The sequence below is a fragment of the Nilaparvata lugens genome, chromosome 10 (assembly GCF_014356525.2).
Source record: "Nilaparvata lugens isolate BPH chromosome 10, ASM1435652v1, whole genome shotgun sequence".
NCBI classification, from domain to species: Eukaryota; Metazoa; Arthropoda; class Insecta; order Hemiptera; family Delphacidae; genus Nilaparvata; species Nilaparvata lugens.
The window spans coordinates 41,078,300-41,150,388 of record NC_052513.1 but is presented as its reverse complement, the minus strand read 5'-3'; the positions used below and the strand labels follow the sequence as shown (position 1 = coordinate 41,150,388).

At 34.8% G+C, this 72,089-nt stretch overlaps 2 protein-coding genes across 3 annotated transcripts; one reads left to right on the top strand and one right to left on the bottom strand.

The window, feature by feature from the left end:
* Positions 1-26,341: 26,341 nt before the first annotated feature.
* LOC120353377 (phosphatidylinositol-glycan biosynthesis class X protein-like) lies at positions 26,342-35,768 on the bottom strand. Of its 2 annotated transcripts, XM_039436874.1 has the most exons (5): positions 35,360-35,768; positions 33,842-33,983; positions 29,341-29,480; positions 27,788-27,959; positions 26,342-27,139 (listed from the first exon to the last, which is right to left on the bottom strand). In XM_039436874.1, exons 1-5 carry the CDS (start codon positions 35,485-35,487, stop codon positions 26,999-27,001), a joined length of 723 nt encoding a protein of 240 aa, XP_039292808.1. In that variant the 5' UTR covers positions 35,488-35,768; the 3' UTR covers positions 26,342-26,998. The 2 variants fall into 2 exon arrangements, 1 of the variants encoding a protein (XP_039292808.1); XR_005572325.1 differs by lacking the exons at positions 33,842-33,983; positions 35,360-35,768 and adding an exon at positions 30,658-30,798.
* A 2,612-nt stretch (positions 35,769-38,380) lies between these two features.
* LOC111050572 (target of rapamycin complex subunit lst8) lies at positions 38,381-58,636 on the top strand. Its single transcript, XM_039436871.1, has 6 exons — positions 38,381-38,582; positions 40,415-40,592; positions 45,156-45,343; positions 47,503-47,652; positions 55,159-55,354; positions 57,939-58,636. Exons 1-6 carry the CDS (start codon positions 38,454-38,456, stop codon positions 58,073-58,075), a joined length of 978 nt encoding a protein of 325 aa, XP_039292805.1. The 5' UTR covers positions 38,381-38,453; the 3' UTR covers positions 58,076-58,636.
* The last annotated feature ends 13,453 nt before the right edge of the window (positions 58,637-72,089 follow it).

Here is a 72,089-nt window from a genome sequence, read left to right as displayed (position 1 = left end):
CAGGGATAAGGAGGATTTAGGAGGCAGAAGAAGAAGAAGAAGACAAGAGAAAAGAAGAGAATATAGGAAGACAGGACAAGATGGAGAGAAAACAGAAGAAGAAGATGAAGAAGAAGAAGGTGCAAAAGAAGAAAGAGAAGTATAAGCAGAAGAAGAAGAAAAAGAAGAAGGAGAAGAAGACGACGATGACAGGAGAATAAGAAGAAGTCATGAGAAGAGGAAGAAAGGAGAAGGAGAAGATGAAGAAGAAGAAGGTGCACAAGAAGAAAGAGAAGGAGAAGAAGAAGAATGTGAAAAATGTTTGAAGCATTGTGGAGCAATATCCATAGAAGACTAGAGCGTCGCCCAATCAGAATCGAGAATGGGCGTGTAGGCCTACTGCATGCAACGTTCTCGCTTGTGATTGGTGGAAGCTGTTTGACACAGTAGTCGGTAGGTGGCAGCACTTACAATGTGACTATTGACACAAAAAGAGAGAAACTTTGGGAACTATAGGAATAATAATAATAGTAATAATAATAATAATAAAAATAATGAAGAAGAAGAAGAAGAAGAAGAAGAAGAAAAATAATGAGAAGAAGCCGACGATGATAGGAGGATAAGAAGAAGAAGAAGAAGAAGAAGAAGAAGAAGAAGAAAAAAAGAAGGAGAAAAGACGACGATGACAGGAGAATAAGAAGAAGTAGAAAGAAGAGGAAGACAGGACAAGATGAAGAAGAAGAAGAAGAAAAAGAAGAAGAAGAAGAAGAAGAAGAAGAAGAACCTTTCCAAGAATGTTCACTTGCGCTCTCCCACACATCGTCATGAAAATTTCAAATGGCAAGAAGCGAAACTGTAGTGAAATTTTGCAACCGGCCAAAGAGAAGTAAAATCATGCGGAACTGGTTTGAAGTTGAGTGAGGATTTAATATGTGCACGTATGTGGGCCAGTAGGCTAGTATATTGGTAAGTATGCTAAGTACGGACCCTCAAGTGATTTCAAGTACTCATTACTCTCTGTACATAGCCAGCAAATGCTCATTACTCTACACGCCTGCTTCCCATTATCTAGCACAGGGCTCTCCAACCTAAGGCCCGCGGATGGATTTTGTCCGGGCCGCCGAGAGTTATTGCAACAGATTCTAAAATAGTTATTTGTGCAACTAGTGCGCAAAGTGACAGTTTGCTGCACCGAAAGAAACGTTTACGCCCGAGCCGTAGGCGAGGGCGGAATGGTTTCTTGAGTGCAGCAGAGGAACTTTGCGCACGTATTTCACATTAAGTTTTTCCTACAGTTACCATTGAATATGAAAAGTGGGTAATATGGGTAAAATTGCCTGAAATCCATCAAATGTTTTTCTGGTAATTTTATTATTGATAAAAACCTTATCCTAAAATCCTAAAGTCCTCGTTGTCCTTGGTTTATAATATATAATGATAATAATTAGCGCGTTGTGCTTCGTTGCACCTCTGCTCACTATAGCAGCCACAGCAGTCACTTTACCAACTTCATTTTGATTTTGCTGCACTGTTGCTCCATATAACCTACTAGTATTTTGCGTTGCCATGTTGCAAATCTGGAGTGCAGAAAAATTTTTCCCGCACTAGAGCGAAAAGTGATTCTTTGCGTCTGTAATCCAGTGCAGCAATGGCCACTTTTCAACGTAACTGTAGGAAAATATATAATACCCAGTTTTGACAACAACTGTGAGTTCAGTACTCTCTCTTACTAGCCACTCCATTTCTTAATAAGTGTAAGATTAGCTGTAAGCAAGCAGCGATCAACCATTGTGAGATATTAGCAATGGTCTGCACGGACTGTACATGTCCCTGTTTGAACGCTACAAGAAGGTAACTTACTTCCATTTTACAGTCTCTCCCAGAAAAAGACTTTAAAATATAAAAAATCATGCTCAAGCTATGTTTCTCTTTTGGATCTACCTACAAGTGTGAGCAGACATTTTCAAAAATGAGTTTGTTAAAATCCAATACTTTCTTGTCAGATGAACATTTGAAATCAATTTTAATGATCGGAGCCACAAAGTTTTATGGTTGAATTTGTGACAGACTGTTTGATCCTAAATGGGCGGACAATTCAAGTGGAAAACAAATTCTCACTAAAAATGAGTATTCTCTTTTAGCATGGTAGCTTTTTATAAATTACTTGCCTTTTCGTTTCCCATTTATGTTATGTGATACTTCAGCCGGAATTGACAGTTTAACGTGCCCATCCGATAACACGGGAGGTACCGTACCTGGTCAAAAATGTTTGGTGATGAGCGGTTTTGAACCCCGTATCTCTAGGCTGGTACGATAGGCTCTATCCACGGATCACTCCAGCAGGTATAGTTTATTGTAAAATGTAGACTATTTTTGGCAATGGAGTATTATTTCAATTTAATCCCAAATCAATGTTCTGATCGAGCAGCCGATGCGAACGGACGGTATCTTATCGCGCTTCCTAAACAGCAAGTGCCGCCGGCCAGCGTGCTATTTTTCACCAATAAAGTCATAATAGTTAAAATCTTCAATCGGATTATTTTATTTTATTTTAAGTGAAATTGGCCTACATAGTTTGTGTGATGGAGTGTGTACGGTGTGAAGGGGAAATTAACAAGGATATTGTGAAGTGTCTAGATTGCCAAACCGCTTTCACCTGAACTGTGTCGGACTAACCACTAAAATAAAAAGGGAGTGTGATGAATGTGCCACATTAGCTACGGGAACTAGGAGCAATAAAACGGAGCGGGTGAAATATCTAATGAGACATTTTAAATGCAATCACCGATTTTAGGAGAGAGACTAATATCAAGTGGAAGGAGAATAATTCAAATTGGGAGGAAATGAGAAACAGTTTAAAGGTTAGAGGATAAGTGTAATAAACATGTGAAACCGTAGTAAATTGAGAAAAAGTGCGCGCGTCTGAAATGAACTTGATACGCGAAACGAAATAAAGGCCTACAACAGCAAACGCGGAAAAATAATATTATAATATCAGGTGTACCCGTACTTTCAGGGAAAATGTATTGGAAATACTAGGGGACATTGCCCGCGTGCTACAATAAACTATTACCCCCAAGCTGATATATCAGCTGCGCATAGGTTGGGGGGTAAGAGATCAAGACAGTAAGTCTCCATCCATAGTCGTAAACTTCACTTCTCGTGCACAAAAGAAATGTGGCTGGCTGCGAGAAGAATGAAAGGAACGTCTCTGCTAAGGAACTGAGACCCATATTCCCCGACAGCCCAATTTTTATGAATGAACACCTAACGCTTCAAACCAGAGAGATTTTCAACGCTGCAAGAGAGCTGATGACTGACAAGAAACTGTCGCATGTATGGACCTCGGACTGCAAAATCATGGCGAGGGTATCAGCGGATCAGCGACCATTTCGCGTGAGAGACCTGGCCATGTGGAGAAATTGAGGCCAGACTACGCCTAAGCCGCGCCGCCCCGCCTACAACCAGCAGCCAGGGCAGTGCAGCACCCCCCAACCCCACGCCAGTCAAGTCAAGTAACTGTTCAACCCGGTGGTATTTCTTCTTTTAGTTGCTCTGAGTACAGGACAGTTTGGAATAAAAGTCTTTTATATTTCCAGCTAATTATTAAGGAATTTATTATTTTTCATTTTTTAGTTGATAATTGAAAGGATTAAATACTTTTATTTGAACTTTATTTCTCTTATTAACTTGGAGCGGAGTGCTTTGAGGGTAAAAGAACCTAGAGACTTATAAGATATACGAAACTGTTTTGTGCTGTCTATTAATTTGAACCGCAATTATAGAATAACCTGATATGATCTACACAAAAACTACAACTATGATCTTAAAAAATAACGTGATATTAACTATACAAAATACTACAACTATGTTTGGAAAAATATTTATTTAATTAATAAAATGAATGATCAAGTTCAGTAAAATAATAATAATAATAGTACCCTTTTATCTCTTTGAGTGTATTGATAATAGTGAGTCTATTCTTGTGTTACTTAATTAATTTTTTTTCTTTTCTCATATTACCTTTTAATATTATTTTGTTTTATTGTCTTCTTTATATATTGCAATTGGAGAGGTTTGCATATTTTATTTTGCTCTTTATTTCTTTTTATATAGACTAAGGGTATTCAGAGACTCTAGATGCTAAGATATTCGTATCATTTATAGAGCTGTTACTTATCTATTTATCTGATAACCATGTAATAAAAAGAAAACTTAGCCATACTTAGATGAATAATAATACAGCATACTATAATAATTTAGCATACTAATAATAATTTAGCATGCTACACCTATTATAAACTCCTTGCTAACTCTATAAAATGAATAAATAAGTTCAATAAAATAATATACATTCACACTATAATTATTAAGAAATGACTACTCTGAATTCTGCTATCGAACCTAAAACTGAATTTTCTTTCTAGACTGTAGAGGTGGCTAATTTCTAATTGAAGGAATTTGATAAATAAAGCATCGAATATCCTGATTATCACCCACCGTCCTAATAATTACAGAGTTCCTTATCTATGTAGAGATACGGAACGTTTAAGGTTTTAATTTCTTCTTGGCTTCAAAGATTCCTTTTCTTCTTTTAGATCATTTATTATCCGATTCTATTTCATTTTAATTATATCATTACATCAATTATTTTAATATATTACAATATTTAAGCCTTTGTAAGCCTTTATAGTAACAAGCTACTGTATAAGTTTTTATCTGCTTTCAAGTATATATTCTTATTAATTTATTCTTGATGTGGAAATGTGCTGATCTTAAGTCTCCTATTTAGTGTCATATCAAACATGATGAAGAGTTGAGAAAAATTAATATTATAACTATACTGTCTTATACAAGACAGACATATAATGTTAACGTTAAGAGAAAATTGGAACTCGCAAAGCTTATGTATTTCTTCTAGCTTAATCAATAAAGTATACCTTGATCAAGAATGATTCCGAGCATCTTCGTTATCGCTTGTTTGTCTTACAAACTACAAAAGTATCCTTATCTAGGTGAAAGAAAGTTTCGAGTATTAATCAATTTTTCCTCTTTTACTTCCAAATTCTTTCTCTCAATCTATTATTATACTGTACTGGCATTCAATTTTGTTTTATTCATTTTTTAAGAATTCCTGTATTCAATTGATATTATATATTTTTCCCCCTCTTTTTTAATTTATTTTCACGTCTGGCGGACGGCTTGCCGTTGTTTAGGTTTTTTGGCTGCTCTTTTCTTTTCTTGATTAGAAACTGCTGTAGAATTATTAGATATTCCAACAATTAATTGCACAGAGTGTTCAGATATTAAGAATTTTTGTAGTAATTTTATTGAAAGCGGGGGGCTTGGGAGGGGCGGTGATGCGAATCAACAAAATTTTACTGTAATCCAACAAAATATTAGAAGTTATAGAAGAAACATTGACGAATTCCTTATAGTTGCAGAACTTGCCTATCATTTCACATGCATAATACTTACGGAAGCTTGGCTGAACGATGAGAGCGATTTGATGGAAATTCCCGGTTATAATTTGTACAGGTCATTTAACAATCTTAATCAAAGTGATGGAGTTGTCGTTTACATAGACCATGAATATCTGCATCGTGCTGCGAGTTTCAATTAGGGGGTATAGCCACATGTCTCTCCCTCACTTTTCACTGGGCTGGTGTTCCGTGTGAAATTCTGGCAATTTATCGCAGCCCCAACTCAAATCTTCATATTTTGTAGAATCTATAGAGTCATACTTTATGAACAGGTAAATAACAATAGGTGTTTAAAATATATTTTCTGGCGATATAAATTGCAACCTTTTGAATCTTAATCCTCATACACTGGAAGAAAAGTACCTGGATGTAATGAACGAGGCGGGCCTTGTGTCTTGTGTCGACAAGGTGACCAGACCGGCCAGCAACACTTGCATCGATCATTACTTTGTCAGACTACGCCCTCTTTTGATGTAGCAACAACTGTACTCCAAACTGCAATTACTGACCATTATGCCATATGCATGAATTAACAACTCAAAAATTTGTCAAACCACCTGTAAAAGAAGAATATTATTCAAAAATAGATTGGAACGGTGTTAAGAATTCCTTGTCTCGACAGAATTGGGACGATGTTACTAATGAAAATAATATCAATCTTTCAACTAATTTATTCATTGATACTATCCAGACTATTCTCCTTAATAAGACATCAAAATAAAAATATCATCTAAAAATACAAAAATAAAACCATGGATTTCCAGAGGTTTGGTAAACTCTATCCGCCACCGCGATAAATTAAAGAAAAAACTCAACAGACAACCTTACTGTCTTGCTTTAAAAAACGAATTCATACAATACAGGAACCTCCTACACTCAACAATTAAGCGAGCTAAATATGATTATTATAAGAATAAAGTTGATGAAGTATCAGACAATCCACAAAAGTTCTGGCCCGTTGTGAGAGAAATTGCTGGAAAAGCTACAGCACATCAACCTTTCCCAATTGGAGCATTTGCTAAAACTGGAGATTCAGCACAAATCCAAGATGTCAATGATCTTTGTAATAGTTTTAATAAATATTTCACTGCTGTTGGAGCTTCATTATCTCGATCCCTAAGCCCGGTTGGTGAACCAGAAATTAATGATCACGAATATGGAGTTAACACAGTATTTGAGTTTAAGGATGTTACCAAAGAGGAACTTAGGGTGGTAATAAACAGTCTCAAAGGAAAGAGTGCCCCTGGGCATGACCTCATACCCACAAGAATATTCAAAGAAAACATAGATTCACTAATTAACCCTATTCATCATCTAATAAATCTAAGCATTCATGCAGGTCAATTTCCAGAAAAATTAAAAATTTCAAAAATCATTCCAATTTACAAATCAGGGCCAAAAAACGAACTAACTAACTACCGACCTATTTCTCTTCTTGCTACTTTGTCCAAAATTATTGAAAAGTGCGTTAAAATACAGTTGACAAAATATTTAACAAAAAATAACATCTTAGCAAAAAATCAATATGGTTTTCAAAAATCTAAAAATACTGACGATGCCCTATTTGAAGTAACTAAATATATAACAGAGTCAATTAAATTGAAAAATAAGGCTATTATCACATTCCTGGACCTGGCCAAGGCCTTCGATTCAGTTGGAGTTAAAAATACCGCCTTGCAATGGTTCAGGAGTTATCTCTCGGAGCGCCAGCAATTTGTTCAAATTGAAGGAAAATCCAGTGAAATGGACAATGTTGACTTTGGAGTAATTCAGGGAAGCACTCTGGGTCCAACATTGTTCCTGGTATATATTAATAATATTTCCCAATTGAACACAACAAGTAAAATATTTCTATTTGCTGACGACACTGCTGTAATTTCTGTAGGTAGAGAATGGGAGGAAGTTTATAGAAATGCCACAAATGATCTCGCTAGAATAAAAAATTGGTTTGACCACAATAGTTTAACAGTAAATCTGAGTAAAACAAAGTATATGCCTATAGTGACCAGGAACCAATCTGATCCAGGTTCTAGGCAAGTAAAAATGCATTCCTGTAGGGATATAGAATCTACTGCATGTGCATGTGGGTCAATCAAGAGAGTCGACCAATATAAATACTTAGGGGTTATTTTTGACAATCATCTGAGTTGGGTCCCTCATGTACAGAATTTGAAACAGAGGGTTAGGAGGTTGCTTTATGGTCTGTCTCAACTCAGTAATGTACTAGACATCAGGTTGTGTAGGAGGATTTATCATGCCTACGTGCAATCAGTGTTGCAGTATGGCATAATAGCATGGGGAGGGGTATCATCCACATGCCTGGAGCCACTGGCCGTTACCCAACGTACAATCATGAAGACCATCCTGAAAAAGAACCCAGGTACCCCACGTCGCTGCTTTTCTCGGACTTCCCTGTGTTAAATTTAAGACAGCTATTTATTAAACAATTCTTACATATATTAGGAAACATAAAATAGAACTTCTTGCCAACATACAGCACAATTACCATACTAGACTAAGAAATAACCATGGCTATTCTATCCCCAGATTAATGCATGGAATAGAACTTAAATCACCGTTCTACTTAGCTCAAATTATCTATAGGAATTTGCCGGAAGACATGAGGGAGGCCGAGGGTTGCAGCGATGTGGTGTATAAAAGGAGGTTGGTGGGGTGGCTCTTTGGCTTGGGCTGGAATCGGCTGAACAACTTCTTCTTTCACCCTACACGTAGCATCCCAGCATTGATTATATACTAATATTACATTTGCATCACCGCTTGTCTTGATCCCTTTGCTCTTTCACTTTTCTGTATCTTACTTTTATGATCACTCTGCGCTAACAAACAAAAACAAAATGTTTTGTCTTGTTTTTTCGTCAATTGTCGCATGCGACAGAGAACGACAATTTGTTGTCGTCCCCGGAGACCGCCTCCTAGACTGTCCACAACAGTTAGGCCTACCTGCCCACTTCCTCTTCCTTGTTTCACCGTGTCGTTCCTCTATAGTGAGGTCCACGTTATAATGGCAGTATTTGATCAACTTTGGTGTTGCTATCCTTGTCTATCATCCTTGTATCATCTATGTATCATCTTCCTATCATTTTTGTATCATCTTCCTATCATTTTTGTATCATCTTCCTATCATTTTTGTATCATCTTCCTATCATTTTTGTGTCATCTTCCTATCATTTTTGTATCATCTTCCTATCATTTTTGTATCATCTTCCTACCATTTTTGTATCATTTTCCTATCATTTTTGTATCATCTTCCTATAGTGAGGTCCACGTTATATTGGCAGTATTAGATCACCATTGGTGTGACTATCTTTGTCTATCATTCCACAAAACAGATAGAGCTATCCTTCTCTACCTCCGTATTTTTCTCATTGAAGATGACACCATAGGTGTAGAAACATGTATGTATTTTTTTACCAAAATAAATACTTAATATTAGACAATATTCTTGTGTTTTCAGTATGGATAAGTATCACTATATCTCGCCTAATACAATATCAGAAGTCAAAGAAAAAATATGAATAAAACATAGCCTCTTGTCTACTAAGAATATGATTGATTGATTGAGTACTTTATTTATGTAGATTACAATATATACTGGCTTATACACTTATATACAATAGCTTACAATACAGCAAAGTTATAGATGAATTTACATGATATAGACTAAGAAAATATTATTGAACTGTATATAATATGAAAAAGCAATTTGTAATATAATAACTATTGATAATAATTATATTGTTATGCATCTACATAAATTTGCGGAGCTTTGGACATATCAATGTACATTCTTCGGAAAGAATATTCGAAGTATCCTTCCCACTAACTCTCTACCAAAACTATAAGAGTTCATCAGAGAAAATTGATAAACTTCCAAACGTATTTCCATGATAATACTTCTTCTTCTTCGGGTACCTTCTCCATTACAGAGGTTGACCACTATCATGTCGATCTTAAAATTGTTAAAATTGTAATAACTGCTTCTCTAACGTGTAATTGAATACTTGCCTTGGTTTCTCAACCAAGACATTCATGATAATGACAATGATAATGATAATGATAATGTTAATGATAATGATTCAAGACAATGATTGGCTATTCTTTCACCTTCATCTTGAAGTAGCTCACTAAATTTACTGCTTTAATTTTAAACACGATATAATATATTCATTGAAAATTGAATATTACTCGCTTATTTCTTTTGTAGCCTGATGGTCGATGAAATTATTCCTCATCTATTCCATTACTTTTAGTGAAAATAATTCCTGAATATTGAGTCTTGAATCTGTTGTGATAACTTCAATTCAGTACTCAAGTGAGTACTGAAAGTAAAAATGCTTTCTCCACAGGTCGAGCAACTTTCCAATCGACGAATAACTCTCAATTATATTTGCCAACAGTGTTTACAAACAAGTCTGTTAAAACGTCATAAATCCGAGCGGCGATTACGGCAGCTTTTTTATCGATAGGGTCTCGAGTGAGCAAGGAGAGTATATACCTGTGTATGTACCTATATACATACCTATAATCCTATATACCATCCTTGGGAGTGAGTGTTTCATCTGAGCAAAAACTTACGGCCAGTTTTTCTGAATGTACCTCAACCAATGTCAAGGCCTGCTATTTCTGTTACATGCCGGTTTAGCTCGTTATCATAATGCAAACAGACAACTTATGAACCCTTCGACATGATACACCTTTCACTTGTATTCCTACCTTCTTAACTATAGCGAGGTCCACATTATAATGGCAGTGTACGATTGACAATACTATTGCTGTCCTTTTCTATCATACAACAAAACAGATAGCACTATTTCTCTCTCGCTTTGCTATGTTGTCTATTTGCCAGAATATTTTATATTTACTTTTGACAGTGACTATACAAAACTGAACAAACCATATTCTCAGCCGCCATTTTTTTTCATTTTATCAAAATACTTGAGTACACAAGTCGTATAATTGATTTAAAATGTATTTTTGAAACAATGAAATAATTTTTAAACATTACCTCATGAGAAACATAAATTAGAATACCTGAAATGACATTTTAAAAGTTGATAACTAACCATCATAGACTTCATCCATGCTTCAGTTAGCCTACCCGTATAGGTTAGACCTACTCGTACCGGTATAAATAATATTGTAAAGTTATTTCAGAATTAATCCATTGAAATTACTTATTTTAAAATAGGATTTTCTATTATTTTTAAAGGAAGTTGGAATAGAATACCTACCAAATAACTTAATCTCTGTTGTTTTGAAATTCAGATTGTTGTATCACAGCTTTTTAAATTAGCCGCCATTTCAGGTTTGTATAAAAATAAAAATCTGATCTCAGTCATGAAAGCAAAATTTTGAATCAAATTATGAATTAATAGACTATATTTTCTTGATCAATTTGACATTAAATTGATTATTTTATCAAAGAAATGATAATTATTATTAGAATAAAATTTAATGGGATGAATTGAGTAACAGCTGTGTACAGTCAGTGGCAAAATGGAGAGACTTGGCAACGTTTTTCTCCTATCTTTCTTCACTGCCATTATAACGTGGACCTCACTGTACCTTCTTTAACTAAGAACCAAGTCAGAACTATAGAATGAGGTCCACGTTATAATGGCACTGTTTGATTAGCAATGGTATTGCTATCCTTGTCTATCATTCAACAAAGCGGATAACGCTATCTCTTTCTTGCTTTGCTCTGTTGCAAATTCGTCTTCCAACAATGTAGAATTGATAATTAATTAACAAAATATTTCATCTTAATCATGAAGATTCATTATGGAATTATTGGAATATATAATTTCTCGCTTACTAAAATATGATTGATTATTTTAAACGAGAATGAACAGTTAATATTACATCAATAAACCTGTATCAGCTACCGTCTATGGAAGGCATTGACAAGACAGAGGATCGGCAACGTTGTTCTCTTATCTTTCTCCACTGCCATTATAACGTGGACCTCACTGTAGTTCGGACTTAGTTCTTATAGCGAGGTCCATGTTATAATGGTAGTGGAGAAAGATGGGAGAACAGCAGTACCGATTCTCTGTCTTGCCACTGCCTTCAAGGCAGAAGATAGCTGACACCAGTATGTCTGATGTAACATCAACTGTTCGATCTTGTTTTAAATAATCAATAACATTTCATCCGTCAAGGAAATGTATTATTCTCAAATGTATAATAGATTCCCATAATTGAGATTCATATTTTGTTAATTAATTATATTTCTACATTGTTGAAAAACGACCTGGCCAAGTTACGGAGCTAGAGAATGATAGAGCTATCTGCTTTGTCGAATGATAGACAAGGATAGCAACACCAATTTTAAGGCTGTGCAAAGGCTAAAAATAAACTTTCTACTGCTGGTGATATTTTTCCAAACTTTTCGATTTGGATATCATCAAGCTATCAAAATGAAAAAGTTTTCTCGGGAAAACATTTTTTTCCGATCATTACTTTTTGAGATATGAGCGCCTAAAGTTTGAATTTTTGGGACAGAACATTTCAAATTCGGTAAGAGATAAATCGATGAGATTAAGAGGATGGATTCTTCTTCACGGTATTGTTGAGCTAGTAAAATAAAAATTTTCTGAAAATATCTATTTTTGAAAAAGTTATTCAATTTACCAAAAATAACTCAACTAAAAGAAATTTTTTGTAAATTGAATAACTATCTTAGAAATTGATATTTTCACAGTTTTTAGTTTTACCAGATCAACAATACCATGAAGAATCTATCCTCTGAATCTCATGGATTTCATTACCGAATTTGAAATGTTCTGTCCCAAAAATTCAAACTTTAGGCGCTCATATCTCAAAAAGTAATGATCGGAAAAAATGTCTTCCTAAGAAAACTTTTTCATTTCAATAGCTTGATGATATACAAATCGAAAAATATCACCAGTAGAAAGTTTATTTTTAGCCTTTGCACAGCCTTAACAATGCTGTTGCTATCCTTGTCTATCATTCAACGGAGATAGGGCTATCCTTTTCTAGCTCCGTAACTTGGCCAGGTCGTTTTTCAACAATGTAGAAGTATAATAAATTAATAAGATATTCAATCTCAATTATGGGAATTTATTATACATTTGAGAATAAAACATTTTCTTGACGGATAAAATGTAATTGATTATTTCAAACAAGATGAAAAATGTTTCCCTGAGAAAACTTTTTCATTTTGATAGCTTGTTGATATACAAATCGAAAAACTTTGAAAAATATCACGAGTAAAAAGTTCATTTTTAGCCTTTGCACAGCCTTAATCAAATACTGCCATTATAACGTGGACCTCACTAAGTCCCCGGTAAGTCCCATTCTTCTCTCAAGTCCCCTTCACAATGCATACAATCTTCAACACATCCTGGTCCCCAAGAGCTTTTTCAACCTTGGTTCAGTGTCCAAGTTTACGACTCTTATTTAGAAGTGGTTTACAGTTTTACAATCATTTCCTGGAGTGGCTACTTAACGAACTGGGTTCTTGGATAGTTTTTTCAAGAAGATGATGAAGAAGAAGAAGAAGAAGAAGAAGAAGAAGAAGAAGAAGAAGAAGAAGAAGAAGAAGAAGAAGGAGGAGGAGGAGAAGAAGAAGAAGAAGAAGAAGAAGAAGAAGAAGAAGTTAGCAAACACTTTCTGCTGGTCAGTAGCTTCATCTAGCGAAGGACAGTAAGCCAATATAATAAATGACACCAATAAAAGTAATGATAGTGAATAAATAGAACCTGGACTCAAAACTAGCGTTATGATACGTTTGATGATGTAATGACCCTAATGATGTAGAGTTGTTATAACCATCCAAGTCTAATATTGTGAATAAAAGTTTTTACCTCTTTTTCATTTAATAGTACCAAGTATAATTCCATGAGAGATGAAGATAAACTTTTCCCAGTCCATTGCAAAATACACATAACTAGTAGCTCTGTGAACAATAGACCTCACGCGGTTTTCTCATCCACAAGTAACTGGTATTACCTGTTCACCAGCTTCTCCATACATCTGTGTAATGCATGCAATGAATAATCCACTTGCCAGCTGATTCATCATGAATAATTTTCTATAGTCTGATTAATCCTATCTTCAGAGTAGATGATGTTATATAGTGATAACGGAGTATGGAGGAAATTCTGTTTCCTTTCATATCTTCCTTAAAATGCAAAATTTCAAAAAACCTTGTGTGTACATCGACGCGCAGTTAAAAAAGAAATATTCCTGCCAAATCTCATAGAATTCTATCAACGCGTTTGGCCGTGAATGCGTTACATACAGACAGACAAAAGAAAATCCTAGTTAAAACATAGACCTCACTGCGTTCGGTCTATGAACCTAATGATGTAGAGATGTTAATAAACCATGGAACTCTAAAATTGTAAATAAAAGTTTTTACCTCTTTTTCAGTTAGCAGGACCATACAGAAAAGATAGCATGAAAGACTAACTTGTATCAGAATTGTCTCTGGCAGTACCCAAGTAGAACTCGATGAAAGCTTGTAAAACCTTTCTAATTTTGGAGTGATTTTTAATTTAGTAGATAAGTTTGGATGAACCAATAAGGAATAAGAGAACAAGCGGAAAACATCTATTAACACTTAATCACAGTTGAAATTCAAAAGACTTTTGTGCAACCAAGCAAGCCTCAGCACTCTTTTGTAAAGTGAACTATTTGAACCACTGGTGGAAGTAAAAGAAGAATAAGAAAATCCTCATATACATGTATCTTCCACTACTATAGTGAGGTCCACGTTATAATGGCAGTGGGGAAAAGATAGAAGTCAACGTTGCCGATCCTCTGTCTTGTCAATGCCTTCTATAGACGGTAGCTGATACAGGTTTATTGATGTAATATTAACTGTTCATTCTCGTTTAAAATAATCAATTATATTTTATTAAACGAGAAATTATATTTTTCAATAATTTCATAATGAATTTTCATAATTAAGATGAAATATTTTGTTAATCAATCATAAATTCTACATCGTCAAAAGACGATCTAGCAACAGAGCAAAGCGAGAAAGAGATAGCGCTAACCGCTTTGTTGGAGGATAGACAAAGATAGCTATACCATTGCTAATCGAACACTGCCATTATAACGTGGACTTCACTGTAGAGTAAAGTGTTCAACAAAATAGTATATTTATCTATACACTAGCCGTCAGGCTCGCTTCGCTCGCCATATCCGTCTAGCCAGGGGGCTCCGCCCCCTGGACCCCCGACTGGATCGTCTGAATGAGATCAGCAGGCTCGATCGCTCGCCTGCATTTTTCATTTAAGCATTTTTATCATATGTTAGGACAATCCAATCGGGGAACCAGACTAAACGTCTGGCTAAACGGATATGGCGAGCGAAGCGAGCCTGACGGCTAGTAATATAATATTCCCAGGATTGAAGTAGCAGTGCCCAATCAATTTTTCCGCGATAAATGGATTCAAATCTTCAACTTGGTGCAAACCTAACAAAGTCAACTCACCTTAATGCCAACCTGACAAAATTATTAATTTAGTTGCCAGTTAACAACTGTTTCGAAGAGGTACTCTATCTAGATTATAGTTCTATAGTAACATATGATATGGAAATTTCAATTATAATTAAGATTATTGATTGATTGATTGATTGATTGATTGAGTACTTTATTTATGTAGATTACAATATATACTGGCTTATACACTTATATACAATAGCTTACATTACAGCAAAATTATAGATGAATTTACATAATATGGACTAAGAAAAATAATTATTGAACTGTATATGATATGAAAAAGAGATTGGGGAGAAGAAGAATATACATGCTAAAAGACGAACTTTAAACCCTTAAAACACCCTAGAGTTAAAATATTGCCAAAAGATTTCTTAGTGCGCCTCTAAAGGGCCAACTGAACATACCTCCAAATTTGAACGTTTTTGGTCCGGTAGATTTTTAGTTATGCGAGTGAGTGAGTCAGTCAGTCAGTCAGTCAGTCAGTGAGTGAGTGACATTTCGCTTTTATATGTATAGATATCTATACATACATTATGCACATAATGATTGAAATTACAGCAGCATTAGAGGTGACAATGATTTATGATGTTTTAAAAGATTGCTGGAAACAGTGCTTGTGGGTGAATTTACGAATTACCAACGAGGTATGCTAATTGAAAACGTGATTTGAAGTTCTATTGAGCTCATGTTATTGCAAACAACTGAGAGGATAATTTTCATAAGGATTCAATCTATTATATTTCCTCACCTGTGTTACCTCTTTACAGCTACAAAATTAACATCCAAGTATTTCAAGGAAATGTGAAGCCTTTTATAAAAATCTGGTGTGGCGCACTCACACAACTTTCCTTGCCGTTATGAAAATTTATCACCTGACGCTAGTGTTCACGCGCATCTCAAGTCTACTATTCAAAGATTTGAGCCAGCTGGTGACAGGACAATAGCGCTGGAGACATACGAGGTGCTATTTCTTCATAGTGAATGATTTAAAAGAATCAACAGTTGCCAACAGTTTGCAATTGAATAATCAAATTTTCTCGAATTTCGAGCTTATTTCCAATTTTAGGTGAAAATGTTACTGAACATTAATTGTAGAAATTTTTATGGTCAATCATTTCCACTTAAAATGTTTTGTTTAAATTGTATCTGAACCCTGATAATTTGGAATCTAAAATCAAACTTTGCATAGTTGGGGCGGAGCTCCTGACATTTTTACAGATATGGGACTTGTGGCAGTTGATAGAGCTTATCAATGACTATTTTAGGTATAAATTTAATCAAAATCGTTAGAGCCGTTTTTGAGAAAATCGCGAAAACCCCTGTTTTTTCTCCATTCTAGCCGCCATCTTGAATTGAATTTGATAGAAATTGTTCGTGTCGGATCCTTTTATTGTAAGAACCTTAAGTACCAAATTTCAAGTCATACCGTTAATTGGGAGATGAGATATCGTGTACACAGGCGCACATACACTCATTCACACACACACACACCACACCCCCACACACCACACACACACACACACACACACACCACCACCCACACACACAACACACACACCACACACACCACACACACACACACACACACACACACACACAACACACACACACACACACACACACACACACACACACACCACACACACACACACACACACCACACACCACACACACCACACACACAACACACACACACACACACACACACACACACACCACACACACACACACACACACACACACACACACACACACACACACACACACACATACAGAACAATACCCAAAACCCTTTTTGGACTCAGGGAACCTTGAAACGTATAGAAATTTAGATATTGGGGTACCTTAATTTTTTTCGGAAAACCAATACTTTCCTTACCTATGGTAATAGGGCAAGGAAAGTAAAAATTGAGTACATTATTCTTAGACTGGATAGTAATTTTCTGGTATTGAGTAGTTTTGTAGCTAGTAGTATAGTATATTTCACACCTAGAGCAGAAAATGATATTTTTCCGGCTCGAAATCGGTTTTCAAGTCCAAGGCCGTAGGCCGAGAACTAGAAAAGATTGAGAGCCGGAAAAACATTTTTGCCCGTGGTGCGAACGCTATTTTTCGCCACACAGAAATATAAACAATATATATATATGAGAATAGTTGTTTACTAAGCACTTCCGAAAGCAGAAGTGGAAGGTGATAGCTCCAGCAAATCTGAGGTAATCTGAATATCAGGAAATTGTCCAAGTATTTTTTTTATTCTGATTTGTCTAAATAACCTAAAAGATGATGTTCAATTATGTGGGAGGTTGAGTTTATACTTGTTTATTCTTTCAATAAGATGACAATAAGATGATATTATTATAAATGTTTTAATTATTGAATACTGAAAAGTTTTTTGATCAGCTGTTTTTTGATCACCTTTCTTAGTTCCATGTTAGCGGCTAGAAAGGGAACTCTTTCCGGCCTAGGCCGGAAAGAAACCTGTTCTGACGTCAGACGAGAGTCGTCTGCAAACAATGTCTTTCAGATCTAAGTAGGGAGTGGAAAACAGCTGCTTTCTGTGTAGTGTGGCGAAAATATAGTATCATGCTTTAAAGGATTATACAAAGATGATACGAAGATGATACAAGGATGATCTGGCAACAGAGCAAAGCGTGAAAGAGATAGCACTATCCGCTTTGTTGAATGATAGACAAGGATAGCAACATCAATGTTAACCAAATAGACTATTGCCATTATAAACATGGACGTCACTATGGGAGATATATTGAATCTATACACATAGAGCCCGCGGCGTTTCATCCTGATAGAAAGAGTTAATGTTAGGAGGACATAGGCTCAGAGGCCAGAACGTTTCGAGCATTATTAATTTCCACACAGTTACACAACACAGGGTTTCAAAATGTACCACAATAACTGTATACGATGAGCAAAGGTCATAACATTATATTGAGGCCTCTCTTGTACACGCATGTGGGTATACGGATCGTGTGTGACCTATCATTACGCTATTGTCTATTGATTTCTAATGAGAGAAGACATAATATGGTGCCGGCTGCTGTATGGGAGATAGATAGCTCTGGGTGTCTTAGGTAACACCTGGAGAAGAAGAGAGGAAGGAGAAGTTTGGAGAAGAAGAAGAAGGAGAGGAAGAAGAAGAAGGAGAGGAAGAAGGAGAAGACAGGAAAAGAAGAAGAAGAAGGATAAGAAGAAGAAGAAGAAGAAGAAGAAGAAGAAGAAGAAGGAGAAGAAGAAGAAGAAGAAGAAGAAGGAGAAGAAGGAGAGGAAGAAGAAGAAGAAGAAGAAGAAGAAGAAGAAGGAGAGGAAGAAGAAGAAGGAGAGGAAGAAGAAGAAGACAGGAAAAGAAGAAGAAGAAGGATAAGAAGAAGAAGAAGAAGAAGAAGAGAAGAAGAAGAAGAAGAAGAAAAGAAGAAAAAGACAGGAAAAGAAGAAGAGGAGGAAGAAGAAGAAGAAGAAGAAGAAGAAGAAGAAGAAGAAGAAGAAGAAGAAAGAAGACAGGAAAAGAAGAAGAGGAGGAGGAAGAAGAAGAAGAAGAAGAAGAAGAAGAAGAAGAAGAAGAAGAAGAAGAAGAAGAAAAAGACAGGAAAAGAAGAAGAGGAGGAAGAAGAAGAAGAAGAATTAGGAGAAGGAGAAGGAAACAGGTGAAGATGATGAAGAAGAAGAGAAAGGCAGGAGAAGAAGGAGAATACCAGAGAAAGAGAAGAAGGAGATGAAGAGGAAAAAAGAGAAGAAGAAGGGAGAAAAAGGAAAAGAAGAAGAAGAAAATGGAGAAAAGAAGAAGAAGAAGAAAAGGAGAAGGAAAAAAGGATAAGAAGGAAAAGAAGGAGAAGATGGAAAAGAAGGAGATAGATAGATAGTTAGGCTGCCTTTATTTTAACCTGGAGGGCGAAGTTTGGGCGCAGCCGGCCCTCTCTCCCACTTAACCGTCCTATACAATAATTCTAATGTATCTACATCACAACATAAGAAAATAATATTTCGAATAGAATTATAAGTAATATGATAAAAAAAAGTATAAATCAATATTTGAAAAAAAAAATTTATTCAATTTAGTAGAATATTTTTAGACTGAAAAAAAAATAATAAAAAAGTTAGAAAATAGATGAAGGGGGAAAAATAAAAAAGAAGAAGAAAAAGGAGAAGAAGAAGGAGAAGAAGAAGAAGAATTAGGAAAAGGAGAAGGAAACAGGTGAAGACGATGAAGAAGAAGAAGAAGAAGAAGAAGGAGAAAAAGGCAGGAGAAGAAGGAGATGAAGGGGAAAAAGGAGAAGAAGAAGGAGAAAAAGGAAAAGAAGAAGAGAAGAAGAAGAAGAAGAAGAGGAGGAAGAAGAAGAAGAAAGAAGAAGAAGAAGAAGAAGAAGAAGAAGAAGAAGAAGAAGAAGAAGAAGAAGAAGAGGATCACCAAATAAGACAGGACAAGACAGGAATATGAAGAAGAAGGAGATAACAGGAAGGGAAGAAGAAAAAGAATAAGAAGAAGAAGAGGATGACCAAAGAAGACAGGAATATGAAGAAGAAGACGATGGCAAAGGTGGAGAAGAAGTGGAAAGAGAAGATGTAGGGGAAGAAGAGAACGATGAAGAAGACAGGACAAGAATATAGAAGAAAACGAAGACAGAAGGCAGGAGACGACAGGAGGAAAAGAAGAAGAAGAAGCATAAGAAGAAGAAAAAGAAGAAGAATATCTCTTTTTTCAATTTTTAAAACGAATCATATGCAATCATTCCAGTAGTTTTTGTAGTTTTTATGAAATTATGCCTCAATTATCACTTATATAAAAAATTTTATATAACAAAAAATATAGATCAAAGCATGATCTACAAATAGTTATCAGTGACATTTTGTCGTAAAACTAAGCATTAGGCTGTAATTTCAAGTTAAAGCAGTGCTCTACTACATACAAGCAAAACTCATTTCTACAGATAGCAGAAGCCAAAGCTTGATCCAGCCAGCCAAGCCGAGTTGAGAAATGGAGAGCAGCGCTCATGCTACCTGGTGGCACCAATTAGTACTACAATGCTCACTCTTGGACAGCTTACGGCATCTAGCGGCTCAAAGTGGAACTAAATGGAAACAAAGCCAAAGACTGACTGACTTGTTATTATAGTAAGGTCCACGTTATAATGACCGCCGTTAAGCTGGCCCCACCATATCGAGCCCAAAATTTGAAACATATGCCAATATTTAGGGCTTTTTTTGGGCTTCCAGAATAACCAAGTTTCAATTTTTTGGGCTCAACCGGAAATGGGTTCACGGCGGTGTTTATAATGACAGTATTTGATCAACTTTGGTTTTGCTTTCCTTGTCTATCATTCGACATAGCCGGTGATACTATCCTTTTCTAGGTCCACAACGATGCCAATTATGTTTTTGACAGTGTAGAAATATAATTAATCAATGCAGAGAATCGGCATCGCTATTCTTCTATTTTCATCCACTGCCATTATAACGTGGACCTCACTATAGGCTCAGGTTGAATTGAAACGCTTTGTTTCTGAGAAAGTTTTACCATGAATTAAATCAATTTTATGAAAATTATATTATAGATTATCATATTTTTCTTCTTTTTCCCCTCTTATTCTTCTTCTTTTTCTGTTGTCTTCTTCTTTTCTTGACTTTGTTTTCTTCATCCTTCCTCTTCTTCCCCTACTCTAATTCTCTTTCTACTTCTTCTGCTCATCATTCTCCATCATCTTCTTATTCTTCATATTCCTGTCTTGTACTGTCTTTTTCGGTCATCCTCTTCTTCTTCTTTTTTTTATTCTTCTTCTTATTCTTCTTCTTCTTCTTCTTCTTCTTCTTCTTCTTCTTCTCCTTCTTCTTCTGTCATCTCCTCCTTCTTTTCCTGTCATCTTCTCCTTCTTCTCCTATATCACCTCTTTCTTCTTCTCTTGTCATCTCCTTCTTTTTCTCCTGTCATCTTCTCCTTCATCTCCTTCTTCTTCTCCTTCTCCTTCTGTCATCTCCGTCTTCTTCTCTTGTCATCTCCTTCTTCCTCTTGACCTCCAACCCTCTCTTGAGGGTTGAGTGTAAGAGAGGGTCGGCTGCGCCCTAACTCCGCCCTCCTAGATAAAAATAAAGGCAGCTATTCTATTCTATTCTATTCTATTCTATTCTATTCTATTCTATTCTATTCTATTCTATTCTATTCTATTCTACCCTTTTTCCTGTCTGTTTCTTTCTTCTCTTCTTCTTCTCTTGTCTTTTTTCTTCTTCTTCCTCTTCTTCCTCTTCTTCTTCATCATCATCATCATCATCATCATCATCATCATCATCATCATCATCTCATCATCATCATCTTCTTCTTCTTCTTCTTCTTCTTCTTCTTCTTCTTCTTCTTCTTCTTCTTCTTCTTCTTCATTTTTTTCACATATTTTCTACTACTCCTCCTCCTTCATCTTCTTCTTCTTCTTCTTCATTTTTTTCACATATTTTCTACATCTCCTCCTCCTCCTCCTCCTCCTTCTTCTTCTTCTTCTTCTTCTTCTTCTTCTTCTTCTTCTTTTCTTCTTCTTCTTCTTCTTCTTCTTCTTCTTCTTCTTCTTTATCTTCTTTTGTGGTAAGATCACTGCTTTGCTCAATAGTAGTCATCTGGCAAAGTCTCAATTCTCAATTCATCTTATTCAGACATGTCATGTGACAGGTGACCCTAAAATATGGCATTACAACGTTGCCATCTCGTCAAATAATAGAGATTGATGCTCGACTGGTTTATTCAGGAGAAGGAGAAACCGAAGAAAAATACACATTCAATTTATAATATTTAATTTTCCAAGCTGACATCAATTTACTGAGCAGCAACTCTAATGAAATATTGAATTTCTCTCCAAGGATATCCTCTCCTTAAAATTTCTCAACCTAAAAGCCATAAGTTACCAACAAATTGTCAGCTTAATGAGGAAATCTCTGCCTATCTTCAACAGAAAATAAACCTCTTTTAATTTGCATTCACGTGTGTAGGCCTAAACCCACCGATAAATAACATATTTCAATAAATCAAAAACTTTTTCGACATAATATACTTCAACCATGCAACCCTATCAAACAGGTGTGAGCTTGAAAATAAAAGAGAAAATTCTGTGTATGATACCGTGCTAGCACATTATTTTCTTAAGCCGTCCTTAACGCCAGTTAAATCTGATTGGAAGGTGGCCTGAAAATCTGTGGAAAAATATTTTCAAGAAGATTACAGCCGAGAGAAATTATTACATCTTTCATCTCTGATTACAGTTTTCAAGCACATAAATGGGAGTCAAACACGCTTCAGTAAGTTACTGCACGAGTTAAATTAAATTCAAAACCCAAAGAAGGCCGTTCAAAGACTGTATTCGTTTAGTATAGGCTACAGTAACTATATTATTATTGGGTAAAATAGCTACTGTAGTATAGGCCTACCGTAGTGTGAAACGAAGAAATCAAGTTTTTCAAATTGATGCTTGTTTCATCATAAGCCTTCGTTCAGGCTCAAATTGAAGAATAGGATGAAATTTTATTTCCACTTGTCACAGGAGCCTAAATAATTTGTTTTAATCATCCGATAAATTTATGCCTAAAAGAGTGGATGACCTTGGATGCTAGAGGAATTTTAAACTTCAGTTCTTCAGCCTACTAAAGCTACGTTTACAACAAAGTTATAAACAAAATGTTAATATCTTGATCCTTATAGATTCTATTAGATTGAACATACCGTAACTTATCATAAACATGATGAACATTTATGTGTTTGTCAAGTTCCGTTCAATCTAATAGAATCTGGGATTAAGTTATTAACATTGTGTTAATAACTTTGGTGTTAACGCAGTTTTAATCATCTTTTGGTCTCAATAAATTATATTAGAAGTAAGAAGTGAGTGGAAAAATACTTATTTCTGATACACACATCAAATTGGTCATTGAAGAGATGTTTTCTTGACAAATAATAAAAATTCTTTTTTCGGTCCTTTTTCAAAATTATTTAATATGTGAATCTTCTCTATTTAAGTGATAATAATGTGAAATATCTGTTCTATGTTTGGTTTTGAAGTATCTAAATTCAAAAATCTAATTGTGAAAATAATTAACGACTGAAAATTTTGTGCAGTGAACAACTACAAGACTTGACTTGACCTATTCGGGACTATGTGTAACCTTATCTAAATTTGGGAGAGGGATAGCACAAGGTTACCTTATTTTTTCTCTTCCTATCATTTTAATTGTGTAGGCTACTAACTTATTGTATTGTCAATAAAATTATGGATTTGAAAAATACGTAAGTAGGCATATTTTTGATTCAATCAAATCAATCAAATTTATTTCTCAAACAACATACACAATTATAATAATATAATATTATAACATATAAAAATAATACAAGAGAGATACTATTAAATAATTATATAAAAATACTCCCAAAACTACAGTAGCCTATATTTTGTATGTCCATCCATGTTTAAGGAGAAGCCTACCTGTGCGTAGACCTAAAATGATTACACACCTCACAATCACATTTAGTGATTAAGAAAGTAATTAATCTCAATTATGAAAAAACAACTATTTTATGATTCATTATTCTAAACAAGAATGAACAGTTGATATTGCACCGGTATCAGCATCATCTAAACAAGGCAGAGAATCGGCAACACTGTCCTCTATCTTTGTCCACTGTCATTGTAACGTGGACTTCACTATGTAGTGCAAATCCTCACCTTTTGCAACATAGCGGTCCTTTACCATGGCATATCACCATATATGATACAGTATCACCACAAATAATATGGTATCACCACAATATGATACGGTATCATCTCAACTTGATACACAACACCATAATTTGATACAAAAATTCCAAACTATTACAAGCTGATGTTATGCTTATGAAATAAGTACCTACAAAAACCTCAATGCTGGTATGAAAAAAGAGACGGGTGTTCCAGAGAAGCTAATAGGCTACCTCCTGCAGTCTCCGATATTTTTAGACAATGGCCACTTCTGTTAGTAGAATATAAAGAAGCAAAGAAATAGTGGTAGTAGAAGAAGAAGACAGGAGAAGATAAGAAGAAGAAGAAGAAAAAGTGAAAATTACGAGACTGATCCTTTATGTTTGGTGATCGTACCGTACTTGTTTTTTGTTGTCACTTGACAGATTACGCAAGACACTGTCGTCGTTGGTATTGCATTTTGACGCATCTGAAATAGGCTACCTATTGTATTATGAAATATATTATACGGTATTGTATTTGTAGACTCCAGGGCCAATGAAAGCGCCCCAAATAATTATATGCATATTCATGAGGACCGTACTGAATTAATCTATTATTAAAAAATTTGAATTTTAAAATATTTATTACGTGAAAAATGCTCTTACTACAGTATTAGTATTGAGGATCGTTTTCAATTTCAATTTTATTGATGTCATGGATTGTACAATAATACAATATTGACACAAGTCAAATACATAGCCACATTGATAATAAATTACATTGTAAAAAATATTAAGATATTAAAATGACAAAAAAGGTTTCGACCTGGTGTAGGTCATCATCAGACCAGTGAGGACAGAATCTATACATTCTATAATAATGTTACATTCTGTACTCTCTGCATCAGATTGAAGAAACTAACACTAGTCTATTAATTTATTCAATCACAAATAATTATATACAGCTTGCAAAAATTAAAATACAAGAAAAGTTACATTCTGGGTTTGAAAAAATAACTCGAAAAGATTTGTAACGTTCAAATCGATCAATCAAATCAAACTTTTAATACCATTAATTTATTGATTTGTTTGACAAATACCTGTTAATGTAGGCCAACTATATTAACAGGTTAGACAAATGTTCACCTTCCAATATATGGTAAGCAGCAATGTAACATTGCTACTATTGCCTTTGCATGATACTTATCTACTATATAATTCTGAGCACATAGTATATTAGTTTATATACATGATGAAACTTATATTACAAACTATATTGTTCTAAAAGTATTGAAGACTGGCAGGTAACCCGTGCTCCACGAAGGTCTAATTAAAAACTTGATCTACTGAAATCTTGAAAAATTTAAAATAGAACTATATAACCATCCTCAATAAATTAATAATCTATACCGTATGTAAAATAACAAGTTGATCAGTCTAGTGGTTGATCATTCGTGAATTTTCTATCCCGTGTATAAGCCAATTCTTTCCCTTATTATATTATAGAATATTCAAATAAATAATGGGTGACACCCGAATTGAAGAAAACAGCTTGAGAAGAACTGTAGGAATTGAATCAATCAATAAACTTCCAATATCATCAATATTATTTTTTATGAATTATAAACGAATGGATGGATAATGAATATTAATTTGTCTGACAAATACGTCATACTGTAGCCTACGTCATACCAACAATATTTAAGATACCATATAAATGAAAATATAAATCCGAGTACCCTTTTGAATTATTTTTTCACTACATGTTTCGGCTACTAATGCCATTTTCACTTGAAAATTAGTATCCGAAACATGTCAAGTCAAAATAATTCAAAAGGGTACTCGAATATTTATATTTTCATTTATATTAAAGGTAGCCCTAAAGAAAAAGTCAAGATACCATAATATCGTAGATTGCATTATGCATACCGTTCTCAGTATTTCTTAATTCTATAATAATAATAATAATAATATTTGTATGGCTTTTATTGGTGGGGAGTTCCTGATGGAAGTTCCACCTCGCCTGGATATATCATTTGAGCCGTCAATGGGCCTTACGACTGTCATACTTCAGCCAGGACCGACAGTTAACGTACCCATCCGATAACACGGGAGTGACCTGTTCAAAAACTTTTGGCTCTGATTAAAAACTTTGATTCTTAACTCTCTGAGAATAATAATCTGTTCAATTTTTCCAAGAATATATATAGGATTTAGTTTTATTCATATGGACACCGGATTTTCTGCTATGTTGATATTATCAAGTGTGAGATTTAAAAACATAATATAGTTCAATAACAAGCAATATAATATATAAAGTAACGTAGTAATGTTCCTGCAAACCCACAGAAGAAGTAGCAGGACATCAGGATAGTACCATAGAGAAACGATATCCCATGGTATAGGGCGTTTATGTCGCAACTTTTACTGTTATCTCAAGCCGATAGTTCATGTAATTCTTTCCCGTGAAGCTGTGTGATACTGGTAGTTTCTCATATTGTGCCGTTCATACACTCTCACCCCAACAAAACAGTAAAATTCGACAATAATCAACAGTAATCGGCTTGAGATAACAGTAAAAGTTGCGACATAAACGCCCTATACCATGGTACATCTACTCATGCTATTGTTTCTCTATGATAGTACCTACTTAATTAGAATGAAGAGCCAAAGTAACGAAACAAATTGGATAATACACTCCTTTATTCAGTACAATAAATATTGTCAATAATTAATTGGAATATATGGTAAAAATCACAGAAATAAGAATTGAACTCGCTGAAAACGAAATGTCAATACGTTTTCATCGCACAAGTAATCAATAAATGAGTCTACAAATATTCCAAAGCCCGTTTGCACAAAAGTCAGTTGAATTTTAACCGTGAATTAATACCACGAGAACCTTTTAATCAGAAAAGCCTTCTTTTCAAATAGCTTTCTCTGATTGGTTCTCTTGACATTGGTATTTAATCATGATTAAATTAAAAGGCTTTTGTGCAACCGGGTCAAAGTTTATAACATCAAATAAATAACTACAAGTCGGTGTTTAAAAAGTTATGAAATATATTGTGTTTATTTAGGCTATTCATTTATTACAATGAGTAATTCCAAATTTTATTTTTGTAATTTTTCACAACACATGCTAGTCTATTTATTTTTGTTCAATATTCCTTTAACAATCATTTTTTCAATAAAATACAGACGAACAATTCAGTATGAAAAACTTTAGTTCAATATTATTTAGTTAATATTACCTAAATTCATTACAGTACACTTATTTCAATTATTTTAACTCCTGTTATCCTGTTGTAAAATAGACTAGAGTTTAAACAATGATTAACATTATAAATGAGGTATTTTACTGGCTAAAGTTGAAAATATATAGATAGATCCTCCAATTGTCACTAGGAATGTGAGAAGTTGAATGATCAGTTTATGATTCAAATCACCGACCGGCACTGTCACTTTTAAGGGGTCCATGTTCTGAAAACGAAAAAAAAATTGTTTGTGATAGATCAATTATTGTTAAAGATTATGGTTTCTAGGTAAGTAAGTAGTATAGTAAATGAAAGATTTTGATTATTTACTTAAATATTTGACTGCATGCCGTGTGAAATATATAGAAAAAGTTTGTTATTAATATTGTTAATATGTTTGTGATAATTTGGTAGCCCATTCAACTATTATAACAAACGTTTCTCGACGAATGCTATTTTTGAAAGAGCAGGATTGCCCTTCAAAAAGTTATAATAGTTGAATAAGAGCGTACAGATTTATGCGCCTTAGGACCGTTTTCACAGTGTAGATTGCTAAACTATAGTGAGGTCCACGTTATAATGACAGTGAAGAAAGATAGCAGAACAACGTTGCCGATTCTTTATCTTGCCAATGCCGTTTGATTTATGACGTTTTTAAAAGTTTCCGTTATTCTGTGTCACCCTGTACTTCCTATAACCTTTCCTTTGTGTTTCAAGTTTGCAAAATACACACATTCCACACAAACGTCAAGAAAACTTGAATTCAAGGAAACTTGACTAATGTAAACGCCCCTTAACTTCATTAATAATGAGTTAAGGACGATATTGTATCTATGAATGTATAAATAAATTTGAGCTAAATAAATAAATTTACCGTTTTGAAGGAGAACTCAAGCCATGAACACTTATTCAGACTGCACCGATAGCAGGGAAACACCATGGTGCCTTGCTTGGGACAGTCCAGCCTTCTGGGACACCGTAAGAAGAGGCGGGGCTTGGAGATCTTCACCACTTCGTAGCCTCCACCGGCCCTCGGTTTGTGATACCTTAAATAATAATAATAAATTTTATTTCTCACAAAACACAACATAATTCCACAGAAAACAATATACGATGATATTGAACAAATACTGAATTATTCTGAATCAAAACAAAATTGAGTTGGAAATTACTGAAATATTGCAATTATTTCATCAGCTGTTTACCCTGTTGTCAATATTTGCAGTAGCAGAAGTCTTCGGGGTCAATTACAGCATTTAATTAGGATTTTCGTTCAGTAATAACAAAATAGAGGTCTTCAATGTAGTTTTCCCTCACGAACTGCTTACTATTTAATCACTTTCTTGTTATTAAATAGAACGTCTAGCAGTCAAATTTGAAAGCAGACAAAATAAAAGTTTGTTGAAGTCTAGACACTGTGTTTCAACGTAAATACTTTTGAAACACACCCAGTTGCACAAAAGACTGTTAATAATAATAATAATTATTATCAAACGAAAATCCAAATCAAATGCTGTAATTCACCCAGAAGACTTCTGCTACTGCAAATATTGACAACAGGGTAAAAAGCTAGATGGAAATTCGATGAGCGCTACTATTCAAAAATTATTTGTCAGCCCGGGAATCGAACCCAGTACCTCCTAATTGCCGGTCAGGAATGCTTACCCTTACACCAAACTGACAATCTGTGGATAGCAGTGCTCATTTTATACGAAGTCATAGCGGCCAGACAGTCTACAGATGGAAATTACTTCTTCTGGTTCCTTCTCCTATCGGAGGTTGGAAATCATCACGGCAATTTTCACTTTATTGATTGCAGCCTTGAATAGTTCCCTTGAGTTGCAGCCATACCATTCTCTTAAATTACTAAGATATTGTAATATCCTATCTCAGTAATTTCCATCTGTAGACTGTAAAGACTGTTAACTTTTAGTCTCGATTAAATGAAACGATCAGAGAAGCCTTTTTCACAGAAACCCCTTCTCTGATTGCTTCTCCAGCCTTTTTCTCAGAAACCCTTCTCTGATTGGCTCTTGCGGAATTTAATAAACCCAAAACTGTTTCTCTCTCTAATATCTCTCTCTTTTGGTAGAGAGTTAGTGGGAAGGATATTTTGAATATTCTTTCCAAAGAATGGACATTGATATGTCCAAAGCTCCCCCAATTTATGTAGATGCACAACAATATTATCTATAGCTATTACCAATTGCTTTTTTCATATCATAGGCTATGCAGTTCAATAATTATTTTCTTAGTCTATATTATGTAAATTCATCTATAATTTTGTTGTATTGTTAGCTATTGTATATAAGTGTAAAACCCAGTATATATTGTAATCTACATAAATAAAGTACTCAATCAATCAATAATCTAGAGATGAGAAGGCTTCTGTATATCTGTTGTGTGGATGGTTTCTGTCCAATTTACCTCAAATGGATGGGAAGAACGAGGTTAGCGACCAGCAGATTCCCTGTGGTGTTCAGTGACGAGTAGACATACACCTTGAGAGGTGGAGAGGTAAACTGGGGCTTCTCAACGTCCACGGTCTCATTTGCACAGGCCACTACCTGAAATAATAACAGTACACCTACATTATAGTTATCAAATGAAAGTCCAATTATGTTATTGTTATTAAACGAGATCCTAAAAAATGTTATCAACTATTGTTTATTGTTTTTGAAGGGCCGGATTCAAGGATCCAAAGGTTCAAAGAACTCCACACGTCAACCGAAGCTTATTGTGTTCCCAAGTAGTATGTTAGTTGGGCAAACCAATACCTATGTCCTTTACAAGAACCAGGAGTTTTTCCATATACTGACATTCCATTCATCACCTGGTTGTAATCCTTGTCGCAATCCAGTGTGATATGCTTGGCAGTCTCTTCAGACTGATTAGTTCTCGTGACCTACGTGAGTTCCACTTCTGGCCTTCTTTGTAGGTCCTTCCGCTGAGAAGGGGCGGCCAAGTTGCCTCTAGGGCGTCCGGCCACCCTTGACTCACATTTGTACTTGGTTTTTCATCCATCTCTGGTCTCTTGGGTTTTTCTTTTTGCCCCTCTGAAACTCAGCAGGGTCAAAACCTCACCTCTCCCAAGAATTTTTGCCTGAATGGCCGCCCTTCTTTGAGCAGTGGTGAGTTTGGGCCTCTCCACCTATAAACTCTTGACCTACTTGAGTTCCACTCCTGTCCTTTTTGTAGGTCCTTCCGCTGAGAGAGGGGACGCCAAACTGCCTCTAGGGCGCCCGGCGTCCGGCCACCCTCGACTCAGCCTCTTGACCCACATTATTTTTGTGCCTAGAGTTTCACACCCATCTCTGGTCTCTTGGGTTTTTCTTTTTGCTCCTCCGAAACTGCCCTGATGGGCAGATCCCGTGGGTTTGAAGGCAAGGCAACTTCTGGAGTGCCTTGAGGTCCATTTTAGTCGCCTCCTACGACAAGCATGGATGCTGTGGGTGAATCTGGTTTTCAACACATTCTTGATACGATGATCGACTCAAAGCTCCCCCAACCCACAGGGGGCGTTATCAACTATGCTGAACACCTTTTTTAGGGATATTTAAATTGGGAGAACGAACGTTTTCATACATACACCGATTTCTCGCCGACACGATATCATCCCGAATGTCAATGCAAATGAAACAGCTTTCACAGACATATTTTTTGTTTGTGTATCTATAAAATTACTTTACAAATTATTCTGACTGACATTTTCAGCCAACTCTACATGGCATTCTCAGCCATTACCTTTCCATAGGCTCCGAGATTGTTGAGTTGATCAGGATCAACATAGAAACTGCTAGGCAAGTTTTCTTCAATACCACTTGGCAATCACGAAGCTTTTCAGTTGACTTTGTCGTTACAATTTCCACGAGAGATCTGAGTTCCCTGTAAATAAAGAGAGATTATTATGATAATGAAACACATAACACGAATAAATTGTTTGCAAGCATTAAATGAATCATAAATCCTCCAACTCTCCAATAAATCTCAATTTAATTCATCGAGATTTACGGTATAAAATTTATTAAACTGATTAGTCATTATGCTATAGGTTATTAAATTTACCATACCATACGTACAAAGATTCAAGTTGACGGTTTAGCATTTCTCTTTATGCTTATTGTTTTTGCATTTACGGCGAAATGCAGCAATAGATTTTCATGAAATTTGATAGACTGTATGTTCTTTTTTGAATTTCGTGTCGACGTAGGCCTATATATAAGGTTTATTGAAATTACGTAGTTTAAGGGTAATATAAAAGGGAAAGGAGTCCTCCTTCGAACGCCGTAGAAATCAGACTATAGAATTATTGATCATAAATCAGCTGTCGAGTGGATTGCGTCAATTAATATCTCAATGTAACTTGTTAAAAAAATCAGCTGTCATGTAGACTATTAATTGCATTCAATGAGGCATGCAATTGATAACTCGAAATAGCATAGTATTTTCTACCGACTTTTTTCTGCTTTCAACTCGGTAAGCTTTTAATGATAGTAGCATAGTTGTTTACAAAAAATTATCAGCAATGTGGGTACAACAACCCAAACAGCATTAGTTGTTTACACACAAATATCGCGCCTACACGACAGGACATTATACATTACATTATAGTAGTGTACACTATATGTAGCTGGGGAGCTATATGAAATTTGAGCTACATATAGCTCTGCTATAAGGAGATCTATGCAAATTTCATGTAGCAGAGCTACATATAGTTTGGAATAACCACTATTCACTGCTTAGTTATCCCAACCAGATGCCAAAGAAGAATGTACATAGTTCTTGCAGCAGCCACTGCTTTCGGCGAAGCTACTGTGATGCTTTCAGCACAGAGAAGAGAGAGAAGATATTGGATAATTTTGTAAATTTTGGATAGCTCATTTTCTGCTATATAGCTGAGAAAATAGGCTCAACTGCTATATAGCATATCTCCAAAGTCACTCTTTGAACTTGTAGCAGAGCTTTATAGCTGAGCTACATGTAGCTCTGCTACATAGTGTAACCTAGCTTCATAATTCCCTTTTTCTCCAGACACTGGAAGAAATATTGGGCACGAACATGGGTATTTTGCAAAACAAGGAAGCTGTGTAAGACTGGGTACACCAAGGTGTATTGCACAAAATGTGGAGTACGTCTTTGCTTAGTCCCAAACAGAATGTGCTTCAATGATTACCATAGATAAAATAAAAAAATCCAATAGGCTACAAGGAACTACTTGTTCTACAAAAATAGTAAATATGATAGAGTAGTAGATGTAGTAAAGTAGTAAATATGATAAACCCGAATTTCCAGTTTTTAGTTTGTTTCATATTATGTAAGTATGTATCAGTTAGATATGAACATAATAAATAAGTTAGTAACCAAAATATAGTTTTAAAAAAGTAGGAAATTTATTATATTTAGAAATTATTTTCAGTTTCAATTTCACGTTTTTATATTATGTAAATATGTAGGCCTATCAGTTATGAATATAATAAATAAGTTAGTCACCAAAATCTGGTTCTGTGTATCACATTTTTGAGAATCCATTTTACTACTCTTGAGAATTTTATTATATGACTTTCATTGTTATAATGTTGAAATCAAATAAAAATTATTGATTGGGAATGATTCCATAATAAAATCATTCACCTTTCCTTGAATAAAGCATGATGAAAGTACCATTGATTTTTCTAATGCAAAACCAAAATTTTTTACTATACGTATTTGAAATGACCCAAATGTCCCAATGTTGTTTTAAAACAACAAACCCCTAGGGGCCCCTGGAGGGTGAGAAAAATTTGGGGAAAATTATTTTCTCATTTTTAAGAGTGTTTTGAAACATAAAAACACCAGAATAATTTTTTCATCTTGTTTTTGAAGGGCCGGATTCAAGGATCCAAAGGTTCAAAGAACTCCACACGTCAACCGAAGCTTATTGTGTTCCCAAGTAGTATGTTAGTTGGGCAAACCAATACCTATGTCCTTTACAAGAACCAGGAGTTTTTCCATATACTGACATTCCATTCATCACCTGGTTGTAATCCTTGTCGCAATCCAGTGTGATATGCTTGGCAGTCTCTTCAGACTGATTAGTTCTCGTGACCTACGTGAGTTCCACTTCTGGCCTTCTTTGTAGGTCCTTCCGCTGAGGAAGGGGCGGCCAAGTTGCCTCTAGGGCGTCCGGCCACCCTTGACTCACATTTGTACTTGGTTTTTCATCCATCTCTGGTCTCTTGGGTTTTTCTTTTTGCCCCTCTGAAACTCAGCAGGGTCAAAAGCCTCACCTCTCCCAAGAAGTTTTGCCTGAATGGCCGCCCTTCTTTGAGCAGTGGTGAGTTTTGGCCTCTCCACCTATAAACTCTTGACCTACTTGAGTTCCACTCCTGTCCTTTTTGTAGGTCCTTCCGCTGAGAGAGGGGACGCCAAACTGCCTCTAGGGCGCCCGGCGTCCGGCCACCCTCGACTCAGCCTCTTGACCCACATTATTTTGTGCCTAGAGTTTCACCCATCTCTGGTCTCTTGGGTTTTCTTTTTGCTCCTCCGAAACTGCCCTGATGGGGCAGATCCCGTGGGTTTGAAGGCAAGGCAACTTCTGGAGTTGCCTTGAGGTCCATTTTAGTCGCCTCCTACGACAAGCATGGATGCTGTGGGTGAATTCTGGTTTTCAACACATTCTTGAGTACGATGATCGACTCAAAGCTCCCCCAACCCACAGGGGGCGTTATCAACTATGCTGAACACCTTTTTAGTGAGAATATTTACAATTGGGAGAACGAACGTTTTCATACATACACCGATTTCTCGCCGACACGATATCATCCCGAATGTCAATGCAAATGAAACAGCTTTCACAGACATATTTTGTTTTGTGTATCTATAAAATTACTTTACAAATTATTCTGACTGACATTTTCAGCCAACTCTACATGGCATTCTCAGCCATTACCTTTCCATAGGCTCCGAGATTGTTGAGTTGATCAGGATCAACATAGAAACTGCTAGGCAAGTTTTCTTCAATAGCCACTTGGCAATCACGAAGCTTTTCAGTTGACTTTGTCGTTACAATTTCCACGAGAGATCTGAGTTCCCTGTAAATAAAGAGAGATTATTATGATAATGAAACACATAACACGAATAAATTGTTTGCAAGCATTAAATGAATCATAAATCCTCCAACTCTCCAATAAATCTCAATTTAATTCATCGAGATTTACGGTATAAAAATTTATTAAACTGATTAGTCATTATGCTATAGGTTATTAAATTTACCATACCATACGGTACAAAGATTCAAGTTGACGGTTTAGCATTTCTCTTTATGCTTATATGTTTTGCATTTACGGCGAAATGCAGCAATAGATTTTCATGAAATTTGATAGACTGTATGTTCCTTTTTTGAATTTCGTGTCGACGTAGGCCTATATATAAGGTTTATTGAAATTACGTAGTTTAAGGGTAATATAAAAGGGAAAGGAGTCTCCTTCGAACGCCGTAGAAATCAGACTATAGAATTATTGATCATAAATCAGCTGTCGAGTGGATTGCGTCAATTAATATCTCAATGTAACTTGGTAAAAAATCAGCTGTCATGTAGACTATTAATTGCATTCAATGAGGCATGCAATTGATAACTCGAAATAGCATAGTATTTTCTACCGACTTTTTTTCTGCTTTCAACTCGGTAAGCTTTTAATGATAGTAGCATAGTTGTTTACAAAAAATATCAGCAATGTGGGTACAACAACCCAAACAGCCATTAGTTGTTTACACACAAATATCTCGCCTACACGACAGGACAGGACATAATTTACTAAGATTGACAGTATTAGAGGAGTCTCTGTTTTATAACTGTGCGAGGTCTAGGCTACTGTTCACAGAACTAGTGATATGAAAATGATTAGCAGAAATTTTATCTTGAGTTAGGTCATGTCAGAGGCCCTGAAATTGATCAGTTGCGACCTGAAAACTCTGACACCAGACCTGAACCGGCCAGATCGATTGATATTATTATTCATCCTTATTCTTTTGACCAAACAAAAGTACAGTATTTGATATTTTAGTTGATATTGAGTGTTCAAAGCACAAATTCTATGGATAAGTAAATTGTAATCTTTTACGAATTTATTACATTAGGCCACTAGAGAGACACCAAGTGAGTTATTTGTGGGGCATTAGTCATTATTGCGTTAACTCTGTACACCTCCTTATAATGCGACTGCCCTTGGACTAGGGTTGCCAAACGGGACACCAAATTGCGGCCGGCTTGTGTCTTACCTAGGTCACCAGCCCGGAAACCAATGGTGTCTCACTGGTAACTCAGCTAGACTTGGCTTCTTATGGTTGTTATCTGACAATCCAATAGTGGCTTGTAATGTAATGCAAGTCTACATCTTGTTGATTTTAATTAAAAGTTACTTAATAATGAAAATATAGTGTTTCAGGTGATTTTCTGTAGCCTACTTACTTGTGAAATCCTTCCTTTTCAACCGATCTAATCATGGTGGCATGAAAGTCACATTCAAATCCATTAGACAATCCATACATGAAGAGCAAAATAAACAAGGAATGTAGTGAAGTTCCATGATGTTTCATAATAAATTCATTTAAAAATCTTTTAATTTAATAAACTACAACTTCCTGCATAATAAATAACATAACCTCAAAATAGAATTATTTACTTCAATTCGAACACAACACTTGAAATATCAAAAAAATATAGACTTCACAGAAGAATAAACACTTAGGAAGATGAAAAAAATTATAATTTTCCTTGAAAAATCATTATTTAGATTAATTTTCTTTCAAACATGATAGTTACAGCAGACACCACACTGCATCAAAAATAACAGCTGCTGTGTTGAGCATCGATATGCTGATATCGATGTAAGTTAGTCTCGAAATGTCTGCTATCGACTTTTCTTGTATCAACATCAATCAACTGCTAAATGCTAAACACATTCTCAGCAAAATAGGTTATGTGAAAATTTATGTTTGGACTTGTGCAAAAAAGATCAATTTTATTACACTATTCAACTTGTTAGAGTTTTTAAAAGTTGTTTTAATCCAATTTATAACTCCGCAAAGAGAGATTCACATTTTACTATCAATTTCTTATTTGATTATGTGCTGTTATTGTAAGTATTTGAGGACTCAACGATACTGTATTTCAATTTATCAACAAAATTTCAAAATGAATGGGTTCACTATTAGGTTAATTAATATAAATAGATCATACTCTCTTTCTGTTATAGAGAAATAGCCTACTGTACATTCTTTTTGAACGTGTGCTAAAAATTTCAATGATTGAACCAACTATTTTTCGCAATTAGGATTGTTAGTATCATCCATTTATGTGCAGACTAATCCATTGCTGTAGCATAAAATACTTGTAACTGCTACAGGTGACTTAACTTGAACAACTCTTAATTTGTAATTAGTTACCCCTGAATTATAGTACAACATACCGGTAGGCCTGATAACATGAAGGCCTTTACTAAGCTCAAAAGCTCTCACTCAGTGGAGTAAAAGTTGTATTTTAGACTCAAGTAATCACCTAAGGTCCGGTCTCCATAACACTTATCAAACATAAGAATTAATAAAGCATTAAATCTATAATAAATTAATAGGTTTAATGGTTCATCAGATTTAATAAGAGTCCAAGAAACCGGGCGTAAGTAACTTAACTATATGAGGTGATGAAAAATCTTTTTCGCCCCACTTGGATGTAATGAGCTGGTTTTCGTGCGTCATATGGAGGCCGAAAATGACTGTTTTCTGACCAGGCCGGTAAAAGTTTTACGGCCCTAGGGCTGTAAAATAACCTTGAAGTCAGCTGATTCTGATTTGATGTGAACGTGTTTACAAAATGGTTTATGAAACGGAATCAGTTTATGCTTCTAGAGTTGAATAAGTATTCTGCAATAAGATAATATCATTTTATTTGGATGAATAGATTTATATATTATAAATTATTCAAATTCGATTTTCAGAGTAGGATAGAACTTCTAACCTAAACTTCCGAAGTCAACGACAACAAGCATTGTTGACGTTGACATTCAGATTGCCAAATTTCAGTGCTAAAACAGCTGATCAGAAAATTTTTCATTATTTGTGTTTATTATTCAAGAATCAAAACATTTATAATAAATCATCTTATTGTCAATTGGAAGAATAAAAAGTATAAACTCAACCTCTTACATAATTGAACATAATCTTTTAGGTTATTTAGACAAATCAGAATAAAAAATAAAAATACTTGGACAATTTCCTGATATTCAGATTACCTCAGATTTGCTAGAGCTATGACCTTCCTTAGCTTTCGGAAGTGCCTAATAAACAATAAATTATTCTCATATTTATATTGTTTATTTTTATTGGCGAAAAATAACGTTCTCACCATGGGCAAAAATGTGTTTCAGAAAAGTCTCATTTTCGGCCCTAGGTGCGAAATATACTATTGCTCAGCATACATAGAAACTGAAAAATGTATCAATGATTGGTATCATTTACATCTGTGTCGTAGGGAGGTTTCACCCAATGAAACCCAGGTTATGAAACGATCTCTATATATACCTAAAATTAAATAAGGTAGACTTATCTAAAAATAACGCATTAAAAATTAGTCTATCTGTCACCTCTGTGGTGGATACGTAAATAAAAAAAATTATGTAGCTCAGTTTAAAAAATGAATCAGCCCTGATAATTTTAAACGGCCAACTCAACATGCAACAGTTCTAAATCAAATATTTGGTTTAATTTACAAAGTCATCTATTAGTGTATTGAGGGGTTGATAGCCTTCTCATACTGTGCATATATTTGTAAAGGCGACCCCTTATCACAGAATAGGTACAGAGTGGAAACTGTCAATCAAACGCCTATCTAACCAATGCTTATTACATGGCACAAATACTAGACACGTCACTTGACCTTAGGAAGTTCCAATCCTGGTCTTCTGATTGGCTCGCGGCAGTGAACAAAATCAATTGATCCGGATCAGTAAAGTGATCCGAACCTTCCATCAATACTATTACAATGCGGAACTTCCTAACAAGATGGCGTATTTTCGCGCCAGGGTACTATAGTGCGGTCCACGTTATAATGGCAGTGGATAAAGATAAAAGAATAGCGATGCCGATTCTCTGCATTAATTAATTATATTTCTACACTGTCAAAAACATACTTGGCATCGTTGTGGACCTGGAAAAGGATAGTACCACCGGCTTTGTCGAATGATAGACAAGGATAGCAGAACCAAAATTGATCAAATACTGTCATTATAACGTGGACCTTACTATAGCCAAGTTTCCATACTGTATGTATACTGTGCCCTTATTTAGTCCACATGTTGGCCCAGTCTGGTAACCCAACTTGAGCAAATTGAGGCCAGCGTTGGCAAACCTCCCATCCACACACTGGCGTTGGTCGTTATTGGAGCAACATGTGGATGCCGTATTACACATTAACTCGATCTTTTTTAATTTTCAGATGAGACGTGAGGCGTGTATAATTATTGATAACTGAAATTTAACTGCTTTGAAGAGAACCATTCAATTCCATCATGGTGGAAGGGGTTGGAACAACAACCAATGATCAAGTCATTTTTGCTACTGGAGGATATGATTACACGATAAAACTATGGCAAGCCCATTCTGGAATCTGTCAGAGGACAATGCAGCATGCCGACTCTGTATCCTTTTTTGCAAAATTTTATCTTTAAACTCATGTAATACACTTTCTGTGTAGTTGAGAACTTGATATTGTGGTAATTATTCATATTAAATAAAAATACTAAGAAATTGTCAAAAACCACAGATTTATTGATACTTAGAAAGACCGGTTGCGGTTGTAACACCATTGTGTTACATTATCTTAGATAAACTAAAACTAAATACAAGAGCAGCAGAATTTATACTAGTAGGCGAGTACTGCTATTGGTCAAGGGCATGAACGCCTGCCATTGGCCCAGCTAGACAGTCTCCTCCCACTCAACGGTGTGACAAAATGGCGGCTTAAGCAACAGACTCGGCTTTGATAACAAAATTTACTTTTAGTACATAATAAGAACCAAGAAAACAAGTAAAAGATAATAAAATAAATATGTAAATAGTAAAACTATTGACTAATGTATGCTTACAATGTTATGATAAAACTAAATTCGTAGTTATTTGCAGCATTTAGTTAGGATTTTCGTTCAATAATAATTATATATTAATTAACATTTGAATAAATGCATTCTCTATTTAATTCCATCTGTAACTAGTTGGCCGCTATGGCTTCGTATAAAAAAATGAGCGCTGCTATCCAGAGATTGTCAGTTTGGTGTAAGGGCACGCATTCCAGACTAGCAATTGGGAGGTACCGGGTTCGATTCCCGGGCTGGCAACTAATTTTTGGATAGTAGTTCTCATCGAATTTCCATCTAGCTGTTAGCCCTGTTGTCAATGTCTGCAGTAGCAGAGGTCTTCGGGGTGATTTGCAGCATTTATTTAGGATTTTCGTTCAATAATAATTATATATTAAATAATTAATAAATTATTAATAATAATATTATTAATAATAATAATATTATTTAATAATAATTAATAATTAAATATATTAAATATATATATTAAATAATTAGCATTTGAATAAATGCTTTCTCTATTAATTCCATCTGTAAATTCGTAGTGTTGTATTGGTGAAATGAATCTGGTCATTTAAACTATACTGGGAATTTTCCTTAATTGCTCTTGTTAAAGAAATAAGAAGGCTTTAGAAATAACAAGAGTAATTAAGGACAATTCTCAATATAGTTTAAATGACCAAATTCATCATCATCATCATAATCCATCTCACTCATTACCCATGCACAAGCCTAAGAGCTTATGTGGCCTTCACCCTCATTATTATATTATTATAATTGATATTTCAAATTCCTTTCCTGTTCATTTATCCAAGCAAAAAAAGCGGATTATCAAACATTGAACAAAAATGAAAAATAGTTTTCTCTATGATAGAATGGAAAACTCACTGACAACATTCGTCACCATTTGGAACTACATATATTATAATATATTCATGTTTGGATAAATAAATATTATCTAGAGATCAATCATTATCTTGGTGTTTTTCTCAATTGATATTGAATATTTTGTTAATTACATTTTCTACATTGTTAAACACCAATCTGGCAACGTTGGAGAGATAGCAAAGGATGGAGCTATCTGCTTTGTTGAATGATACACACGGATAGCAACATCAATGTATCAAATAATGTTATTCAATATAACATTGTTATTATTAACATTAATATAGATATACAGTTTATATCTAGGCATTTGAGACGCATGAGCTATATATTTGTTGTGTATCTGCCACACGCTAAATAATAATAATCCAATATAACGTGGACCTAACAACTATATTTCATGTAGCTGTTGGTCATCAAAATTAATTACTATGATCTAATTCCCTTCAAACTCTTTATTCGCCACAATCCAACTCTGACGTCAATAAGTTCCTTAGCCAAATTCTTTTCAGCAAGTGAACGCTCTCGAAATAATGCCAGATAAGCAGTTATTGGCAGCAGCCGGACACCAACACATTCGCATGTATGATCTCAACTCCAACAATCCCACCGCCATTATCAACTATGAAAGCATATTGAAGAACATCACCTCTGTTGGGTTCCAGGAGGACGGCAAGTGGATGTTCACAGGTGGGAAGAGCAACAATATATTTACCTAGTAAACAATTAGAAACGATCAAAAGTACCCTTTAATTTATTGAAATACTACTAGTTGCGACTCTTCAAGAGCCATTTTCAAGTGTAAGTTCACACTTTAGGGGTATTCACAATGGTTGAGTTCAAAGCCACTGATCAATTCCATCGGTTTTTTTTACGTTCAGTTAAAAACCTGATCACAGATTAGTGATCAAAGATGAACCACAGATTGGAAAAGTCGGCTAGTATCTTGACGCCATAATCCGCCATCTTGAAAGAAAGTGTAGCATTGTAATACAGCTGTAGTTTTAATTTCCAAACAAGATGATGCAGTCATGTGTCGTGGTCTTGGTGCACTCAAATCTTGGTTAGATTGATACCTTCCATTTTGTGTGTATTCTGTGGCTGAACGGTTGCTCATGAGTCGTGACTGACAGATGTTTCCCTTGTTGATCATATTTTGTAAACAGAACTAGAACTTAACCTATTTCATTGTAATCAATTAAAATGGAAAACCATCAGGTGATTGGAGTAGTTTTAAATGCTTTGTAAAATATTATAAATGTTATTGAATTTATGTAATCATGCATTTCTCTGCTCCCAAATACATTATAATGGAGTCCATAATTTGTAAACAACCTCATATTCAGCCATGTATGTTTACGTTCAGCTACTCTATTTACGTTCTTTTCCATCGGTGGAAAAGTACGATTAACTGATCAGTGAACGAACCGGATATGATGTATTTTTTTCTTATCAGTTAGACCAAAGATCTTGAAGAGGTATAAACGCACAATACCTATGCCTTCCCAATGCTAGCTCTTACTTGAAATTAAAGGTTCCATTGAGGTATTTTAGCACTAGATATTATATAATATATTTTTTTTGTAATATATAGATCACAAAAATCTTCAAGATCTTTAGTATGTAATAATCTCCCAGGCTGTCCCTTAATGGCCGATTTCAATTCCAAATAATCTAGCGCTGCATGTGAGTCTATGCATCGTTCAACGACAAAACAGTACATCGTTCAGAGCCACGTTCACTTACCGATCTCATCGTTCACTCACCGATTAGTGGCTTTGAACTCAACCATTGTTGTTTTAGCCAGCTAAAGTGCTACCGTATTTGATAACTCTGGATTGTGAACGCCCCATCTAAAACCATCTGCTATAAGCTAACTGCAGTAGCGATCCAAGCGGATAATTTGTGTAACTTGAAGTTAGTTTGAAACTTAGACCAGTTATAGAATAGACACGCTGGGAAGTCTAGCCTCTGAAGCCAACATCTACTGCCATATCGCCCTATCGTGACGTCATCATCGCATAGAAAACTTTTAGATTGTATCTATTTCAGATGAAAGTAAATTATTGTTCATAGGAATGGTAAACTCCCGCTGCGCTCCCACTGAATTAGACGCAATCTGCTATGGAAAACCACGTAAACAAACTCTACAGAAAAGTTTTCTATCCGACGCTGACGTCACGATGGAGCGATATGGCAGTAGATGTTGGCTTCATCGACTTTCAGTATGAATATACAATATACTATTCTATAACTTGTCTAAGGTTTGAAAAAGTAAGATTATAAACATATGGCTGCCGTTTTAACAGAGTTAGCGGACTCAAACCTGCGCTATCTGCTATCTCGTCTGTTAATTTTTTTCTAACGTACCACTATAGCATTGAGTTAACACAGACTTAGCAAATAGCTGGAGTTAGCGAATAGCTCGACTTAGCCAGCTAACTCCAACATTGTGAATACCCCTTTTATATATTATGTGAGTTTACACTTGAAAATGGCTCTTGAAGAGTTTGGACCAGTAGAGTTGCAATTAAATGAAGGTTACTTTTGATAATTTTTCATTGTGGTTTAATAAGCTGTAGACCTAAAAAAGCCCTAACAATTTATTAAAGGCAAACTCACACATTAACAGACGAACGTATGCGGACAGATGGAAGAAAAATTCCTCCCCGAATGCTCGAACTCACACAGATATCCGTCTGTTTCCGTATATCTGCTTGTTTGATTTTTATCCGTCTGCATACGTCTGCCTGTTGCTGAATCACACAGACATCCGTCTGTCTCCGTATATCTGCTCAAGTTTGATTTTTATTCGTCTGCATACGTCTGCCTGTTGCTGAATGCGTTCGCCGTAAGACGCGTACAGACTTATGCGCCACGAACACGCGCATTCCACTTTTAAACAGCTGATGGTGTGCCTATTATATCTGTATCTTACTGTTTCTGTTCAAATAGATATAATAAGCATGGCATCAGTTGATGAGAAGTGAAACTATAGTGAAGTCCACGTTATAATGACAGTGAATAAAGATAGAATAATAGCGATGCCGATTCTCTGCATAATTTAATTATATTTCTACACTGTCAAAAACATACTTGGCATTGTTGTGGACCTAGAAAAGGATAGTACCACCGGCTCTGCCGAATGATAGACAAGGATAGCAAAACCAAAGTTGATCAAATACTGTCATTATAACGTGGACCTCACTATAGCATGTTAATCCGCCTAAGGTGGGCCGTCCATTGGAACCGATTTCGTCCGAACTAGCATCAACCGAAAACTACCGAATTCGTCCGAACTAGCATCGGCCGAAAACTATCAAACTCGTCCGAACGATCCCCCAACAAAGAAAACTATAGATGCTTGTCCATTGCAACAGGTTCATACGTCCTTGCACGGCCGTCTCCGGCTGATCAAGTTTTCGATCCGAATTGAATGGGATTTTCCGGCTCTTTCCGGACCTTAGACCAGTTATAGAATAGACACGCTGGGAAGTCTAGCCTCTGAAGCCAACATCTTCTGCCATATCGCCAAATCGTGACGTCATCATCGGATAGAAAACTTTCAGATTGTGTCTATTTCAGAAGGATGTAAATTATTATTCATTAAAATGGTAAACTCCCGCTACGCTCCCGCTGAAATAGACACAATCTGCTATGGAAAGCAATGTAAACAAACTCTACAGAAAAGTTTTCCATCTGATGCTGACGTCACGATTTGGAGATATGGCAGTAGATGTTGGCTTCATCGACTTTCAGTATGAATATACAATGGGCCGTGTCTAAGATCCGGACGAAGTCGAGCTAAGACAACATCATCCTAACCTCAAAATTGTTTCTCAGTCTTGTCTGTTTTTGTTTTTTTGAACTTGTTCTGTTTTATAAATTTCTAACTATGGACAATGAAAAGTTGATAAGTCTGGTTCAATAGCATGTCCAATGTGGGATATGCGAGACAAAAGATATATCATCGTCGTGATGTTCAAAGGAATCTGTGGACAAAGATTGCTTAACAAATAGGATCGGAAGGTAAGACTATTGTAATGAATAACTAATTTAGTGGATATTTGTTTATTCAATTTTCAAAATCTTAATATAATCATTGTTTATGAAAAATTTTGGTGGCTATGATAGTAGTTAATTCAATAATTGGCATCTAAACTGAAGTAAACTGTTCCAATGGACGACCATATTCGGCCGAATTGACGGCCGGCAGATTCGGCCGAACGGTTTGGTTGAATACGGTTCCAGTGGACGGTTACCCTATAGCTGGCCACTAACAACAGGACATGACATGTGTGCACACACAAGTTCATCATGTTTGTTTTGTAATCAGCGAGAGGCTTTGAACAAAAACATTTTACACAAAACTTGAATTCAAGGAAACTTGAATCATTTAAACGCCCCTTAATATCTCTGCTTTGATCAATAAAATAATTATCATGTAACTCAGTGGTTCTCAAAGTGTGGGGCGCGACCCCCAAGGGGGAGCGGTGAATGTTCAGGGGGGGGGCGCAAGGTTTGGTAGAATTTAAATAATTTACTTCTAAAATAATTACTATAAGCAATCTTTCTACTTTTAAAATTCTACTTGAAAATATTTTAATGAGAACTTGAATGGTTTGGCATGGATTCAAAACCCATTCAAATTCTCAATCAATGAGTGCTCCCTCAACATTTAGAAAAAGAAAACCTCATTGATCTCCAAGGTGACTATGCGCTTAAAATGAAGTTTGAAGAATATTCTCTCACATCCTTCTGGATTGGTGTGCACAAGGAACACCCATTTTTGAGTGAAAAGGCATTGAAAATATTGACTTCATTTGCGACAACTTATTCGTGTGAAACTGGATTTTCTTCTCTAGCTGCCATGAAAAGTAAATTTACATCAAGACTGGATGTGACCCAGGAAATTAGAGTAGCGTAATCAGAGCTGACACCTCTTTTCAACAAACTCTGTGCGAAAAAAACAAGCTCATCCTTCACACTGAAGCTTTTTTTATTGTTAATTGCTATGAGAAACAAAAGTAACAACCATAAATTTATAATTGTTTGTATAGAATTTGTTGTTATACGCTTATACATGTAGGGGGCCCCGGCTTACAGCTGAATTATGCAGGAGGGCGCGAAGTGAAAAGATTGAGAACCACTGATGTAACTGTATTAAAGCTTCGATATATCGGAAATTTCGATATTTTGTTTCCGATATATCGATATTTTCTACTATCGATATGTTTTGATGACTGGTTGCAGGCGGCGAGGACTGCAGCGCTCGCATCTGGGACCTGCGCTCTCGTAATCTGCAATGTCAGCGTCTGTTCCAGGTGAGCGCGCCTGTCAACTGCGTCTGTCTGCACCCCAACCAGGCGGAGGTCATTGTCGGCGACCAGAGTGGAATCATACACGTGTGGGACCTCAAGACTGATCACAACGAACAGCTGGTCTGTACTAACTAATCACATCTAAAGATTGAAAATCTTTAATCCTCATCTTTCGTTCTAATAGGAAAATAATGAATGATTAATCGACAGAGCAAAGTGAAGTCCAAGACTCAAGTCGACGGTTTGGCATTTCTCCTAATGTTTGAATGTTTATATGTTGCGCATTTACGGCGAAACGCGCTAATACATTTTCATGGAATTTGACAGGTATGCTTCTTTTTAAATTGCGCGTCGACGTATATACAAGGTTTTTGGAAATTTTGCATTTCAAGGATAATATTAAAAGGAAAAAGGAGCCTCCTTCATACGCCAATATCGGAGTAGAAATCAGACTATAGAATTATTCATCATAAATCAGCTGTTTAATGGACTACTAGTAGTTCTGTGAACAGTAGACCTCACGCAGTATTCTCATCCACAAGTACCTGAAACTATAGACCTTATGGAAATACAGCAATAGACTGGCTTCTCCACACATCTGTGTAATCACTTGTTAGCTGATTTATGATGAATAATTCTATAGTCTGATTTTTACTCTAATATTGGCGTATGAAGGAGGCTCCTTTTTCCTTTTATATTATCCTTGAAATGCAAAATTTCCAAAAACCTTGTATGTACGTCGACGCGCAATTTAAAAAGGAACATACCTGTCAAATTTCATGAAAATCTATTACCGCGTTTCGCCGTAAATGCGCAACATATAAACATTTAAACATTAAGAGAAATGCGAAACCGTCGACTTGAATCTTAGACCTCACTTCGCTCGGTCAATAATACTACCCGTTCAAAAACATCGAACATCTTGAAAATGTATCTTTCCATCAACGTTGTAGACAGTTGCAGCCAGACCTGATAACAGCGCTCACACTCACATTCCGGGACGACACGTCACGGTACGATAGGACAGAAAGCTCTATGTTTGTTTAGGATTTTTTCTAGATATTTTAAATTGATAAATTATTTACTAGTAGTTCTGTGAACAGTAGACCTCGCGCTGAGTAAGTTACATTGACCTGTTGTTATGTTTTCTCAAAAATTAATAAATAATTTATCAATTTAAAATGTCTAGAAACAAATCTTAAATGAACATAGAGCTTTCTGTCCTATCGTACCGTGACGTGTCGTCCCGGAATGTGAGTGTGAGCGCTGTTATCAGGTCTGGCTGCAACTGTCTACAACGTTGATGGAAAGATACATTTTCAAGATGTTCGATATTTTTTAACGGGTAGTATTATAGTCCACTAGACAGCTGATTTATTTATATATCTAGTTATTTATTTATTAGATAGAGCGAACAATACAATAGTCGGAAAAGAAAAAACAGGCTATTGCCCAAAATTTCCTGATTTTATCACAAATCGTCCAAATATTATGTAGGTTATGTTCACTTCAATTTATGATGAATAATTCTAAAGTCTGATTTTTACGGTAATATTGGCGTTCAAAGGAGACTTCTTTTCCTTTTGTATTATCCTTAAAATGCAAAGTTTCAAAAACCCGTATGTATATGTCGACGCGAAATCCAAAAAGGAACATGCCTGTCAAATTTCGTGAAAATTTATTGCTGCGTTTCGCTGTAAATTCGGAACATAAAAACATAAATATAAACAAAAAAACATAAAGAGAAATGCAAAACCGTTGACTTGAATCTTAAGCTGCGTACACATATTCGCGCTTCCTACCCGCACCGAGCACGCTCCTCCCTCGTACCGCCCTCGTACAACCATCGAATAATTCCGCCTAAATCCGCCTACGCACCCATCATGAACGTTACGGAAGATGTTAGATCTTCTCGCGTTCCCCGGTCGAACCACTGTTGCTCGCCGGTCGATCATCAATCGCTCTGCTGGAGTGACGTTCGGTTGCGGAGCAGAGCGAAAGTCTGTACGCACCTTAAGACCTCACTTCGCTCGGTCATTGATTTGAATTTTGAAGGTTGATGTTATACTCTAAATAAATCACAATAAATTAAAAACTCGAGAAATATTGCACTTATTTGAAAAATTTGAATACAAAATCAAAAACCTACTCACTATTTGTGGAATTTATATTGTTTTTGTAGTAGAATTAAAATCCATTATCAATTATAATTTCTCTCGAAGTTTACATTGTTTTTTTATACTGTACCAGTTTTATTAGAGGCAACTTTTGTCCTGCAGATTCCAGAAGCTGAAGCGTCAATCCAGTCGATATCTATAGACCCGGATGGCACACATATGGCTGCCGTTAACAACAAGGGTCACTGCTACATATGGTCGCTAACAGGGGGCGTGGCCGAGGAACCAACCAAGCTCAACCCCAAACACAAGGTCATTTCATTCATTTATTCGTGGAACAATTACAAATCATAAAAAATATGATTAGGAAGGAACAACAGGCTTGGCCCAAAACTATTCCATTCCCAAATTTTGATAATTATTATCAAAAGCCATCGATATGGTTATGTAGCATATTGTTATATGGCTTCATATAAGCCATGTAAGCAATATATGGACGGCGGGAGAAGCCTCCACCAAATATGTAAGCCAGATATGCCTACACCCAATATGTAAGGGGAAGGGGAAAAGAACTATGAATACAAGAAATGAACAGAATAACTAGAACTTTAATGAGTCTTTAACATATTTACATTTGAACAAAACAAGATTAATTTGATTATAAAACAATATTTTATATGAATTAATGGGGAAACACTCGCTTGCTGCTAATGAGGATTCAATGTTTGTGGTTATGAAAAATTTAAGAACAATGATTCAGTAGTCACCTACCTTTTCGAAATAGCTTCCCACTTTGGCATCCACTGGTATTTCGCGGCGTTAATTATTAATTAAAAAATCAAAATAACTGATCTAATGAAATGGGTTCAGATCCCGTCCTATTCAATAATACAATTCTCTCTAAACTGCCCGAACTGCGACAGGAAAACTGTATTATAAAACAAGAGCAAAATCTATCCCCTTCACCAGAACAGCCGGACTTTACTTACAGTCCTAACGAACGAGCTCACACACTGACTCAATTCTCTCACAACAAAAGTAAAATTTTGGGTATTAGATATAAACTCAGTCAATGCCAAACATGAAAGCCATTTCAAGTACATATTTTTATCAGTCGCACAAGTGGCACGTTTGTTATTAAAAACAAAAGAGAAGCTACATTAATTTTGACAACAAATGAAATAAACAATCCTTTTGTCGATGACAAAGATTGTTCAAAGACAAAAACACTGTTCATTAAACTTTTCCAATTCAAAACTCTAAAATCCTGATCAATATGAGATAAATAGACATTATGATTCATTTATATGTCCCATATGACCAGGTGACAGCCATAACAATATCTATTTTTGGTCATATATATCAAAATTTGGGAATGGAGTAGTTTTGTGCCAAGCCTGTTGCTCCTGTTATTAATTATTAATAACATGACCAAAAAATAGGTGATGTTTCTACTGTTAAACTGTATTAGAGAAGAGCTAGAGAAATGATAAACAAGGTCATAGAGAAAAGATAGCATGAGAAGATATTCCATGGATTTTAGAATTCATTCAAAGTTTGGAGGGTTTGTATCAAATTTTGGTGTTGTGTATCAAGTTGAGATGATACTGTATCATATTGTGTTGATACTGTACCATGTGTGGTGATACTGTATCATTTTGAGAGATAGAGAAAAGATAGCATAAGAAGATATGCCATGGTTTGTAGAATTTATTCAAAGGTTGCAAGTTTTGTATCAAATTGAGGTGATACTGTATTATATTATGTTGATACTGTACCATGTGTAGTGATACCGTATCATTTCGTAGTGATAGAGAAAATATAAATAGGGTCATAGAGAAAAGATAGCATGAGAACATATAACATGGTTGTAGAATTCACTCAAAGTTTGAAAGGTTTGGTATCGAATTTTGGTGTTGTGTATCAAGTTGAGATGATACTGTATCATATTGTGTTGATACTGTACCATGTATGGTGATACTGTATCATTTTGAGAGATAGAGTAAAGATAAATGGAGGTCATAGAGAAAAGATAGCATGAAAAGATATCCCATGGTTTGTAGAATTCACTCAAAGCTTGGAAGGTTTGGTATCAAATTTCGGTGTTGTGTATCAAGTTGAGGTGATACTGTATTATATACTGTACCATGTGTTGTGATACTGTATCATTTTGTAGTGATACTGTATAATTTTGTAGTGATACTGTATCATTTATGATGATACCAAAGAGAAAAGATAGAATAAGAAGATATCCCATGGTTTGTAGAATTCACTCAAAGTTTGGAAGGTTTGTATCAAATTTTGGAGTTGTGTATCAAGTTGAGATGATACTGTATCATATTGTGCTGATACTGTACCATGTTTGATGATACTGTATCATTTTCAGAGATAGAGAAAAGATAGCATAAGAAGATATGCCATGGTTTGTAGAATTTATTCAAAGGTTGCAAGTTTTGTATCAAATTGAGGTGATACTGTATTATATTATGTTGATACTGTACCATGTGTAGTGATACCGTATCATTTCGTAGTGATAGAGAAAATATAAATAGGGTCATAGAGAAAAGATAGCATGAGAACATATAACATGGTTTGTAGAATTCACTCAAAGTTTGAAAGGTTTGGTATCGAATTTTGGTGTTGTGTATCAAGTTGAGATGATACTGTATCATATTGTGTTGATACTGTACCATGTCTGGTGATACTGTATCATTTTGAGAGATAGAGTAAAGATAAATGGAGGTCATAGAGAAAAGATAGCATGAAAAGATATCCCATGGTTTGTAGAATTCACTCAAAGCTTGGAAGGTTTGGTATCAAATTTCGGTGTTGTGTATCAAGTTGAGGTGATACTGTATTATATACTGTACCATGTGTTGTGATACTGTATCATTTTGTAGTGATACTGTATAATTTTGTAGTGATACTGTATCATTTATGATGATCCAAAGAGAAAAGATAGAATGAGAAGATATCCCATGGTTTGAAGAATTCACTCAAAGTTTGGAAGGTTTGGTATCAAATTTCGGTGTTATGTATCAAGTTGAGATGATACTGTATCATATTGTGCTGATACTGTACCATGTTTGGTGATACTGTATCATTTATGATGATACAAAAGAGAAAATATAGCACAAGAAGATATCCCATGGTATAGGGCGTTTATTGTCCAAATTTCATTGCCAATTCAAGCTGATAGTCCTAGTAGTGAAGCTATGTGACATAGAATAATGAGTTACCCAGTCAGAATAATGAGTTACCCAAAATGAGTTCTAAACTCTTCAGCTATGTAGACAGTATCTCCAGTAACTCTCTCTTTAGCTGATCTCTGACTTCATAGTTAATAATTACAAAATTATAATGAGTTACCCACAATGAGTTCTAAATTCTTCAGCTATGTACACACGTATCTCCAGTAACTCTCTCTTTAGCTGATCTCTGAATCCTTGCCTCTGAGTTCCCTGAGTAGTGTAGGTAGAATATTATACAAAAATTTTAACACCTTGCTCATACAGAGTGGTGTGATGAACGTCGACCCTCAGGTTCTGACGTTACTTGGCATCGTAATTGTGAATTGAAACACCAGTATTAAATTCATATCCTTTTTTTTATAAAACAGATGGCTTCAAGAATGTAAAGGCTGGGTAATGCAGAGTTTTAGGGTTAAATAAACGAGACGGGGCCGCCGAAAACAAGATTCACGATTCAAGATTCGTTTTATTAACCATCAGGCCACAATTATAGCATTAGGCAAGTCATAATAATAATTATATACATTTTAAAAGTAGGCTACACACAACGGAACAGAAAATCATACCTGATAAAGCAAGTTTCAAAGTTTTTTTTAATACTTTACAAGTGTTGAATGTGGCCTCCGGCTGCTGCACGGCAAACATCTACGCGGTAGCCAAACTCGTCCCACACACGAGAAAGCGTATCTGGTGTTATTGAGTGCACGGCAGCAGTGATACGGTTCCGTAAACCGTGCAGCAGCCGGAGACCATATTGACCACTTGTAAGGTATTAAAAAAACTTTGAAAATTTCTCTTTCCATTGGTATATAGAGATTGTTAATTTTGCATTTTTACTTTAATAAATACCCAGTTTTGAATATGGGCCCATAATTTGGAATAACTCTGTACAATTACAAGTACTGGATCACTGATAACTGATTGATCACTGACTTGATAACTGATTCAATAATTGTAGAAAATACAAGTACAGATATGAGGTGTAAAGTAGTAGATAAGTTGGTGCTATCAGATACAAAAAATTATTTATTAAAAACACACAAAACAAGACAAAACAAAATTACAAAGAACCACGAAACAAATAAAACACAATAAAATGTTACAAATATAAAAATCTGGTGTGGTACACTCACACAACTTTCCTTGCTCATTGAACTATTTAAAATTTTTCATCTATTTTCGTTTAAAAACCTTTCCCCTTATTTTGATCAAATATTTCTCTTGTAAAAAAACATCCACGGAACAAGTGCCCTTTTTATAACCCTACCTTAAAATTTCCAATATAGTTCGCTAAATAAACCTAAGCCTCAATATCAAACGAGAATAATTTAGGAGAAAAACATAATGAAGATTGACGGCAACATATTTGCAACTACGATCAGACTACTGTATATGTGTATATACAATTGTTTTCAGAGTACTTTTTCCTTTATGTAAATATTGTGAAATTCGATGTTTTTTTTAAATTCGTCAAAACAGCTGTTCTACAGATGAAATATCTTGACTATGACTGTGTTCTTTTTACTTTCCTTGCCCTACTACCATAGGTAAGGAAAGTATTGCTTTCCAAAAAAAATTAAGGTACCCCAATTTCAAGTTTTCTATACGTTTCAAGGTCCCCTGAGTCCAAAAACATGATTTTTGGGTGTTGGTCTGTGTGTGTGTGTGTGTGTATGTGTGTATGTGTGTATGTCTGTGAACACGATAACTCCATTCCTAATCAACCGATTGACTTGAAATTTTAAACTTAAGGTCCTTATACCATGAGGACCCGACAATAAGAAATTCAATAAAATTCAATTCAAGATGGCGGATAATTACTAAAAAACCATGTTTTTCACGGTTTTCTCGAAAACGGCTCTAACGATTTTCTTTAAATTTATACCATGGATAGCTATTTATGAGCCCTATCAACTGACATGAGTCTCATTTCTGGGAAAATTGCAGGAGCTGCGTAATATTCTCGAGAAAAATGGCGGATAATTACTAAAAAACCATGTTTTTCACGGTTTTCTCGAAAACGGCTCTAACGATTTTCTTCAAATTTATACCATGGATAGCTATTTATAAGCCCTTTCAACTGACATGAGTCTCATTTCTGGGAAAATTGCAGGAGCTCCGTAATATTTTTGAGAAAAATGGCGGATAATCACTAAAAAAACATGTTTTTCACGGTTTTCTCGAAAACGGCTGTAACGATTTTCTTCAAATTTATCAAATGGATAGCTTTCTATCAGCTCTATCAACTGGCATGATTCTCCTCTCTGGGAAACTAATGGGGGGTCCACCCCATCCTTGAGAAATGGACTTAGTAACCTCCTTCTCGTGCATGAGGTAGGTAGGTAGCGCAGTTCATAAAAATAACACATAGTCGAGATATTTCATCTGTAGAACAGCTGTTTTGACAACTTTAAAAAAATTACGACTAAAAAATTATCGTATTTCACAATTTACTCTAAGGATAAAGTACTCTGAAAACAATAATTATATTATACACATATACAGGTGTAAAGTAGTATAGGAAAATTATGTTTGACGCATCATCACGTCTGAACTACTGGACTGATTAACTTGAAATTTTGCTTATAGATTCTTGCTTAACCGGGATGGTTACAAACCGATTTTAAATTCTTCAATATTTGATTACATCAAGTTTTCAGTTCAGAACATTTCTCTTAAAAGGGTAATTAGAAGATAGGTAAGATTAGGGATCCTTTTCGAATGATAAAAACAGGTTTCCGTCACACCCAAATTTTTTCCGCCATTTTGGAACCACCACTTTGAATTCAACTTTTTTTTTAATTGAAAGGTGGTCATATGATAGGATTTCCAGAGAAAGGTATGGTGAAAACCGCACATTGATATCTCAAACCTTTCAAAATTTATTCTCATTCATTCCTTTATTATAGTATAGAAGATGATAGATAAATGGATGATATATCCATCTATCTATCATCTTCTATACTATAATAGAGGAAAGAACTGGCTTAAAGACGTATACACGTGTAGAGGATAGGGAAATTATGTTTGACGCATCATCACGTCTGAACTACTGGACTGATTTACTTGAAATGCAGCTTATAAATTCTTAATCAACCGAGGATTCTTATAGGCCTATTTTCAATTCTTCTGGATTTCATTACGTCAAGTTTTAAAATAGACCCTTGCGAAGCACGGGTTACCTGCTAGTAGTTCATAATTACAAAATTATAATAATAATGAGTTACCCAAAATGAGTTCTAAATTCTTCAGCTATGTAGACACGTATCTCCAGTAAGTATCTCTTGAGAGAGCTGAAGAAGAGATCAGCTGAGAGAAGCTGATCTCTGAATCCTTGCCTCTGAGTTCCCTGAGTAGTGTAGGTAGAATATTATACAAAAATTTTAACACCTTGCTCATACAGAGTGGTGTGATGAACGTCGACCCTCAGGTTCTGACGTTACTTGGCATCGTAATTGTGAATTGAAACACCAGTATTAAATTCATATCCTTTTTTTTATAAAACAGATGGCTTCAAGAATGTAAAGCCTGGTCCACACGCAACGATATATTGCACCAATCTGATCGGTACCGACCATATCGTTACAATAATTGAAGAGTATGGACTGAAGATTGATGCGATTGAGCAAGATTGATCGCGATATATCGTGGTTGAACGGTTAATTAAAAACTAGATCAACCTGGCAACGATTGCAACAATATGGCAAGATTAGAGCGACAGGTTGTAGCGTATAGACAGTGCTTCGATCAATGATCAAACTAAATTGTTTCGATCATCTGTTCAATAAAATCTTTTTGGAACTTACCCTTATGTATTTTCTCATCACTTTGTATAATATAGCCTCACAGGTTTCTCAAATAACACTCATACTTCGTTTTGAAATTATGGTTGTGAATTCCATACATTTTAAACTGCGTCCTGTAGTAAGATTTCTGAAGTTAGCGGTGAGTCGTTAATGGGGAGAAATTGATTTTCGCATAACTGTATCCTGTTTCTTTATCAGGGGAGAAACCAAGTTTAACAATTCCACGTATGAGTCTTCTGTCATTCTCAAATAGTTGCGCCAGGCATTTGGTTCATCCCTCAACTCTCTCAGTAGTCTCACATGCAAAAACTTGCCTCTCTTGAGAAGCCAAGAACGACACCACTTACTTCTTTGTTTGCATTGTCTCTTTCTCCCTTCTTTCGCCAAACAAATTACATAAAGGGACCACAACAGTATCTCCTCCATGTTGATCACAACTGAAAGAAAGGAAAGAGGAAAAACCAATAAATTGCGAAGGAAGTTGGGCCAAAAAATCGTTGTATGTGGATGGAACGTTGATGTACAATTCATTGCAACGATTATTGGTGCAATCAGATTGCTGCGATCATATCGTTACGTGTGGACCAGGCTTAAAGGCCTGAATTTAAAAGAATGTTGTATTATTCAACTGGACTACTTGTCTCATAGTCTAATTATTACTTTTAATTATTATTATATTATGATCTTAAATCTTGCTGAGCTGTATGAGTTTGTTATTTCATCGCTGGCAATTGGAATAACTTAAGCTTTGACTGTTTTAGATCGAGGCACACCGGCGCTACGCACTTCGCTGCAAGTTCAGCCCTGACTCGCGACTGCTGGCCACTACGTCGGCCGATGGCTCGGCGAGAGTGTGGCGCACGAAGGACTTCAGCCTCAAGCAAGTGTTCAAGCTGGACGGCCAGCGATGGGTGTGGGATGTCGCTTTCAGTGCTGACTCCCAGTATATCTTCACTGGTATGTCTCAGACAATTATCTATCCATCAGACACTGCTCTATGTTCAGAACTTAGACCAGTTATAGAATAGACACGCCCCATTGTATATTCATACTGAAAGTCGATGAAGCCAACATCTACTGCCATATCGCCCCATCGTGACGTCAGTATTATATAATATACTATTATAAGTTATAATTTTAGTTCTTTAATTGACCGAGCGAAGTGAGGTCTAAGATTCAAGTCGACGGTTTGGCATTTCTCTTAATGTTTAAATGTTTGAATGTTCATATGTTGCGCATTTACAGCGAAATACAGTAATAGATTTTCATGAAATTTGACAGGTATGTCCCTTTTTTAATTGCGCGTCGACGTTTATACAAGGTTTTTGGGAATTTTGCATTTCAAGGATAGTATAAAAGGAAAAAGGAGCCTCCTCCATACACCAATATTAGAGTAAAAATCAGACTATAGAATTATTCATCATAAATCAGCTGAGATTTATGAGAATAGAAAATTGATTTATGAGATCAGGATGAGAATACTGCGTGAGGTCTACTGTTCACAGAACTACTAGTAATTTACTTCCATCTGAAATAGACACAATCTGCTATGGTAAACAATGTAAACAAACACTACAGAAACGTTTTCTATAAAAAAGCTGACGTCACGGTGGGGCGATATGGCAGTAGATGTTGGCCTCATCGACATTCAGTATGGGGCGAGTCTATTCTATAACTGGTCTAAGGTTCAGAACATCACTGTTCAGATAATCGATAGCTTGAACCCTGCACACACACATCGATCTTTGTTCGTACGATATTTTTTCGTCCTTATAAATTCTATTATAGTGAGGTTCACGTTATAATGGCAGTGGAGAAAGATATGAGAAAAACGTTGCCAAACCTCTGTTTTGTCAATGCCTTCTATAAACGGTAGCTGATACTGTGGGGTCCCATATGACCGAATCCCAAAAGGTCGAAAAGTATACTTTCCCATATGGTCGAATCCCATCTAGCCGATAAGATTTGTTCATTTGCGACAAACTACAAAACTTTACTACCGAATAGGAATCGACCATTTGGGAATCGGTCAGTTGGGGAAATCAAATCTCCGACCTTTTGCGACAGTTGAGATTTTCGGCTAAATGGGAAAGTACAAGTTTCAATTCTATCATTTGGGATTCTTAAATTTTCGATCTTTTGCGACGAAAAAGATGATTTTCTCAACTGACCGATTCCCAAATGGTCGATTCCTATTTGGTAGAAAATTCCTATTTTGGTAGAATCGGTCATTTGGCATGCCACCGCTGATGCAGGCTTATTGATGTCATATTAACTGTTCATTCTCCTTTAAAATAATCAATTATAATTTATTTAGAAATGAATTATATTTTCAATAATTTCATAATCAATTCACATGATTAATATGAAATATTTTATTATTAGTTCTACATTGTTAAAAGACGATCTGGCAACAGAGCAAAGCGAGAAAGAGTTAGCGCTATCAGCGTTGTTGAATGATAGACAAGGATAGCAATACCATTGCCAATCAAACACTGCCATTATAACGTGGACCTCACTATAGATTAAACAGATGATGTTTGTCCAATTCCGTTTAATCTAATAGAATTCATAAGGACGGCAAAATATCGTACGAACAAAAATCGATCTGTATGTGCGGGGGGACTTTAGTACACAGATGTGGTAACTGCTGGAAATATTATAATTTCTCAGATCATTTATCATAGAAAAAATGTAGCATAAGAAGATATCCCATGGTTTGTAGAATTCATTGAACGTTTGGAAGTTTTGTATCAAATTTTGGTGTTTTGTATCAAGTTGAGATGATACTGTATCACATTGTGTTGATACGGTACCATGCGTGGTGATACTGTATTATTTTGTATTGATACTGTATCATTTATGATGATACGAAAGAGAAAAGATAGCATAAGAAGATATATATAATCATATATAAGAAATAAATTAATTTTTGAATTGAATTGAAATTGAATATTCCATGGCTTGTAGAATTCATTCAAAGTTTGGAAGGTTAGTATCAAATTTTGTTGTTGAGATGATACTGTACCATGTGTGGTGATACTGTATCATTCATGGTGATACCATAGAGAAAAGATAGCATAGAAGATATCCCATGGTTTGTAGAATTCATTCAGGATTTGGAAGTTTTGTATCAATTTAGGCTTTGAGTATCAAGTTGAGATGATACTGTATCATATTGTTTTGATACTGTACCATGTGTGCTGATACGGTATCATTATTGTAGTGATACTGTATCATTTATGATGATACCATAGAGGTAAGACTTCCACAAAAAATCTCCCATCAATTGAACGAACAGTACATTGCTTATACATTGTAATTGCAACGGCTTATAACCTTCCTCGGTTAACCAAGAATCTATAATGCAAAATTTCAAGTTAATCAGTCCAGTAGTTCAGACGTGATGATGCGTCATTCGTGTATCTCCTATCTCGTACATGTATAAGCCATTTCTTTATTATATTATATAGATTTTACAATTAATATCCTTCCAATTGAGAAAGATAATTTGAAATGTATTAATTTATGTTCTTTACAGCATCATCCGACAACTTCGCGAGACTTTGGAATGTAGAAAAAGGGACTGTTGAACGAGAATACAATGGACATCAGAGGGCAGTTACAGCCCTTGCTTTGTGTGATGAAGTGGTTACTACTGAGGCGGTAGTCCCGTAAACAGCAACACTTCAACAAATAATTTAATTAATTAATAAATAGGCATTTGAATGCTTGTTTGTACGTGAAAAACTTGTCAAGAGCCAAACTTTCTCTATAGTTTGTATAAAATAAGTTGAGACTTGGCCCTCCATCCAGAAAAACTACTACAACGTTGCCAAACTGTGTAAAATTGCATCTTTTGATAGTGGAGCTAGAAAAGTTTCAGGGTTGAAGGATTAAAAGAAAATTTAATTTTTTTGATAAAATTGTGAGGATATGTTTTTTATTTGAATATCATTTCTCTCAGAATATAATAACATCGAGTCACCTGGCTGGCTCAGGTCTGGTTTCTATTTGACATATAAAGTTTATTTTCTCTCTCAGAATTTATTATGGGATGTTGTAATTAGTAGGAATTCCATATCAAAATAACGAGGAAAATGTGTCCTTTCTATTGATGTTTGAATCATGTTTATCCAACCTATAGTTATTATTTTCATAGTTAATAATTATTTTCGTCAATGTTCAGACATTTTGAGGAAAATGTGTCCTTCCTATTGATGTCTGAATCATGTTTATCCAACCTATAGTTATTATTTTCATAGTTAATCATTATTTTCGTCAATGTTCAGACATTTTGAGCGGAAAACATGACATTTTTGACAGGCTAGAAAAAACGTTTTTGTTTCAAAAGATGAGTGTTTTTTTAAGCAACAAAAATTCTCAGACATAGGCCTAATTGAAATTATTTTCCAAATTGTCAAAAGTAGTCGGAAGATCGTATTTTTGTATCTTAAGGTGCGTACAGATATACGCGCCGCGAACATGAGCAATTCACTTTTAATCAGCTGATGCCAAGCTTTTTATATCTGTATCTTACCGTTTCTGTAAAAATACAGATATAATCAGCTGATTAAAAGTGAATTGCTCATGTTCGCGGCGCGTATATCTGTACACACCTTAAAGTTAGGAGAGCTGCTGCATGGTAAAATTGCAATTTCACACAATTTGGCATGACTGCATTTTTTCGGATGGAAGGCCTAGTCTCAATTTATTTCAACTTATTCATACAGACTATAATAGATGAATATATAGGCTTCAGTATGCTGGTTTTTATGTGAAAAACTGGCCAACAACTAAACTTATCCTGGTAAACCTCTTGCAAATGACTTTTCTACTGTTACTTTATTTTTGTCAATAAACGATTTATTACTAATGGTTATTTTACTGTTTGTGTCAACACATTAATTTTCATAAGCTGGCTGGCAGAGCTCTAAATCATATTATATTAAGGGAGCAATTTCTGTATTTTTATATCTGGCTATTTATGTTTTACGGATCTCGAAAACGGCTCTAACGATTTTTACGAAATTTGGAACATAGTAGGTTTATGATATAAAGATTCGATTGCACTAGGTCTCATTCTTTGGAAAACTCGCTGAACGACATTAGAAGGATAATAAATTCATCCTTGGCTGAAACAGTTGTGGATAGTAAAAAAGTGAGTGAGCGAGTGAGTATGTGAAAAATCAAAATATCGCATCCCCGAAATTCATAAGATGACGTATAGCCAGCTGTGAAATGTAACACGATCATTTTAGAGAATTGTGTTCTGTTTATCAATAAATAAAAATACGAGCGAAGCTCGGTGCCCCGATAGATAACGAGCGATAAGATAAGATACGGTTCCACTCACCAGCAGATTATTAAATTACTGATTCCTAAATTTTATTCTATGGTAAATGGCAAGTTTACAAACGTCTTTGTATTATTATACTAGAAGGTAACCCGTGCTCCGCAAGGATCTTATTAAATACTTGAACTGAAAACTTACCTACTGAAATCTTTAAGAAAATAGGCCTATCGTCGGTAAATTTACCATCCTCGGTAAATCAAGTATCTCAGATTTGGTTGAAATTTGCTCCCATAGATAAAGCTTGACCTGAGAAATGTCGGAGTCAAATTTGGCACCCCCAGCTACTATACAGAGTGAGTTATGAAGCTGCAAACATAAAATTTTCAAATGGTCATATCTTCTGAACGGTGAGGAATTTTGCAAATCTGATTCCAGATTCGTGTTTCTCGCATCAAAGACCATAAGATCACGAAGTTTGAGCAATTTTCATTTTTCACAAAACATTGATAAAAACCATGGACTAACCATCGTGAAACAAAAAGTATCTCAGATTTGGCTGAAATTTGCACCATAGATAAAGCTTGACCTGAGAAATGTTGGAGTCAAATTTGGCACCCCCAGCTACTATACAGGGTGAGTTAGGAAGCTGCAAACATAAAATTTTCAAATGGTCATATCTTCTGAACGGTGAGGAATTTTGCAAATCTGATTCCAGATTAGTGTTTCTCGCATCAAAGACCATAAGATCACAGAGTTTGAACGATTTTTATTTTTCACAAAACATTGATAAAAACCATGGACTAACCATCGTGAAACAAAAAGTATCTCAGATTTGGCTGAAATTTGCACCATAGATAAAGCTTGACCTGAGAAATGTCGCGAGTCAAATTTGGCACCCCCAGCTACTATACAGGGTGAGTTAGGAAGCTGCAAACATAAAATTTTCAAATGGTCATATCTCCTGAACGGTAAGGAATTTTGCAAATCTGATTCCAGATTCGTGTTCCTCGCATCAAAGACCATAAGATCACAGAGTTTGAACGATTTTTATTTTTCACAAAAAGTTGATAAAAACCATCGTGAAACACACTGAAACGAAAAGTATCTCATATTTGACTGAAATTTGCACCATAGATGAAGCTCGACGTCAGAAATGACGGAGCCAAATTTGGCACCCCCAGCTATACAGGTTGAGAACGTTCAGGAGATATATCTGAGCTACTTTTCATTAACTGTTTCAAAACGAACGATGGTTAGTCCAAGGTTTTAACAATTTTTTTGTGAAACACACAACAAATCACAGATTTGGCTTAAATTTGTTTATATCTCCTTGAATGGTGAGGAATTAACAAAATATGATTCCAAATTCGTGTTTCTCACATCAAAGACCATAAGATCACAAAGTTTGAGCGATTTTCATTTTTCACAAAAAATTGATTGGAACTTGGAAGCATGGACTAGTTAGTTATGCGGCTTCAAACATGAAATTTGCAAATTTTCAAACGGCCATATCTAATGAACGGTAAGGAATTTCGTCAATGTGATGACATTATATTGTTTCCCTCGTCAAATATTAATTATATCATTGCTGAGAGTTTTAGCGATTTTTGGATTCATGAAAAATGTTGCTTTTTTCTGCTGTGCTGTTCTAATTCTCATCCAATACAAATGAGCTCAGTAGTCACAAAAATCCTGAGAAATTTGAATTTCCTGCTCAAATCAGTCAGTACCTCTTGCATGTGTTTCTGTTGCCCTGGTAGTATTCAAGTTGGTTTTAATTATGTACCAGGGATTCAGAACACTTGAAGAGGTAGCAGGGTTTTTTCAACTCCTTCCAATGCAAGCATAGGCAACCCGCAACACTGATCTAGTTTGTGTACCTCTTGCATGTTTCTGATGCCCTGGTAGAAATCTGGTTGTTTCTAATATCCTCTTCAGTCCCAAGCCATCCTCAGTGTTTAAAAATTGTTTGAATGAACTTTTCTGGGTTCCTATAGGTCATTTAAGACCTCTCATGGCATTTTTTAATTTTTAGAGTTTTTTGGGGGGGTGCAACAATTTATGCACATGTGTGTACATTGGGTCTCAATAACTACTTCCATTGAAAATGACAAAAATTACAATCCAAGGATATTTCTGACAAAAATAATAATTAAAAGTGAGTAATTCAACAATTTAATGTTTTTCAAATGCAATCTTAATTATTCCAAACAATAAAATACTTAATTCTTATTGACAAAAGTAGAATCTGAAGACATTTCTGTCAAAAATACACATTAAAAGTGAGAAATTATGCTATTCAATGTTCTCCAAATGCAATGTTAATTATTTCATACATTAGAAGAATAATACAATCAATTGAATGTCAATTTAAATTGACAAAATTAGAATCTGATAACAATTTCTGACAAAAATAATTATAAGTAAGAAACTATGCTATTCTATGTTCTCCAAATACTAATAAATGCAAACTTGATTATTTTCTACAATTAAAAAATTCAAATAGAAATTCTGATGATAATTTCTGACAAAAATGATTATAACTTAATTGAGAAACTATGCTATTCTATGTACTCCAAATACTAATAAATGCAAACTTAATTATTTTCTACAATTAAAAAATTCAAATAGAAAAATGTACAATTAGTGTACAATACAATTCAATGAAGAAAAGTGTTTTTAAAGTGAAATGCATGTTAGGAAAAACCCAATCCATCAGAAAAGATAATAATACTACATCAATGAAAATCTTTAAATAAATTCAAAACTAAAGTTAGAATAGAACATCTTAAGCAGTACAAAATTAGAAAAAGTATTAGGCAATAAAATCAATCTGATTGATTAGATTGATTAGATCAAACATCGAAAAACACTGAAAAACATTGAAAAGCATTGAAAAATATCGAAAAACATTGAAAAACAATGAAGAACATCGAAAAACACTGAAAAACATTGGAAAAACATAGAAAAACACTGAAAACATTAAAAAACAATGAAAAAGCATTGAAAAACATCGAAAAAAACATTGGAAAACATCGAGAAACATCGGAAATACATCAAAAAACATTGGAAAACACTGTAAAAAACATCGAAAAGCATCGAGTCACATCGAAAAACACTGAAAAACATTGAAAAAACATTAAAAAACATTAAAAAACATTGAAAAACATTGAAAAACATCGAAAAACATCGAGAAAACATCGAGAAAACATCAAAAAACATTGAAAAACACTGAAAAAACATTAAAAAACATTGGAAAACACTGAAAAAACATCAAAAAACATTGAAAAACACTGAAAAAACAATGAAAAACGTCTAAAAACGCTGAAAAACATCGAAAAACACTGGAAAACATTGGAAAATACATAATGCAGTGAATATTGTACTATCTGATTGAGACCTAATGTGCACATGTGTTGACAAATTCATTTTGCCTAGTCTTGTTATTGAGTCCCAATGTACACATGTGATGATAAAATATTTTCACCAAGCTTAACAAATTAAATAGTCAGAGTAGAGACATAAAACCAATAAGAAATGTTTATCTGATGTATCAACCAAATAAACCACTGAAAAAAATGGCATTGAAACTATCAGGTGATTAATAATAAAGATAATACTAGCCTCAGTACAGACGTAAACACAAATCATGTGCAGTCCGTGGCAGCCATCTTTATTCTGCTGGTTGGCATGAGCATAGACGTACGAAAACTAGAGAGGCTATGGAAGAGACGTTATAGAAGGCAACTGAACATAGACAGACGCGAAATTCAAACTGTGTCACTCTAGAAAAATCACAGATAATTTATCCACAGATGTGCATTTGGGCTAATGAGCTACTATTTGAGCGGGAAATTCAAATTTCCTATGATTAGCGGGAAATTCAAATTTATCATGATTCATACTATTTGAGCGGGAAATTCAAATTTTACATGATTTATACCATTTGAGCGGGAAATTCAAATTTCTCATGATTAGCGGGAAATTCAAATTTCTCATGATTTATGTGACTACTGAGCTCATTTGTATTTTAGAAATGTAACAGGTAGTTAAAACATAGCAAGTGGTAACTGAGGCATTACTGATTAATGCTTACACACATTAAATACTATATGTGTTTAGTTCAGTTGATAATGTGTCTTTATTTTCAATTTCATCAAATGTAAGACTTTAATTTGGTACCAAAATCAAACAAATCCGACCATCCTTTCGGAGTTTCCAAGATAATTTACGTCATTTGAATTCTGGAAACAGACGAAAAAATTACAATTACAATATTGAATATATTTAAAATATAAAACTACAATATTGATTGTAATCATGGTCTAACCCATCGTGAAACACTGAAACAAAAAGTATCTCAGATTTGGCTGAAATTTGCACCATAGATAAATAAGCTTGATCGTGCCTTTTATAAGCATTTGAAGATGAGTGATTTCTGAGTGGACGAAAGATTTTATGTTTGAGTGAATAACTCAGCCTGTATTGTACCGAAAAGTCTCATATTAGAGCACAACACTTGTTAAGCTGGGTTTTCCTTAGTGCGTAAATGCCGTCGTCGACCACGACAGGGAGAGAATCTCAGATTGGGTAGATTTCTATTTGTCTACATAATGTAAAAGATTATGTACAATAATTATGTTTGTATGGGGCAGGTTGAGCTTATACTTTTTTAAAGATGGAGTCCGATGGTGGCAAGCACTCAAAAGGCACACCAGTGATTAATGTTAAGTCGGGCCTAGGCCACAAACTCAAGTTCTGTCGTAAATTTGTCAAACTCTTTAAATAAGGATGATATACTTTTAAATGGCAATATGTTGATACTACTAGAAATGTTTAATTCTTCAATAATAAAGACAAATAATGGAAAGTTATTTGATCAGCTGTTTTAGCACACTTGAAATTTGAACAATTTGAATGTCAACAATGCTTGTCGTCGTCGACTGCGGAAATTTACACATAAAGGAAAACGTACCTTTAGGTCAACCTCTATCCATAGCGCCAAATATGGGAGATTTGCATCTGGACCATCCGTTCAGAATTCTTAAAAATTCATGATGTATATAGTCCATGATTATTTTTTTAGAAATACCAAAAGTATCTCAGATTTAGCTGAAATTAGCACGACAGATTGACCTCAGAAATGTCTAGGCCAAATTTGGCGCTTCTTGCTCCTATACAGGATAAGTTACAGAGTTGCAAACAATATATTTTCAAATGGGCTTATCTCCTGACCGGTATCTTGCAAATATGATTGCAGGAGCAATTCTCATTAAGGAGCCAGGTATGGTATGATTAACAGAATATGGAACAGCCTATAATATTCTAATAATTTTCTGAAATACATGAAATGGGAAGTAAAAGAGACTAAAAAACAATTTTGAACAGTGGAAACTTTTATTCATTTAATCCATCGTATTTTATGTATATACTGTACACTTTATCGATCAATAAAGAAAAATGAACAAGATAACATCAATTTATTAATATATTCATATACTATTATAATAATATATTTCTTTCTTTGGTAACAATTTCATAAAATTGGTAAATTTCACATTAATATTCATTACTTTATTTTATAACATAATCACTTGTTTCGTTGTAGGTACAATATTACTAATAAAATTACAAAAATTGTAATACAATAATTACAAATGAAAACAAATTATTCAACAGATCACATACTTAAGCTGGGTCTACACCAAAGTTATTAACAAAATGTTAATAACATAATACTTATAGATTCTATTAGATTAAACGGAACTTGATGAATGAACTTGAAGGTTCATCATGTGTATGATAAGTTATGTTCAATCTAATAGAATCTATAAGGATGATGTTATTAACATTTTGTTAATAACTTTGGTGTAAACTCAACTTTATACAATATTTCAATTTGATTGTACAAATTCATTTATTTAGCATATTGCAAATACACAACACATATTATAATATCACAAAATTCTTCAACATCAGTAAATAGAAAAATTTATTTGAACAAATATCGTAATCAACAGATTATAAAATATATAAAATTCAATTTAATTGAACAAAATATTGAACAGATCACATATTACACAATTTTTCCTAAAGTTGCAATAAAAATATTCACAGGGTTTATTACTATTAATATTATATAAAGAGTGCGGGATGGCAGAGTAGAAACAAAATAAGAAAATCGTTTGAAATTAAGAGAAGTGATATTACACATTGGAATGGCATTTATTATGGCAGAAATTAAGACATAGTGAAAAGGCAGTTTTTGAGCAAAATATAAACGGTTAACTATTACATTAACTGTGGGTAGATTAACAGTTTTCTTACAACGTAATCATTTTATAAATCTTTTAATATAGTTGACTTGATAATATTCACAAATATTTCAACAGTACACTATTGATTGTAATTAGAATTAAACACTTCATCAAGTTTATAATATAAAAGGAGAAATATAAATAGTAATAAAAATAAAAATCTCAGTACCCTTTTTTGTACTCTTATCTGTACCCTTATACAGAAAAGAGACAATAAAATGAGAAATATATGTGGAACCTTGTAACATAAGCAGAAAATCAGTTTAATGATTGGATGACACACAAATTGTTCTTCAAAATTAATAACAATATCAATATTACTTGTTTGTTAGATGAAAATATAAATATGAGTACCTACCCTTTTTAAAATTATTTAGTCACGACTTGTTTCGGCTATATAATGCTATTATTAAGACTTGATCTTTTAAAAAAAGATACGTATTCAGATTTATATCTTTTTCTATATTCAAAAGTAGCCCTAAAGAAAAAAATACTAGTTGTTTGTTTTATACTCGAGCATGTCAAATAATATATTTGGAAATAAAAAACTAATATATTAGCTATAGCTATTGGTTGATTTATAAAAGAAATTCAGAGCTTTGAGAAACGTGGTATACAGATAAAACAAGGTCAATGCATCATGTTCTATATAAATTAGAATATTCAGTTATCAGATAGAGAAATTTGTCATTCTCCAAAGTTTGGAGTTATACTTTGTATAACATATTTTAATTCATGTGAATTTCATTGGAAATCAGAATGACAAATTTCACTATCTGATAACTAATTGAATATACTAATACTGTGTCGCAAAAAGCAAGCTCAATAATTTTTCAACAGGTTCAGCGCCATGTTAACTAACGGGTATACATGGAACTACTGTAATAGTGTGATATTGAGAGGGTAGTATTGTAGTTGTTTTTATCTATCTTAAATTATTTTTCTGGTTTTTGAACTGGAATGAACTTTGATTTTCACTGTATGTTGAGCCCTGCGTTTTTAGTGTGAGAATTGACTCTGTCTTGTTTGAATTTGCTAACTTGTTGCTTAGTTGTCGAAATTAAAGCAATTTTCGTGCATTTTTCAAATGCAGTTTCAATTTCTTGTCGAAAAAGCTACTATATTTGGGAATTGTACGACCATTGACCTTTTTGCAGCTTTGGCTTTGCTTTTCCACTGGAAGTTAGATTTAACGCTCGTGGAGGGGGAATAATTTTTGGTGTGGAAAGCGGGTCAAAAAAGATAAAACTTTGAAAATTACAAATTCAAAGATATAAAATTTTCAGTTCGATCAAGAACAAATATTTATATAATTTGATAGGACAAACGAACTTTGAGAGATGATGAACGAACAAACCCTTGAATGGTAAAACGAATTGAAACCAATAATCTCTGAATGTAGGGAATTTGCTAATTCAAGCCCAGGAATGTTGAATTCTAACACCAGAATTAGAAATCTGAATTTTCTTCTCGTTCCCAGAATGAACACAGCTTTTGGTCAGAGATCTGTACAATATTTAGGTCCTAGATTTTACAATAAAATCCCGCAGATCACAAAGGACGAAATAAATATAAATAGATTTGAAAGAGCAGTACGGAATTGATTATATGATACTGACATTTACCAGACCGAGGAGCTCATTGTAAATAGGATATAGAATGAACTACTGTCTTCTTTTTATTCTACCTTTAATAACTAACATACCTTTATAACTAAAATTACTAATTAAATTTTTTATACATGTTTTAGAAAAGAATATTATGTTTAAAGGTGATGTAACGATTGCGAAAAATTCTATATTGGCAAATGTAACAATTGCGAAAAATTCTATATTGGCAAATGCAACGATTGTGAAAAATTCTATATTGGCAAATGTAACAATTGTGAAAAATTCTATATTGGCAAATGTAACGATTGCGAAAAATTCTATATTGGCAAATGTAATGATTGCAAAAAATTCTATATTGGCAGAAGTGGACGATCATTCAAACTTAGATTTAAAGAACATATCAACACACTTAAAACCAAAACAGAATCAGCTTTTGCAAAACATTTAAATGAAACCGGGTACTCCTACACAAACATAGATACCAACCTTACAATATTGAAAGTAAACAGAAATGGACATGAATTATATTAAATACAGCAGAACAGTTTGAAATATTTATAAAGCCACTATCCTAGACAGTAACAACATACTAAATGAACAGCTGAATTTCAAATCAAACAAACTTTTTGATCACATAATAAACACCACAAATCTTCCTAACCATCAAAACATTTCCGGTCTACACTGTTGAAAATGATCGCTAGACAATTGAAAGTACTTCAGGTCAGTAAGTAAAAGTTTTCAATTATTTACTTAATAATTGACTGCATGTCGTTTCCAAATACATAAAAAGTGTGTTAATATTATGTTCATTCCACACATATTATTATAGTGGGGTATCATAATTAGAACCAACTTTAGTATTAGCAATTTTGTATGTATAATATAACAACTATGTATATGTTTTGTCAATAAACTCCTCTGGTTGGAATTCTTTGGCAATCAGGGAAATTATTATTATTATAATGCGGGGTCAAACAACCTTAGTTTGTTGCATCAAAATCATGAAATGAATAAAATGACATGATGATCAAAACCCTATGATCAAGTGATGACTCAATGACAACATCTGTGATATTAACTTATTTTTTCAATGATTTAGACTATATTATATAAATATTGTAGTAACATTTGTAATGTATTTATGATGTGATGTTTATGACTTGTGTTAATATTGTATTATATACGATGCATAACATGAAAATAAAATTGAATTGAACATATCTAGCTTCAACCTCGGAGAACCTTGTAATGAGCACCCACAGGAACTAATCATTGGTAGGGATAAACATGTTCTGATAAAACCTTATTTTTTCAAGGATGGTTATGGCAAATACTGTATACTTCCTGGTAATTAATAAAACAATATTGAAACTTGAAGTACCCTTTATTATTTAAAATATTACAACGACTAGTTTCGACCATAGGTCATTTTTATTTTCCACATTTCAACTTGGAAATGACCTATGGTCGAAACTAGTTGACCTATGGTCGAAACTAGTTGACCTATGGTCGAAACTAGTTGACCTATGGTCGAAACTAGTTGACCTATGGTCGAAACTAGTTGACCTATGGTCGAAACTAGTTGACCTATGGTCGAAACTAGTCGTTGTAATATTTTAAATAATAAAGGGTACTTCAAGTTTCAATATTGTTTTATTAATTAATAAAAGTAGCCCATTCAAGTGAAGTGTTTTTTTCCTGGTAATATATTTTCTCAAGAGAAAAAGGAAGAAAGTTTGGATTCTTTATTTGAAGAGGTATGGAGTGGTGGAAGAAAAATTACCTGATAAATCTTACAACATCAAGTCAAATGATGGAGAGCTGAGAAGGAACTGAAGACATCTAGTTCCAGCGGAAAGAAGGATGTAGTGGCAGCTTGACACATGTTAAACATGTTTTTGTATCAACGATAAAGTAAAGACCCTTACCACACATAACCCTTGACATTAGAGTGAATTCCTACTGTCTGATGATGACCAACAACAGGTCACTACCAATGTAAGTGAATTTTCACTCCATAAGTGTTTTTAAAATTCAAGTTAAATAAATAAAGTTCAGTTTTGTGTTTATGGCTCTCAAATATTGAAGCATTTCATCACGGTTTTCTCTCCTGATCAGTGCTTTCTTTTAAAAATAAAAATAGGTAAAAATTTACCTACTAATACTGTTCTTAAACCTTCAGTTACCTTAGTTGTGAAACATCCGGTAAGATTGACTTATATCATACTTGAGCCGCGTTTACACCAAAGTTATTAACAAAATGTTAATAACTTAACTCCTTATAGATTCTATTGGATTGAACGGAACTTGGCAAACATATAAGTTCATCATGTGTATGATAAGTTATGTTCAATCTATAAGGATTAAGTTATTAACATTTTGTTAATAACTTTGGTGTAAACCCAGCTTAACTATGACTTAATATTTGATTTTGTAAAAATGGAATTCATAACTTAAAAGTGTAGAAGACATATCTCCTGTAAAATTGTCTAAATTTATGATGAGCTTCTCATAGAAATAAGAAGATGCAGGTGCCTTAACATATCAAACTAGAAGGCCCAATACTATTTAGTATCTTTCTTCTTTCAGAGAGGCAGCAGTCCATGCACGGTTCACAGGAAGAGGGCATGGTTATCACCGAGAACGCAAATAGGCCTACAAGACTCACTACTCATCAGTATGATGATGATAAATACAATGGGCTGTCCTGCTATTTACCCTATAAATTGAGCTCTTTCTATCCTGAGGCAGCTATTCAGCCCCCAATGAATAATCATTGTGTGGGCGACGTGTTGAAGCCCTCCCTGTTGGAATATAGAGGGTCAGACAATTTTTATTAGTGATTATTCTACTATTTGATTATATCTACTTTGTGCTGTAGAAGCATTTGAAAATGTAAAGTAATGGGCAATAACTGTTGTCTATGATAACAATGATGAGTACTACATTCAGAAGACAGCAGAGGTGGCGGCAAACTTGCATTTGCATCTCCACTGATTTCTATTTTCCTCCATTGACGTTCCTACTATTTGATTATTTCTACTGTTGTCTATGACCAATGACAACTACTACAGTGGCAAGAGACACCAGAGGAGACAAACTTGCATTTGCATCTCCACTGATTTCTATTTTCCTCCATTGACGTTTCTACTATTTGATTATTCCTACTTTGTGCTGTAGAAGCATTTGAAAATGTAATGGGCAATAACTGTTGTCTATGACCAATGACAACTACTACAGTGGCAAGAGTCACCAGAGGAGGCAAACTTATGTTTCCATCTACATTGCATCTCTTCTCGGGTCACCACCAAGAACCTGAAACCATTGATATCATACCAGCTGCAAAAATAAATTCTACTATAAGAGAAATAAACTTCAATACGGTTGCCGCAGCAGAAACCTTGACCGTACAGAAGCTCATGGTTTGTTTGGGAAAGTATGTGGACAAGTGCACACATGAGCTTGCCCTTGAGATTTATCTCAACTTTTTCAAAACATTCCATGTCACAACATCTTCAAACAGATGAAAGATGATTTAATGGGAAATTGAAATTGAAATTGCTTTATTGTCTCTTCAAAATAGATACATAATTTACATACACTATATTATTATCAACAATAAAGTTTAATAACAACCTGCAAAGGAGATCCTGAGTGCAGGTGTGAATCAATTGTAATTACATGATACAAAATAAAATGATATCGACATCGTGCAGACCAACCTCGAGGAATACACTGGTGATGATATCTTGAATGTGGTTACTGAAGCGGATCTAGAGAAGTATGATGATTTGACCCACAAAAATGCCTGCTGGGTTGGCGGCCTAATCGCCTGTTTTATCGGCAAATATCGCGGGCACTTAAACCATAAGCAGTGGTACAAGAATCGTACCGCTGCTTAGTGTACACGATGTGGGATTGCAAGGGACGACCCCATGATCAGGGAGATGAAACTTAGTCTCTCTTGCTGTTGCCGAATCTACGAGGCAATATCGGCTTTTATTTGAAGGCATGCAAGATACCAATGAGGCTGGTGGCAAAAATTGATGCAGCTGTAGAGGAGGCACTGGAGATGCAGGATGTGTTTCATTGAGTGATAAGGAAGGACAATATAAGGTACTATATCTTTTTCAAGTACATTCAATCACATTTTATTGAAGTAATGCACTCAATACTTTGATACTGAGATACATCACCTAGTAGATATGTTAAATTAGAGTTGAATATAATGTGATGACCGACCCTACTACCTTGAAAATGATGAACCATATAGGAGATAAAGATTTTATCCCCACTCTTGTAGGTCTGTTTGTTAAATAATTTGATTAAATCTAAGACTTCATGCAGGGGAAACATATTCAGTCTCTACATTCAGAGTAATTTCGGTTGAAATACCAGAGATGGAACATCTATATAGATAGAACATTCATAATCATCATCTAGAGATTGGAGATTCTTTCAATTCA

Excerpts from the sequence above, each read along its gene's own strand:
- LOC120353377 (XM_039436874.1), bottom strand. The coding sequence starts at position 35,487 with ATGAAACATCATGGAACTTCACTACATTCCTTGTTTATTTTGCTCTTC. Across the intron at positions 29,481-33,841 it reads ATCTCGGAGCCTATGGAAAG|GTAGTGGCCTGTGCAAATGA; the intron begins GTAATGGCTGAG and ends TTATTATTTCAG. Across the intron at positions 27,960-29,340 it reads GTTCTTCCCATCCATTTGAG|GTATCACAAACCGAGGGCCG; the intron begins GTAAATTGGACA and ends TTATTATTTAAG.
- LOC111050572 (XM_039436871.1), top strand. The coding sequence starts at position 38,454 with ATGGTGGAAGGGGTTGGAACAACAACCAATGATCAAGTCATTTTTGCT. Across the intron at positions 40,593-45,155 it reads CGGCAAGTGGATGTTCACAG|GCGGCGAGGACTGCAGCGCT; the intron begins GTGGGAAGAGCA and ends GACTGGTTGCAG. Across the intron at positions 45,344-47,502 it reads CTGATCACAACGAACAGCTG|ATTCCAGAAGCTGAAGCGTC; the intron begins GTCTGTACTAAC and ends TTTGTCCTGCAG.